This window comes from Amyelois transitella, chromosome 29 (genome assembly GCF_032362555.1).
Source record: "Amyelois transitella isolate CPQ chromosome 29, ilAmyTran1.1, whole genome shotgun sequence".
NCBI classification, from domain to species: Eukaryota; Metazoa; Arthropoda; class Insecta; order Lepidoptera; family Pyralidae; genus Amyelois; species Amyelois transitella.
In genome coordinates, this window is record NC_083532.1 from 2795084 (window position 1) to 2864729 (window position 69646).

The window sequence follows — 69646 nt, forward strand, 5'->3', positions numbered from 1 at the left end:
TCCAGTGAGTCGGAAGTTGCTCGAAGTCCTAGTGAGTCAGGAGTGAGCCGTTGCGTTGCTCGTAGTCTGCGGCGAGTCGAGACAGTAGAGAGCGAAGTCGACTTGTGAAATCATTGAAATCGCGATTTAGATTCCTCGCTGCAATTGGTTGAGCGCGTCAATTTCTTCGCGACGATTGACAGTAGTTGTTTGATTGGATGTTGTGACGAGTGGCGTAGAGATGTCGCCACATAGTTATTATTTTGTAGGTAGCGCTAAATTAGTTTCTCTTTGTAAGGTGGCGTATAATTCGATGCTTTTTGTAGGTAGTGCTAATTTCGTCGCTTTTTTCTAAATAGCGCTAAGTTCTCGCGGGCGAAGTTGCGTGTAAAAACTAGTCTACTATAAATATAATTGTTGAATAGGTTACATAGTAGGTACATAACATTATCTGTATATGCAGTTGTCTGCGATGGTGTACGAGTGAAATGATATAAATATTATTGTTTTTCATACAAATTAATCTCTATGCTGAACTAGGCTTAGGGATTCCCTCGTACGCTCGTTTAACAACCAAACATTCATTTCTAAATAAAATTTGCCGAATCTTTAACTCTTGATGTAATTGAGTTTCTAATATTATTATTTAATAATGCTTTTAATCAACGCAATGAACTTAAACGTCCCGGGCAAAGTGCGCTCATTAGGTATAAAATTCAATAAAAACGTATTTTTTTAGGCGATAGACTAGCAACTAAGATTGGCTGTTCGGGACAATTTATTTTATAAGTATGCATTTAGTTTGGAACAGTTAACAAACAGCTCGTACAACTTTTAAGGTCAAAAATACCTTTTAACTAAAGAATTTTAAGGTACTTTAAGGGTCAGGCCGCGAAAATTGTCAATTGTATCACAAAAGTAACACAAGACATTTTGAGTTACCATAACACAAATGTAACCCAAAAGCAACGAACATTTTGGGTAAAGTTCGTTTCAGATTGGTGACTAAAATAACCTTAACGAATATAAGTAAGTTACTGCAGTAAAAATGAAGTAGGTAATGAAAAAGTAAATAAATAAATATATACGCGACAAATTACACAGATTGAGTTAGCCTCGAAGTAAGTTCGAGACTTTTGTTACGAGATACTAACTCAACGATACTATATTTTATAATAAATACTTATATAGACAAATATCCAAGACCCAGGCCAATCAGAGAAAGTTCTTTTCTCATCATGCCCTGGCCGGGAATCGAACCCGGGACCTCCGGTGACACAGACAAGCGCACTACCGCTGCGCCACAGAGGCTGTAAAAAAGGGTTTGAATAAAAGACTTTTGTAATTTTACCAATATTTTTAATTTCAACAATATTATGAACACAACTAACTTTCTGTTGTACTGCACATACCACTACTACTAGCAGGGAAAACTTGTAGAATCCCGATTATCCGAAATTCCGATTATCCGGACTCGCGTCACGGCTCCAGTACCGCGCTACTAGACATGTGGGGACAAGTTTAAACGCGCCTCCGAATGCATACTCCCGCTCTCATCTCAAAGAAGAGACTGACACTGAGGGTGAATGTCAAGGAACATCTCACGCAGAAGCTTTTGAAGCTCTAGAAATAGCTTTTAAGTGGTTTGAAAGACAGGAGAAATCGGATTCCTTACAGCTGTTACAACTGAAGCGCATCAGGGATTTGGCTGCAATGAAAAGATGTGATTCATTACGACAAAGATCAATAACAAGTAATTTTCAACCAAAATTGTAAATAACATTAATACATATTACAATGTCATTCATTATATTTGAACCACATATAAAAACCCCGCGTATATTTGGTTCTTTTATATCACTTGTGTACCACAGACATTGACCAGTAACATTAACTCATCGCGGTTTGTAAATTTGAGAATATTTTTTTAAAGTAAATAGAATACTTAGGTAAACATTTTTAGGGCTCTCAAATAACGCAATACAACCAAAACAATGACTTATATTTTTTCTGTTTGCCTATTGATCTGGCTGGAAGAAGCACGACGGAGAGGAATCAAACATCAATAATTATTATTTCAACGGGAGATTGTAGGTAGCACCATTTAAACTAAACGACTTTCAATTCACAGAATGTGAATGCGGCTTTACAAATCTATTGTGTTACCCAACACGTAAATTTGTGTTACAATAACACAGAAGTAATACATGCGTAACACATATGTCATACAAAAGCAACACAAAAGTAAAATATTTAAAATATTTTTTGGTTATAACTTGGTTATTTATTACAATTAGACGCTTATGAGCGATTCCACGCACACTTTAAAACACTTTGCATAGAAATTCGGTACAAAAATAAACAAATCTCTGTTACTTACCTTCAAAATCACAATTTTAAATTTTTTATACAATCAGAGCAAATTATGTAACGGACTTTCAAAATGCCTCCTGTGACAAAACAACATTGTCTGCCTTTTTTACATTTATATGTCGGTAACAGTGATGCCATATTAATACTTTGTTTTGCTATTTGGTAGTTTTAATCAAAACAATGGGTATAAATTCGTCACACAAAAAAAATGTAACACAAAAGTAAAACGCTTTTTTTTATTTTAAACTGTCGTCAAACAAGTTATATCTGGAATTTTTGCACCGGTATTACAGTAACAGTAGGGGCTATCATATTATTCTTCGATGGTAAACATATATTTAAGGTATACTTTACAATTTATGGAGTATATCTTCATAATGGTAGTTCGACAAAAAGCGACCAAAAGTCACACAAAAAAATTGACAATTTCGGCGGCCTTACCCTTAAAATGTATCCAGCTACACGTGGTGTTTCAATCTTACGACTCCAAACTTTCAGGGGTAGGCAACAGGGAGTCTGGTAAATCGCGTTGCAAATTATAAGGAGGCATTCAGTAATCTGATTCTCGTTTGTATTAATTAGAAAAATACGTGGTTTTTATTGTACGTATCATACAACAAATATAAGAAGTGTAGGAAACCAAGCGGAACATGTAAGATCACATATTTTTCTAACACCAATTTGTACCATGTTTCAAGTAAATAAAGAATATTTCATTTCATTTCATTTCATTTCAAGCGGACGGCAAAAATTCAAATGAGAGCATCGTTCTGAGCGAACGGTGTCCAAACATTCAGACTTTCGGATTTATAATACTAGTAGCATTGTGATAAAGTTAAGCGTGTTCATGTTTATGAATAACTATACAACCTTAGCTACCAAACGCGATTTACCAGACACCCAGTACAAGAGACGTGTGTTTGCGGTAAATAAAACACGCGGCTACAATATCGTTATATTTATTTATGATATAATACGCCGCGGCGATCACGCCAGGTAGCTGTATGTGTCCTTTTCGCCCTCCGTGCGCTCCAAGTACTCTTTCTCAATAAGAATATCGATGCATTTCTGAAATACAATATAAACAAATATGTCAGTACAATAATTTACAATAATGTAAGTTCGTCATTGATTGTGATTTATTTCTTATTATAATTTTTTACGGGACAAATTACAAAGATTGAGTTAACCTCGAAATAAGTTCGAGACTTGTGTTAAAGATACTAACTCAACGATACTATATTTTATAATAAATAAATATATAGACAAACATCTAAAACCCAGGCCAATTAGAAAAAGTTCAAAAGTACAAACTAACAAATGTATGTGGCGACATCTCTACGCCACTCGTCACAGCATCAAAGCACACAACAACTGTCAATCATCGCGAAGAAATTGACGCGCTCAACCAATAACAGCGCAGAAACTAAATCGCGATTTCAGAGATTTCACGGAGTGGAGCTATACATATATACAACCTCCGACACAACATCGTCTGTCGCGCGGTTCCCCAGGCGTCACACCAGCCTGGCGGAAGATCTTCCCTTTAGTGGCGGTCGAGCCGAATCATCGCTCCCGCTACATGTACATACGTATATAAGCACGTCTATATCCATTGCGGGGTAGACGGAAAGGTCACGTTCCCCAGTTACATCCTCAAATCTCTGGAGTGGAGTCCAGGGTTCAACTTCTGAACGCGACCCTGGATTAGGTTTATACACGGAGCGACTCCCGTCTGACCTCCGAAACTTTTGCAGGGGAAATCCAACCCAAGTTGGATCATGGTAGAAATACTACATGAGTGTACCTTTTTCCTTAGTCTCATTTCACGAGATTCATAGGAACGAGGTGGAGTGGTCATATTCTAAAGTGCCGTGGGACCATACGAACGGAAAATCATTATTCAAATAAGTATGTAATGGTGACTCCTTATATATCTGCTAAGTGAACCTGCTTAATTTAATTGAGAAAAAAAAATACCGAAATGGACACAAATGTTTACCTTGATCACCGGGACCCTGGGCTTGAACCGTGAGGAGAGCTGGTTCAGCACTTCCACCACAAGATGCTGATGCTTCAATGTCTTGCGCGTCTTCATTATCCTTACTATAGCAGCCTGTGGGAATATTATAACATTAGATTAACGATAAACTGGTAAAGGGTCAGGTCAAAAGTACCCGAAACCGCCGAGCTTGCATGAAAAGAGTTATGAATGTGGATGAAGCGAAGGAAGTGTGCAGAGATCGTGGCAAGTTGAAAAAGAGGTAGTCTCTGCCTACCCCTCCGGGAAAGAGGCGTGATTTTATGTATGTATGTATGTATTAACGATAAACACTTCAATTGATAGATTCTCCCTCGCCAAATCGAAGAACCACAACACAGTGCTGACTTCAAACAGATATATTTAGTAGTAATTCCTCCACTTGGCTTTAGTTTCCTCACATTCTCACCTTTCTGGAGAGGAGCCCGTGGATTGAATAGGAAAAGCATTTTTTAAACCGGGCACTCACTTCGAGGCTAACTCGATCTGTGTAATTTGTCCCGTATATATTTATTATTTATTTACTTATGTGTGTGTGGTTCCCGGCACCAATACAAAAAGAATGGGACCACTCCATCTCTTTCCCATGGATGTCGTAAAAGGCGACTAAGGGATAGGCTTACATACTTGGGATTCTTTTTTAGGCGATGGCCTAGCAACCTGTCACTATTTGAATCTCAATTCTATCGTTAAGCCAAATAGCTGAACGTGGCCTATCAGTCTTTACAAGATAGTTGGCTCGTGTCTACCCCGCAAGGGATATAGACGTGACCATATGTATGTATGTATGTTTATACCTGTATCAGCATCTTGCGATCCTCCTCGATGTGTTTGTGCGTGGCCTCCTGTTCCACCTTCAGCTCAGTCTTCAGTGGTATGTTGATGTTCACGCGGAGCTTTTTGCTGTAAGGAACCAAATGAAATAAAATAAATAAAATTCATTAAACAATCTTCTCAATCCATCTTAATGTCGACTGAATGTTTTAATACAAGATTGTAATTTTTTTTTCAATTAGGATATACAGTCAAAACCTGATATAACGACATTGAAGGGACCGTATAGTTGCCGACGTTATATCCGATTGTCGTTGTATGCAATACAGTCATATACACAAGTACAGTAGTTACATATATATTAATCATCTTAATTAAATAACATACAATTTAAATAAAATAGCAACCTGTCACTGTTTGAGTGCCAATTCCATAATTAAGGGATACAGCTGAATGTGGCCTTTTAGTCCATTAAAGACTATTGGTTCCTGTCTATCCCCTAAAGGGTTATAGATTTATAAATATATTGTGATTATAAATATATTTTGTATAAAAAAATGGCTACTCACTTCTTATAAGCTAAGTACAATTCCACAACGGATGACTCTGTCAGGTCCGCTTCGTCGTCCTGACAAACCAGCAGTTTGGCCTTCAACAGGATTTGTAGCACCTGTGAAGGAAATAAATAATCTATACATAGAATGAAAGAGTAAAAATATTTTGTCTGTACATTTAGTATTTTTTACTGAAATGGTAAGAGGGACAATTAGAAAGAATAATAGAAAGCAAACATATATTTTTTTAATTTCTTGTGTGTCTGTCTGTACTCTGTATGTATAATCACGATTATCTCCGAAAGTACTGAACCGATTTACTTAAAACTTTCACCAATTGCTTTGTTTTAACTCTGAAAAACAAAAGTTTGTTTCATCAGAATTGGTTCACTAAAAAAAAGTTATCGTCATTTGAATGAACTCAAGGCATGAGTTTGCCTGCAAATAAGCTTACGCGTTACTACGCGTGGGTGGTCACTCATGGGTACGTATGTATGTATGTATGTATGCACGTATGTATGTACGTATGTATGTACGTATGTATGTATGTATGTACGTATGTATGTATGCATGTATGTATGTATGTATGTATGCATGTACGTATGTATGTATGCATGTATGTATGTATGTATGCATGTATGCATGCATGTACGTATGTATGTATGCATGCATGTATGTATGTACGTATGTATGTATGTATGCATGTATGTATGTACGTATGTATGTATGTATGTACGTATGTATGTATGCATGTATGCATGCATGTACGTATGTATGTATGCATGCAAGTATGTACGTATGTATGTATGTATGCATGTATGTATGCATGTATGCATGCATGTACGTATGTATGTATGCATGCAAGTATGTACGTATGTATGTATGTATGCATGTATGTATGCATGTATGCATGCATGTACGTATGTATGTATGCATGCAAGTATGTACGTATGCACGTATGTACGCACGTACGTATGCACGTACGTATGCACGTATGTACGTACGCATGTACGTATGTATGTGTATACCTGCAGCAGGAAGTCCCCCTTGATGCCGGTGTGGTGCTCCAGCTGGCGCACGCTCCACGCCGCGTTGTCGTTGTACTGCAGCAGCACCGCCATCTGGAAAGTGCTGGCCTGCAGCGTGTATCTGCGGGCGCACAGGGACATTCATCATATAATATACGTAATATAAGTTTATGTGCCGTGTGGTTCCCGGCACTATTACAAAAAAGAATAGGACCACTCCATCTCTTTCCCATGGATGTCGTAAAAGGCGACTAAGGGATAGGCTTATAAACTTAGGATTCCTCTTTTAGGCGATTGGCTAGCAACCTGTCACTATTTGAATCTCGGTTTTATCATTAAGCCAAATAGCTGAACGTGGCCATTCAGTCTTTTCAAGACTGTTGGCTCTGTCTACCCCGCAAGGGATATAGACGTGATCATATGTATGTATGTATATAAGTTTATTGCTCACCATAATCAATTACAGTTAATTTAAATAGAACAATATAAAAAAAACCTTAATTCTAAGACAATTGGTACATTAACAATTTTTATTCTTATTTAGGTGTTAGGCTAATAAAACATTCATACTGAATACAATACTATAGATTTATTTGCAAAATTGGATGATACAAGGTATCACTTATTGACGTCACATCGCTTAAATCTAATTATAACTACCTACCTACCTACTACTACTACTCCTACTACCTACTACATATAAATAATTCTGTGAGCTTCCATGCTGGCTCTGGGTGGGGAACAAATAATATAGCGTGTGCCGGATACCGTGTGGTTCTCGGCATAGTTAAGACAAAAGAATAGGGCCACACCGCTTTCCATGGATGTCGTTATACAAAACAATAGGACCAATCCATGTCTTTCCCATGGATCGTCAAAGGCGACTAAGGGATAGGTTATATCAACTTGAGATTCTTCATTTAGGCGATGGGCTAGCAACCTGTCACTATTTGAATCTCAATTCTATCATAAACAGCCGAACGTGGCCTATCAGTTTCTTCAAGACAGTTAGCTCTATCCACCCCGCAAGGGATATATACCTGATTATATGTACATATGTATGTAGATTAGTGTCCTAGTAAGATTAGGGTTCAGATGAGACGAGACTGGAATGGAACGGTATAATAATTACCTGTTCTTGAAGCAATTGGTCACCAGCTCCCCCTTACTCATGTTGTAGAGCCAGTTGAGCTTGCGGCCGGAGTGCTGGGACGAATAGAACGATGTGAACCTGTGCACCGATCGCTCCAACTGGAACAAAAATAGAGTAATTGCTACATGGCGTTCACTACATCACTTGATGTCACACACCAACCGTCAAAAGTAGCGAGGAATCTGAATCGCGATTACAAAGATTTCCCAAAAAAAAATAGAATAGAACCACTTTTTCTCTTTACCATGGATTTCGTAAAAGGCGACTAAGGGATAGGCTTACAAACTTGGGATTCTTGTTTAGGCGACGGGCTAGCAACCTGTCACTATTAGAATCTCAACTCTATCATTTAGTCAAATAGTTGAACGTGGCCATTCAGTCTTTTCAAGACTGTTGGCTCTGTCTACCTATGTATGTACGTATTTATATGGCAAAACTACGTCCGCCGGGACAGCGGGCGGTGCACAGTCACCTCGGTGGGCAGCTGGAAGGACGAAGACTGCTGGAAGGGCCACGAGCCTGAGGACAGCACTTGTATGCTGAAGTCTATGTGCAGCGGCTGCTCCGAACTCTTGGCCATGTGCTTGCGGAAGTTCTCGTTCAGATCCTTGGACACTCCAATGTCCTGTCACAAAAATTGATAGGTTATATTTGAAGCCAGTGGGGGTTTCCGTAAAAGGCGACTAAGGGATAGGCTTATAAAGTTGGGATTCCCCTTGTCAGCGTTGGGCTGGCAACCTGTGACTATTTGAATCTCAATTCAATCATAAAGCCATACAGCTGGCCTTTCAGTCTTCTCAAGACTGTTCTATCCCGGCTCCGTCTATCCCGCAAGGGGTATAGACGTGACTATATGTATGTATGTGTAAATAACGTGATTTTTAAATAATATGATTTAGAAATTCTCATCGGACACACGTAATATGTCAATCGAAGACAAAAAGTAGATGAAGAATAAAGTTGTGAATGCAGAAACCTAAATAACTAAAATTACCTCTTCTAAATAAACCGGCTCTGTCTACCCCGCAAGGGATATAGACGTGACCATATGTATGTATGTAAATAAACCGACTTACCTGGAACATCCTCTGTAGCTTGCTAGTGTATTCGAAGCCGCATGCTTGCTTTAATTTTGAGATCATTGATGCCTGCGAAACAAATAAATAATTATAAATCTATACTAATATTATAAAGCTGAAGAGTTTGTTTGTTTGAACGCGCTAATCTCAGGAACTATTGGTTCGAATTGAAAAAATATTTTTGCGTTGAATAGACCATTTATCGAGGAAAAGCTTTAGGCTATATAACATCACGCTGCAACTATAAGGAGCGAAGAAATAATGTGAAAAAAAAACAGGGAATATTATTAATCCTTGACATCTTCTATGATACACAAAATAACTATTCCACGAGGACGAAGTCGCGAGCACAGCTTGTTATTAATAAAATAAAAATTATAAATAAATATAATTGACTTCTAATATGAAGGCGATGGGCAAGCAACCTGTCACTATTTGCATCTCAACTCTATCATTAATGTGCACCTGTCTTTTTCTCTTTTACCCATCAACCCTCTTTTATCAATCAAATGTTCACTGACCTCAGCGTCGTCGCTCGCAGACATGTGCTGAACAAGCCTCTTGGCCAACATTTTGCTGTAAAACTTCTGGAAAACATCCTTGTCCTCGATATATTTGAAAACCACCATCTGGTAACAAAGAGTTTGAGTTAATAATTATTATGTTTTCATTTATACATACATACATAAAATCACGCCTCTTTCCCGGAGGGGTAGGCAGAGACTACCTCTTTCAACTTGCTACGATCTCTGCATATTTCCTTCGCTTCATCCACATTCATAACTCTCTTCATACAAGCTCGGCGGTTTCGGGTACTTTTGACCTGACCCTTTACCAGGACGTCCTTAATTTGATCAAGATACGTTCGTCTAGGTCTTCCCACTCCGACCTTTCCCTCCACACCCTCCATGTATATCTGCTTAGTCAACCTTTTTTATGTCATTTATAATGTTTCTATTATATGTTAGTATATTAAATAACCTATTATTCATATTTATATAATTATTACTTTTACAGTTATCGCACTACCCGTACGTCCATCTCAGTTTGGGGCAAAGCTTCGACTGGCAGAGAATGCCTTGTGGCATTAAGTCCACCTGTCGAACATTTTACGTGAATCAATTTTAAATAAATCTTATATATAAAATTCTCGTGTCACAATGTTCGTTCCGGTACTCCTCCGAAACGGCTTGATCGATTCTCATGAAATTTTGTGAGCATATTGAGTAGGTCTGAGAATCGGCCAACATCTTTTTTTCATTCGCATAAAATGCAAAACAACGTTTGCCGGGACAGCTAGTTAATAAATATTTTAATGTTACAGGACGCTACAGGATAGCTCTGCTGTGACAAGTAAATTTCGTCAAGAAAGAAGTAGAAAATACCAATATAACTAAGTTTATAATTATTTACAAAAAAATCGTTAAGCCAAATAGCTGAATGTGGCCATTCAGTCTTTTCAAGACTGTTGGCTCTGTCTACCCCGCAAGGGAGATAGACGTGACCATATGAATGTATGTATGTTACAAAAAAATCTCTATGGTCATAATAATGATATAATATATAAAGATGTGTAACCATGGATCCAATATGGGTTAGGTTTACTTACAGAGGTTACGGTGGTCAGACGAGAGTCGCTTGGTGTAAAAACTTGACTGAGCGATAACCTATGCAGGGAGCGTGGCAATTGCAAGGATATAGTCTCTGCCTACCCAGGAAAGAGGTGTAATTTTATGCATTTATCTGTCTACAGACAAATGGGTAAGGTTCCTCTACAATGATTGCGGAGGCCAGAAAACCTGACCTTTCCAATCATGGATCCACGGTCAAAGGCACACCCCGGGCTCCTCTCCAGAGTGGTGAGGATGCAACCGTGTCTAAAGCCAGGAGGAAGAAGAACAGAGAATCCTAGAAGAAAAGGATAGAGATGACCAGGAGGTCATCTCTATCCTTTTCTTCTGTTAAAGCCAGGAGGCTATAACAGGAGGAAGAAGAAGATGAAGTTGTAAATCCTTCACTCACCACTTGGTTGAGCGTGTCCTCCAGCTCCTGCTCCTCGGGGTTCTTGCTGGACTTCTTCAGCAGCAGGTCGCAGTACTTGGCGAGGAGCTCCGGGCTCTTGCTCGACGAGTTGGCTGCTTTCGTCACAGCGTTGCCTGAAAGTCATTGTCTTCTATCAGATATCTTCTTACATACAGTTGGTAGTATGCAGAGATCGTGGCAAGTGGAAAGAGGTAGTCTCTGCCTACCCCTCCGGGAAAGAGGCGTGATTTTATGTATGTATGTATGTATACAGTTGGTCACGTCTATGTCCCTTGTGGGGTAGACAGAGCCAACAGTCATGAAAAGACTGGAAGGCCACGTTCAGCTATTTGGCTTAGCAACCAATACAATACAAAAAAGAATAGGACCACTCCATCTCTTTCCCATGGATGTCGTAAAAGGCGACTAAGGGATAAGCTTACATACTTGGGTTCTTTTTTAAGACGATGGGCTGGCAACCTGTCGGCATTATGAGAGACTTGAGATTCAATTAGTGACAGGTTGTTAGCCCATCGCCTAAAAGAAGAATCCTAAGCTTTTACGTCATCAATGGGAAAGAGATGGAGTGGCCTTTTCAATTTTTTCTTTTGGTGCCGGGAACCATACGGCACTTTTAAAACTGTATCTTATTTTGTCTTTAAAACAGCGACTGAAAATATTTAAAAGTAAAAAACTTGTAAAAGACTTAAGTTATTCAGCTTATTAACAACTATAATAAATACATCTATACTAATATTATAAAGCTGAAGAGTTTGTTTTGTTTGTTTAAACGCGCTAATCTCAGAAACTACTGAACCGATTTGAATAATTCTTTCACTGTTAGATAGTCTATTTATCGAGGAAGGCTATAGGCTACATTTTATCCCGGATTTCCTACGGGAAACGTCAACAATGCAGGTGAAAGTTGAATGAGTCGGCCATCTGCGAGCTTTCCGCGCGAACGCTGCGCAAACCAACAAAGATATAGTAAAACAATGTACTAAAGATGTGAAGTACTCATTTTTTGCCACAAAAAAGTCCGCGAGAGCATATATCTATCTCTTAAGGTTTACTTACAATAACCACTTTTATGTTCATTTTTTAAGATTATTTTTTCATTATAAACATAAGTTATTTTGAAACCAATTTCCTTTAATTCAGTATTAATCCTTATCCAAATAAATATGTTTATTACTTTCGGCTTTTCATGTAGACTAAAATTGCCATTTACAGTATATAAATCAGACAAATAGGTTTTGAGATATAGTCGTTATAAGCAATTTGCAGCGAAACATTTAATACGGCGAACCAGCGTTCTTTCTAATACGCGTGACCGCCTTGCTCTATCCTACTTCCTACATATAGATAGGTATCATTCTACTTAAAATACTTCCTTTGTTATAATTGATAAAGCCGAGGAGGATGTTTGCAAAAATAAATATGATGCCCAAAATAACTATTCCACGCGGACGAAGTCGCGGGCACAGCTAGTACATACATAAAAATCACGCCTCTTTCCCGGAGGGGTAGGCAGAGACTACCTCTTTCCACTTGCCACGATCTCTGCATACTTCCTTCGCTTCATCCACATTCATAACTCTCTTCATGCACGCTCAGCGGTTTCGGGTACTTTTGACCTGACCCTTTACCAGGACCTCCTTAATTTGATCAAGATACGTTCGTCTAGGTCTTCCCACTCCGACCTTTCCCTCCACACTCTCCTTGTATATCTGCTTAGTCAACCTGCTTTCATTCATCCTCTCCACATGACCGAACCATCTTAACATACCCTTTTCTATTCCTGTAACTACATCTTCTTTCACATCACAACATTCCCTTATCACGCTGTTCCTTATCCGGTCTCTCAATTTTACACATAATAAAATAATGAGTACAATAAATACACATACTGTTAATGAACCTGCCGCACGCCTTGTCGAGGGCGGCGACGAAGCCCGAGTCGTTGTTGAACGCGACGAGCACCAGCGCGTTGTATTTCTTGTGCACCTCCAGTATTGTCGACACGTACACTTTAGGGTCCTGTAATATATACATTCAACAAACATACATATGTACATATGGTCACGTCTATATCCATTGCGGGGTAGACAGAGCCAACAGTGTTGAAAAGACTGAATGGTCACGTTCAGCTGTTTGGCTTAATGATAAGAATTGAGATTCAAATAGTGACAGGTTGCTAGCCCATCCCTTAAAAAATAATCCCAAGTTTGTAAGCCTATCCCTTAGTCGCCTTTTACGACATCCATGGGAAAGAGATGGAGTGGTCCTATTCTTTTATGTATTGGTGCCGGGAACCACACGGTCAAAATATTATAAATTCAAATTCAAAATTTTTATTCATTATCATAGGATACTTCATATCGCTAAATACTCGTAATTGTCAAATCAAATAAATTACTTAAAACTAAGTTTACTGTCGCTTCCAAGGCGTCAGTGCAGAAGAAGCGATAACAAACTGCACAGCAGCATTTTCTTCAACAACGTCAACTTCACAACTATCTAAACTTAGAATGTGGACGAGAGAATACATTGTTCAGATTAATTTATTTATATCAGATCTTAATAGTGGCCGTGTAATATGTTATATTAGCTTGGGTTGTATGTATGTAACGGAATCTTTGAGCTTAATTTTCACTGGTTTCTAAACGTCTGATCAACTTGGAACTTTGCACACGTATCAAGGACCGATGACAATGCAATATTTTGATAAGTTTCTCATTATCCTTATTAAAACTGCCAGGATTAATAATTTTTCATATGAATTTGTATTTTAGGGTCAATATCCATACATTATAAAGATTATAAATTACAAATAACGCATAAACGTAATTTAAAAAACTCCACCTCCAGCACGACTCGAACCATGGACCCACAAGACGCCACACAAATCCGACGGCCTTACCAACCAGACCAACCCAACTATAATTCACGTGACGAAAATATCCATGACTTACAGTGTGCGCGCTGTCGCCGCACTTGTCTATGGCCTGCAGTCCCTGCACGTGTATGTGCTGCTCGAGGAGCCGCCGCAGCTCACAGAGTCCGTCGGGGATCCTCGCCACCAGGCTGTACATGCGGCCCAGGTCCGTATTCTTCTCGCCGTCCAGTAATTTCTGGATTAAAAAAATATATATTTAATAAATGTATATATATATATTTCAATTATACATACGTGCCGTGTGGTTCCCGGCACCAATAAAAAAAAAGAATAGGACCACCCTCGCTACATCCACACTCTCATCAAGCAATCACTTCACTTTCAGCTACTCTTGACCAGCTCTTTTGCTACAACGTCTCCGATGCTATACTACTTAATATATATAACCTGGAATTCAGCATGGAAGATCTCCAGATGCTTCTCAATGAGCACCCTGTCGCAGGTCTTGGCGAGGCGGTCCATGGTGGTCTCGTGCAGATACACTTGCACGCGCCGCTGTTCCTCTTGAAGCCTCTGTTCGGCCTGTTGTAAACAAATAATAATTAAAAATTAGTAAATATAATCTGTTGGCTCTGTCTACCCCGCAAGGGACGTAGACGTGACCATCTGTATGTATGTATGTAAATATAATAAACGTGCCTGTGCCGCGTGGTTCCCGGCACCAATAGAAGAAAAGAATTGGAACACTCAATTTCTTTCACATGGATGTCGTAATAGTCGACTAAGGGATCAGCTTGTAAACATGGGACCCTTTAGATGATTGGCTAGCAACCTGTCACTATTTGAATTTCAATTCAATCGTTAAGCCGAACAACAGCCGAAAGTGGCTATCAGTGTTTTCAAGACTGTTTGCTCTGTCTATCCCGCAAACTCTTCCTCCTCGAGCCAAAAGGACTAATAAAATATTATGTTTTCCTACGTGTAGAACCTCTCCGTGTCCTCGAGGAAATATTCCTTGTAGACGGTGAGAAAACCAGCTAATCCGGACCCACCTTGATCATGTACTCGGTAACTGGGTTATTCCTAAGGAAGTCGGTGCTCTCCCTGGTGTAGAACCTCTCCGTGTCCTCAAGGAACAATTCCTTGGTGAGAAAACCCGCTAATCCGGACCCACCTTGATCATGTACTTGGTAATCGGGTTGTTCCTTAGGAAGTCGGTGTAGAACCTCTCCGTGTGCTCGAGGAACAATTCCTTGTAGACGGTGAGAAAAATAGCTAATCCGGACTCACCTTGATCATGTACTCGGTAACCGGATTGTTCCTCAGGAAGTCGGTGCTCTCCCTGGTGTAGAACCTCTCCGTGTCCTCGAGGAAGACCGCCTCGAACGTGTCCTTGTACACGGCCAGGTTCTGACCGCGAGCGTTGGGATCCTCCTCGTTGAGACCGAGTGCCACGTAGCAGTTGATCACCTGGGTATAAGAGATACAGAATTATAGTATAAATAAGCCAAACCGTGCGTGCCGTGTGGTTCCCGGCACCAATACAAAAAAGAATGGGACCACTCCATCTCTTTCCCATGGATGTCGTAAAAGGCGACTAAGGGATAGGCTTACATACTTAGGATTCTTTTTTAGGCGATGGGCTAGCAACCTGCCACTATTTGAATCTCAATTCTATCTTAAAGCCAAATAGCTGAACGTGGCCTATCAGTATTTACAAGACTGTTGGCTCTGTCTACCCCGCAAGGGATATAGACGTGATTATATGTATGTATAAGCCAAACTAATATTATGGTGCCGCGTGGTTGCCGTCACTTTTGAAGAATAGGTGTGGAATCCTCGCTACAAGAAACATTCTGATTGCATAGAGCACGTCCCGGAGCTTTTACGCGGTACCTTGCATTTGAGACCACTTACTTCTGCCATAAAGATGGAAAGATATATTCTTAAAAAAACCTGTATTCTTTGTAGGGTAAATTCAAATTAAAAAGGTATGAAAAGATTGATGTTTGCGCAACTCTAACGCCATCTATTGAGTATTTTAGTGTTCTTTTTTCGAGTTACTAAATAGTTCTATCATATTCAAACAGATGTCGCCACTCATCGCATACTCACTCCGGAAACGAGCCTAGTGTTGATAGTTTCACCGTTGCGCTCCCTCTCGATCAACTTGAGAACGGCGTTGGTCACTTGTTTGTTCAAACGTTGGAACAAATTGTCGCGCCATGTCACCAGGGCCAGTTGGTAGATCTCATAGATGCCCTGGGGAAAGACATAATATTTATTACGAGTTCGTATTGACGCAACATTTTATTTATTTATTTATTTATTCACAAACTTTATACTTTAAAAATTATTATATGTGACTTTATACTTTTTAAATTATTATATGTGACGTTTGTTGAATTATATATGCGCGCGCGCCCCGGACCTTCTCCTTCGGTCTACTTTAGCGCTCAGAATTTATGTAGCTTCTCTTCGACAGTTTTAACAAATACAAAAAAAGGAAATATCTAGGGGGCTAGCATTTATAGTATTTGTGCCGTGTGGTTCCCGGCACCAAATAAAATAAGAGAATAGCACCACTCGATCTCGTCACCATGGGTAAAAGGCGAATAAGGGCTATCCCTTAGTCGCCTTTTACGACATCCGCTTAGAAACTTGGGATTCTTCTTTTAGGCGATGGACTAGCAACCTTTCCCCTTTGAATCACAACTCTATCATTAAGCCGAACAGGTGAACGTGGCCTATCAGTCATTTCAAGACCGTTGGCACCGTCTACCCCGCAAGGGATACAGACGTGATTATAAGTACATATGTACGCATGTCTAAGCTGTATTACTGCGAAGTTTTTATTTAATTATTTATATACTACAAGCTGTGCCCGCGACTTCGTCCGTGTGGAATAGATATTTTGGGCATCATTGAAGCCCTCAAAGATTAATAATTTTCCCCGTTTTTTTTCACATTTTCCATTATATCTTCGCTCCTAATAGTTACAGCGTGATGTTATATAGCCTATAAAGTAGTAGTTCCTCGATAAATGGTCTGTTCAACGCAAAACTAATTTTTCAATTCGAACCAGTAGTTCCTGAGATTAGCGCTTATAAACAAACAAACAAACAAACTCTTCAGCCTTATAATATTAGTATAGTTAAATAAAGTCTTCCTTGATAAATGTTTTATTCAACGCAAAAAGAATTTTTCAATTCGAACCAGTAGTTCCTGAGATTGTTGCGTATAAACAAACAAACAAACTCTTCAGCCTTATAATATTAGTATAGATAAATAAAGTCTTCCTCGATAAATGGTCTGTTCAACGCAAAAAGAATTTTTCAATTCGAACCATAGTTCCTAAGATTAGCGCGTTCAAACAAACAAACAAACAAACTCTTCAGCCTTATAATATTAGTATAGATAATTAAAAAAAAAAAAAAAATCACCTTGCGTCCCTCCTCGCACTCGCGCTTGACCCAGTGCCGATTGAGATAAGCGCAGACTCCATTCAGAACTCTAGAAGAGAACTGGTACTCTTCCCATTGCTTAGTATAGAATGCCAGGACGTTCTCGCCCATCAGATCGGCGCCGTTCTGGTGAAAAAAAAAAAAACATATTAATTTTTTTTTATTCCAGATTTAAATGTTAACATATTCTTTTTTTATTTCTTGTCATTCATTCACTTATATAGTCACGTCTATATAGGGATATAGACGTGACTATATGTATGTAATATGAATGTATCAAACTATTTGTAATTTTTTTCTATTTTCTATTTACCATTAGTTATGTGTCCTGGCTTTAAGTATGATTTGTAATTTGTTGGTCTTTCTTATAACAAATAAAAACTCACCTGCAGCAATGTTATAAGATAGATTCGTAGAAACTCCCTCACGCGCTTGTAAAGCTCCAGCCCCACAAGCTGAGCGCCTCCAGGTACTTGCCCGCTCTGAAAGTAAGAGATTCATCTATATATTAAAAAACAAACTAGTTCCGAAGTTGTGAGGGTACAGATGAACATTCACACCCACATACATATAGGGTATAAATCATAACACGCCTTTTTGCTTCGCCGTAGTCGGGTAAAAATGCTCACTCATTCATACGGTCACTGGTGCTGTACAACTTTAAAATATTTTTTTAGCAAATTACTTAAAATTGTACATACATAAAATCACGCCTCTTTCCCGGATGGGTAGGCAGAGACTACCTCTTTCCACTTGCCGCGATCCTCTGCATACTTCCTTCGCTTCATCCTACTCAATATGCTCACAAAATTTCATGAGAATCGATCAAGCCGTTTCGGAGGAGTACGGTAACGAACATTGTGACACGAGGATTTTATATATAAGATGGGTATATAACACTCACAGTTTTCTTAGCCGCCGGGTAGTTATTCCGTCCGCCATTGTTGGAGTTCGTCCGTCCGGTGGTACTGCTGCTAGTCTGGTGGTGTACCGAAGTGCAGTAGTTGTACACGTGACTGTTATTCGTGTTCAGGAAACCAATATGACGAAATACTCTTAATAAAACAATTAGTTTAACATTCATTCATGTTTTTTTTTTAATGTAGACAATGTGCATTCGTCCACGATTTAGATTTAAGAGATCTATGTATATGTCCAATAAAAATGCTGCATTGTAGTTTGTTCCGCCGCTTCTTTTACACATGCGCTTTGGAAGCGGTAGCAGTTATGATTAGATTTAAGTGATGTGTATCGTCAATAAGTAATACGTTGTATCCAATTTTGAAAATAAATCTGTTCTATTCTTTTCAATTAAAAAAAAAATACAGAAAACAAATAATATTTATGCGTTTAACAAAAAACGTTCGACGAGTGGTATCCTACAAATTTAGAATAGAACCACTGCATATGTTTCCCATGGATGTCGTAAATGACGACTAAGAAATCCAGTTGCCTGAATGTGCTGGTTTCCTCGCGATGTGTTCCTCACACCGTAAAAGGATCGGTTAGTATTCAAACTAATGTTCAACCTGTTTAATTCTTAAGTAATATCTAACAACAGAAATTAACGACAACAGCTTAGTTTAATATGAAAAAAAAGGATACGTATAAAGGCCCATATATCTCTCCTTTCCCATATACACCCTCTTGTATACTTGTTCTATGCCTTCCTCTAGATCGCTCCATATCTGTAAAGTAAACAAAACAAAATAAGTATTTATAAATTTTTCTTTTTTACCATTACGAAACACTATTGGGTTAAGTTATCGCGCGCAAAAACTATCGCTGTCCCGTTTCATGACATTATAAAAAGCGAAAGGGCGATAGTTTTTGGTGCGATAAAAATGTCTGGTAGCCGTTTTTGACAGGTATAGAGAGCTTTAACCGTAAAATGCATTGAATTTTTCATCAATTTCATCATAAAGCCACACAGATGAACGTTGCCTTTCGGTCTTTTAAAGAACGGTAGCTCTGTCTACCCCGCAAGCAATATAGACGTGATATTACGTATGTGGTTATTAAAAAAAAGTTGTTTATTTTAATCACAACATGAATGAAACAAATGTATGTTTGCATAACAAAAGGTTATCACAATGTTATATTCTATATCTATGTTATGCTGTAATTTCTAAGTCGTAAATACCTACTCTCATTCATATAATTACATATACATATGTTGAGAATATAACAATCTGATAACAAACTGTGACGTAGAAAAAGGCGCGAATTTTGATTAAAAAAAAACAATGGCCTATCAATTCAATTATATCATTTAGATGAACAGCTGAACGTGGCCTTTCAGTCTTATCGTGACTGTTGGCTCTATTGACCCCGTAAGGAAAATATTCATAGAAAATTTTTATCAAAATGATATGAATTTTACATCTGTTGATCATATTGGGAAAAGAAAGTTTATTTGCTTTTAATAAGTTACAAAATACCTTCTCATAATATTAACGTAGCCATTTTATTCATTCATATCACTCTTACACATGTCCCCACATGGTTAGTCTGTAGATTTTCACCCGACTTCAAGTATTTTTAATGCAACTGTTGGCAAAGCGCCAATGCATGAAATACTCTTAAATAAAAAAAAATACCGGCCGAGTGGACTTATAACGTGATTCCTGACACTTCAGAATAGGGGCGCTCCACTCACTTCACCGTGGATGTCGTAAGAGACGACTAATGAATAATAATGAAGATGGATTCTCCTTTTACGAGATGGCCTAGAAATCTGTCAAATTGTCATCCTTCTAAGTTTAGTCCCAATGGCATATTCACCTCTCTTCTGGAGAGGAGCCCGGGGTGCGCCTATGACCAGGATCCTAGATTGGAAAGGTCAGGTTTTCTGGCAATCAATGCAGAGGAATCTAACCCATTTGTGTATAGACAATACGACATAAAATCGCGCTCTTTCCTGGACGGGTAGGCAGCGGCTACATCTTCACAATTACCACGATCCCTACATAGTTCTATCGCTACATCCACATTCATGACTTTTTTCTCTTTTTGTCTATAAATCTATTCCCTAAGCGGCCTATTACAACTGCTATGGGAAGGAGAAAAAAATTAATTATAGCTATACCATTAAACCGCCGGGAACCACACGGCATTCAGTAAGATCAATGTCACTCACTATCTCTAATCATTAAGATGTTAAGCTTATCGTGACCTTTAACTCTTGTGACTATTAGCTGTCCACACCGTAGGATATCAAGACGCGATATGCGTGTTATAAACCGTTAGTAAGGCTATTGACAGACTCCGCGTAAGGCGAAGTCTACATTCGCGATTCTATTCCTGGATTTATCTATAAGGAATCTCGATCGGGCGTCTATTGATTTAGGTTTGTGTAAAGTGAAGAACTACATTTAGATAAAGATACATACATACATACATATGGTCACGTCTATATCCCATGCGGGGTAGACAGAGCCAACAGTCTTGAAGACTAAATGGCCACGTTCAACTATTTGGCTTAATGATAGAATTGAGATTCAAATAGTGGCAAGTTGCTAGCCCATCGCCTAAAAGAAGAATCCCAAGTTTATAAGCCTAGTCGCCTTTTACGACATCCATGGGAAAGAGATGGAGTGGTCCTATTCTTTTTTATATTGGTGCCGGGAACCACACGGCACCTCTAGATAAAGATTTTTTTTTCTGTTAAAATGTAGACATGTGTTTATTGAAGTACCTATTTTAAGTAATAAACATAGCGCGTGCCGGCTGCTTTGCACATTGCACATTGAAACAGTCAGTCAATGAGGAAAGGCTTAATGAACCTGGGATTCTTCTTTTTGGCGATGGGCTAGCTATCTGTTACTATCGAATTCTCAATTTCATCGTCAAGCCCTACAGCTTCACGTGGCCTTTTAATCTTATTAAGGCTGTTGGCTCTGTCTACCCCGTAAAGGATAAAGACGTGATTATATTTATGTACTTTCCTTCTAGTCCCCTCTATGCATATATATTTTTTTTAAAGACAAATATTTTTAAAGGCTATCTTAAGTCTCATAATGAGCCAATCCTTCTTTCTTTTCAAAACTTATTTATGATACGTATTTCCAATAAATAATTAGTTCAGCTTATTTCTATAAATGCATCAGTCCGCAACAATTGCGTACCTATATTAAGACAAAAATTTCGAAATAAATCATCATTAAGTAAGTAAGTATACTTATTTGCGCAATATCACATTTTACACCATCTCACAAGAAAAAACGGTGTACGCAGTTACGCAATCATCGTAATAGTGCCATTGTCAGCTGGAGTAAGTCAATTGCGGATGGTGAGCTACTAATTATGCATGGTAAGCAATAAGCTGAACGTTGCTCAAAGACAAATTTCATTAAATGCGAAACGCATCGATTTGTCTATCTCGAAAGCACTCGGAGGCTATGTTCAGGTGGATGGCTAAGGCCCATAGCACACGGTGTATTTTAAACGCGCAGGCGACGCGCGTTTTACGAACGCGCGTTTTCGGCACCGTTTGCATTGATGATACAAACGCGCGCACGAAGCGCGTTTGAAGCGATACAAACGCGACGCGTGTGAAGGAGCGGAGTGAGGCAGTTTGTATGTGATTTAATCAGCGCCATCTAGTGATAACGCGATGGCACTAATGCAACTCCATACATACTCGCGTTCACTTGCTCGACGCGTTTGTAACGGATGCTACTCTCTGTAATTTTATATTTCATCGCTCCCAGAACAGAAGGGAAGCCAGTTTATTTTAAACTTTTTATCTAGTCCGCTCCCGTTGTTAATACCTGAAAATGCCTATGTCACTCCCCAAATGTCTATTCTATATCTGTGGGAAATTTCTCGAAAATCAATTCATTAGTTTTTGAGTTTCCTCGTTACACACATAGGGAAAAACCAATCTTTTTCCCTTTAGAGTTGATATTTTTTATTTATCTATACTAATATTATAAAGCTGAAGAGTTTGTTTTGTTTGTTTGTTTGTTTGTTTGTTTGTTTAAACGCGCTAATCTCAGAAACTACTGAACCGATTTGTATAATTCTTTCACTGTTAGATAGTCTATTTATCGAGGAAGGCTATAGGCTACATTTTATCCCGGATTTCCTACGGGAAACGTCAACAATGCAGGTGAAAGTTGAATGAGTCGGCCATCTGCGAGCTTTCCACGCGAACGCTGCGCAAACCAACAAAGATATAGTAAAACAATGTACTAAAGATGTGAAGTACTCATTTTTTGCCACAAAAAAGTCCGCGAGAGCATATATCTATCTCTTAAGGTTTACTTACAATAACCACTTTTATGTTCATTTTATAAGATTATTTTTTCACTATAAACAAAAGTTATTTTGAAACCAATTTTCTTTAATTCAATATTAATCCTTATCCAAATAAATATGTTTATTACTTTCGGCTTTTCATGTAGACTAAAATTGCCATTTACAGTATATAAATCAGACGAATAGGTTTTGAGATATAGTCGTTATAAGCAATTTGCAGCGAAACATTTAATACGGCGAACCAGCGTTCTTTCTAATACGCGTGACCGCCTGACCGCCCCCTCACCCCGCATTTTTCGATCGCCCTGCTCTATCCTACTTCCTACATATAGATAGGTATCATTCTACTTATAATACTTCCTTTGTATGTTTGTCTGTTTTTACCTCTTACCTACTTTTAAACTGGTTATGTCTATCTTTTAAGATTGTTGTTGATTATGAGTATTTAATTGTAAACACAACTGTCTTTGATATCACTTAATTTCAATGAACATCTTAGAAGATATTACTATTTTAAAGTAAAGTAAAGTATCAGCCTGTAAGATCCCACTACTGGGCAAAGGCCTCTCATCTCACTACGGTCTCCGTTCCGTCGCGGGTAATGATGTGGGCCAAGTCGTCGCCAAGTCGCATAACAATTAGCAGCTATAATTGATAAAGCCGAGGAGGATGTTTGCAAAAATAAATATGATGCCCAAAATAACTATTCCACGCGGACGAAGTCGCGGGCACAGCTAGTTTATTTATATACTTTAAACACACTAGCAGCTCATTAAGCTGATGCGTGTGAATTTTGATGCTTGGAGATTTTTAAAGTTTGTCTAGCCGATTCTTAAAACAATTGACTGAAGGAGCAGTTATGACACTCGTAGGAAGCTTGTTCCAGTATAAGATAAAAAAAAAACTCACCTGATCAAATTCCTTCTGTCGCAGCGGCGGATGCGCCACCTGTTTAGAACCGCTCACGTTCACCGAGCTCATCTTCTGGTCCTCTCACTGTCCCTTCCTCAGCGTATCATAAATACGAAAATTAAAAAAATTGCACTAACTGCCTTGATGCATGTGGTGTAAATAATACACTAACGAATCGAGACGTTCTAAGAGATCACAGTGAATTAGTTTAAAATATATTTACAATAACATATTTTTTTTATTTTTTTTTTCTTTATTTTAATTTGTTTTTCTTTTCTTTTCCCGCGTGTGATGAGGTTGGCTCGATTGTGATTTATTTCTGGAAAGAAAAAAAGGCGCTGATGTTAAGATCAATAGAAATAATTAACCACGTTATTAGGTTAAATAAATCCTTGGAATGTAATGAATTTATGAGTATGGAGTGTAATCACATACCTAATCTGAGTTATGTACATTAGTTTGAGTGTCAACTGATGGTTAAAAAATTCAAATACAAAAGCCAACAGTCTTGAATACTGAAAGAACATGTTCAGCTATATGGCGGATGGAGGGTCGAGGTTAAATAGTGACAGGTCGACCTTAAAAGAGAATCCCAAGTTTATTAACATTTCACTTGATTGACTTTTAACATCTGCACAGGGAGAGAAACAGGCCTGAGGCACTGTGGTAGAGAATGCAACTAGGAATAAGCAAAAGGCAGGCAAGTACAGAATGGCTTAATAATGAAATTGAGATTCAAAGGTGCCGTGTGGTTCCCGGCACCATTTCAAAAAAGAATAGGACCACTTGCGTCGCTTTCCCATGGATGTCGTAAAAGGCGACTAAGTGATAGGCTTACAAACTTGGGATTCTTTTTTAGGTGATGGGCTAGCAACCTGTCACTATTTGAATCTCGGTTCTATCATTGAGCCAAATAGCTGAGTGTGGCCATTCAGTATTTTCAAGACTGTTGGCTCTGTCTAGTCCGCAAGGGATATAGATGTGACCATATGTATGTATGTATGTAATTTTAAGTAAACTTACTAGTAGTAAAGTTAACTTAACAGTCAGTCAACCCTCAACATTTCTTTTAATAGCTTCATCTATTCCATAAGTAATAAAAATGTGATGTATTAACTAAATAGTAATTTGTCGCCTATAAGTCCAAAAGGTCTTTAAATGGATAATTTTTTAATATACAAAAGATGATGCAATTATAGAAAAAACTAAATGGAAAGCTGCAACTTAACACACTTGTTTGTTCATAAACTCATTAATAGCACATAAAAAAAAATTATGAAACAAGCATTGGATTTACAAGAATATGTATCTCAAAATTCTCATTTTAAGAGAAACAGGATACAATGTACATACATACTGCAATGGTCAGAGTGGGAAGACCTAGACGAATGTATCTTGATCAAATTAAGGATGTCCTGGTAAAGGGTCAGGTCAAAAGTACGCAAAACCTCCGAGCTTGCATGAAGAGAGTTATGAATGTGGATGAAGTGAAGGGAGGAAGTATAGAAGGAATGAGATTGTGGCAAGTGGAAAGAGGTAGTATCTGCCTACCCCTCCGGGGAAGAGGCGTGATTTTATGTATATATGTATATATAGCGAGCATACTGCAATAAACATACTATTATAATAACTTACCTGTACATTTATGTATTGTATACAATCCTTTTACTGTAAGAGGATCATATACAATACATAAATGAACAGGTAGCCTGAAAAAGATCCCACTTAGGGATAAGCCCACCTCTGTACTGTACTACTGTTTTATATTTGTGATGTACTCCTTTAGTGAACAATAAAGCATTAACTTACATTAGTTTGTCTATGTGTACAGCTATATCAATACACAAACTGATGAATTTATGGACATAGTTATTTACTAGAGGTTGTTATTTAGATCTAGGCATTTTTTTGGAAAAGATGGTATAATTCCATCACATTTGGTGGACTCTGCACCACAAAGCATTAAGGTGAAGGGTTTTACAGGAACCACACATCAACATGGATTTCATCACCAGATATATATATTTTTTTTTTCGTAATAGAATAATCATGTCACGTGCACTAAGTAACAATGCCTAGGTGATACACAGACTTTAGGGGAAAACTGGAAAGTCTGAAAATGAGGTCAATAAAAAAAAAACAAGTGTAACAATCCAGTCTAACAACATATAAAAGCGAAATCATACTTTACCAGCGACAGTGCCTATTCAAGCAGAAATTGTGCCTTATTAGCATAGTGTTTCGTCGTGGATCAAAAAAAATATCACATCACTTCAGATTCATAATGACCAACAACTTTCTACCCACATATTGATGAAAAAAATAGCGAAATAGCGGGAAATCTGACGACCTCAAATAATCCATGAAAAAAGTAAAAGTGCATTGATCTGACAAAGGAACAGAGATTTTGCAACCAAACAAGGGCAAATCAAAACATTTATTTTTATATTGCAACGACGTTCATTTTGACATACCGTTATGGTTTCTATAATACTGGTCATGGCACTTTGATTTTAACACTGTACAAATACAAAAATAAATGATGTAAAAGACTTAAATTTTATTAGAAATTACGACGGATTCTTTGCTTCAAGATAGATCTTGTACCTGTCAGTGTATTGACAGGTATGTAAATTATTATTCTGGTAATTAAGAAATACTATTTGCGCACCAAAATAATAGGACTATCCTAAGATATCAATTTTGGTCGAATTATACTTACGTATCAATCGTTTTCACGCTGTCATCGACCACATTTCACTAAAAACACAACACGATTTATTTTCACTTTCAATAACTACCTATAAAATTAACAATGTAGTTTTAACACTGGAAAACGTGGTTCAAATAGGCCATACTTCGATCAACCATTTCTTTATCCACCCGAATGAAATTGAAAAGAAACAAGGAAGAGGTGATGAGAACGTTTTCTTTTCTTTTTTTCTGCTAGGAGGCGCAGTAGTCGTGCGCGCATTATTGAAATGCGTTCATATTTCATTCACTTTTTGGAACACCTCACGTTAGCTACGTTCACGCACAATAATTTGATCACAATCTGTGTTAAAAGTACCTTGGAAAGAGGTACCTAGACATATAATATTCTTTTAATTTTAATTAATGTTTTTTTATAATTTGGTTGAATATTTTGATCATTGCATAAACTAAGCATTAAAACTTAGCAATATTCTAATGCAATGGTAAGTTTAAACTTAATTTTTTTAAACGTCTGTATTATATTCATAACCATACCATTACATATACCAACGTAAGTATATTTAACCATAGTTTATTTAAGTTTCAATGAATCAATAAGTATATTTATTTGTACTATATTATAGTGTTTCACTCAGTGCTCTGCTTCCTGCCTACAGACGTACAAATGTCAGATTCCATAAATAATTATACAATTAATAATTTAAGAAGTCAAGCAGTTTATAATAAAAAAAATTTCAAGAAGATTATGGAGTCTCACACTCATTATGTGTATAGATTTGGACAATAAGCTTTTTTCTGTAACCACTTTTCATTTAGGTACTATACATGATAGTACTTAATCTTTATTAATTTGGTTTTTATAGTACATATTTATTCACCAATTTAACTGAGATAGTGACTGACCGTTAAGCTGGATTAATTCTTTGATGGAGCATTTTTATTATCATGAATACTGCCTGTCAGTATTCATGATAATAAAAATGCTCCATTCTTGATATGAATCGCAATTCTATCAGTAAGCCAAACAGTTGATCTTGACTTGATTTTCAAGACTGTTGGCTCTGTCTACCCCTGCAAGGGATATAAACGTGATTATATGTAGTATGTATGTATGTAAGTAGGGAAATTATCATCAAAAATTGATCTTCAAGTAACTGCTGTGCTGATGACTGTGGTTATCATATTTTAATTTAAATGCCCTTATTCGATTCTAAGAGTATCGACTTAATTATAATTAAATAATTCGATTACGGGTTAGGGATGTCAATGTCAAATGTTGACGTTGACATTGATAGATCAGAATGATGATGAATGTACAGCCGATCTTTCTGAAATTCTTGTTGATGTTGACAAGTCATTTAATCTTAGTCAACTCAACTTGGTGAAGTGAGTAAATTGATTTTTAAGTTGGATTGCAAACTTTTAAGGCTACATTTGTTTAGATTTCTTGTTCATAATAAACTCAATTAACGGAAAAAAGGGTGTTTTTAAATTTGCAATATTCAACAGACAGTTTCTTCATAATGTGCTACGTTATTATAACTGGGCGCAGTTTGACATGGCTTTTGCTAAGTTTAGTTTCTTTCATGTTAATATTAACCGGAATCATGACTCCTAAATGGTTAATGGGGCAGCCTATGGTGATAAATGAGAATAATATAACAAGTTTCTATGTTCCAAGTGTCGGAATATACAGTCGGTAAGTATTATAGATGCAAGTTTAGTTTCAGTCAATTATAGTTAGTATACGGCGGATATGCAATAACTGTCCCATTATATTCAAATTAGATTGCCTTAGTGAAGTCAATGTTACCTATAAGGATACTTTACCGGTTAAATTTGACATAATAAAGTCATAAAAAATCATTTTTATGTAAATAAACACAGGTTGGATAGATTTCCTTTAAATAAATTTTTGTAAAAAAAGAAGTTAGGATAATATGCAACAGTAGTTAGCTCATTATTAGAAAAAACCTTGTTTTGTGCTATTTTTTTACTTTCTCCTAAGTAATATAAAAATTATTTTATCCCAACCATCAGATGCATTCGGACAGTCAGTGATCCAAATCACTGTGGTTCTTTCTCGTTCTACGGGCTCATGACGGACAACTCTGTTTACCCCAGGCCCTGGAAAGCTGCTATGTTCTTCTTGTCATTATGTGAGTCTATACATTTTTGAACAGATGTAGAATTTAATTTTTAAAATTGTGTCAATGTGATGATTTAAAAGGGTATGGTTAGATGGTTTGATCATGTGGAAATTAAGCCAAACAGCTGAACGTGGCCTATCAGTCTTTTCAAGACTGTTGGTTCTGCCTACCCTGTAAGGGATAAAGACGTGATCATATGTATGTAGATATAGATAGCTTATTGACTATGTTATCCTAAATATCTGCTCCCAGGTGCGGCCATTCAGTTTGCAACGGTACTAGCTGGCGTGCTGGCGTGCTGTGTGCAGTCAGTGTTCAAGAAGAGCGTCATATCTCTAGCGGGGGCTGCGCAAGCGTTGGGAGGTAAATAAATTAAAATTAAATAGCTGGGCAAGCATTGGGAGGTAAATAAATTAAAATTAAATAGCTGGGCAAGCATTGGGAGGTAAATAATTTAAAATTAAATAGCTGGGCAAGCAATGGGAGGTAAATAAATTAATATTAAATAGTTGGGCAAGCATTGGGAGGTAAATAAATTAAAATTAAATAGCTGGGCAAGCATTGGGAGGTAAATAAATGAAAATCAAATAGAAATACATTTATTTTCAAAGATAGAATACACAGTTGCAGGTGAAGGGGTAGCAGCACCCCTAATTGAATCACAATTCCATCATGAATTCATCATCTTTCAGTCTTTTCCAGACTGTTGCTTCTGTCTTCCACTCATAGACGTGATTAAAAGACAAGGACTGTATGTGTACATTCAAAAGTATAATAAATGGGTTTCATTTGGATAGGCATGTAACATCTTCATCGTCATCGTCACTTACAAGTCCATTAGACATTAATTAGACATTAGAGGTCCCTCAGTCTCCATCGGTCATCTAAAACAAACAGAGTATTGCTCAAAATTCAAATATTTTTCTATACGTTTTTTAAAAGTGTAAAATGAAATATATTTTGTTCCTTAAAAATTAGTTTTTTTAAGTGCATTGCGTGGAGCCCCTTATCAGATTGCTTGTCGTCCTTATATTGCTATAAACCTAATTTCAGATTTATAATATAAGTTAGGATATTAAAAATAGTAACTGACCGATGTGTGTACTTGAAAGATATTGCCGAATATCGAAAAATGAGATTTTGCGTATTTTTGTCTGTATGTTTGTACGCGCATCACGCGAAACTATTGCTCCAATTTTTTTTGGGCAGTTTTGTCAGATATTTTAGGCTTGGTCCAACTTAAAAACTGTCCCATGATAGTTTCTACTCCTATCCTTCTAAAACGACAATACTAGATTGGGTTGAGGTGGCTAGTTGTAATTTTCTATTGATATTGTCAGTGAACTTTTACGGCGTACAAAGTCGCAGGCAACTGCTGGTATAAACGACATATATTACTGATGAGTTACTATTCCATAATACAAGTCTTGAACTTACTTCAGATTAAGCTCAATCTGAGTCCACATACATATTTATTCATGTTGCTATCACCTTTTTTCCAGGGCTATTTGGAGTCCTAGGCCTTCTACTGTACCCCTGGGGCTGGGGCTCCGATAGGATGAAGAGGTTCTGCGGAAAATACTCGGAGCCCTACATACCTGGAGACTGTTCTCTTGGTAAGCCATTTATTTATGTATTTTTGTAGAAAAACTTACTACTTGTTAGGTTGCATTATAGGATTAATTCATTCAAAAAAATCCTATATCCTTTCAGGCTGGGCCCTCTACGTGTCCATCACTGGTGTGGCCCTGGTCTTCCTCGCCAGTGCGTTGTCAAAAACTGCAGATAAAGCAGCCAACTCGGACAAGGTTCAATTCCAAATGGACGAGGGCAAGCAACTGATATGTTTAGCTTGAAACTTAGTTCCTTGATGTTTTGATAAGAGAAACCGTGGGGCAGTTATACTCTGGCTAATAGAAACTGTAACAGAAATAGGGGATATATATATACACATGTTATCACGTCTATCCCTTGCGGGGTAGGCAGAGCGCGAGCACAGCTCTGACAAGACTGTTAAGTCTTGAAATGCCACATTCAGCTGTATGGCTTAATGATGGTATTAAGATTCAAATACTGACAGGTTGCTTGTCCATCGTCTACAAGAGGAATCCCAGGATTATAAGCCTGTTCCTTAGTCGCCTTTTACGACATCCTTGGGACAGATATCATAATGTAATGTAATTGGATAATTTTGTTGTTTTAGAGTTTACTGCAAACAATTATATTTGCCCATGCCTTCTGTATTTACAACATTTTTGGACGCAGTTTTCATTAGCCGGACTATGTTAGCCTATTAACGACTATTAAGCTATTAAAGAAAAAAATCTTTAAATACCTTTCAAAGATGATTTCGTTAAATTCTTATACTTACTTTGGTGCCCGAGAAATGGAACAATTTTATTATTATCGGGAAAATTATTAACCTAATACTTGCGTATTAAAAATAAAACCCAGTAAGTAGCATAAATTTTAAATTCAGAACGGTAGAATTCGGATATTGCGACTTTGTTTTTCGACAATTTATCGTTTCTTACGACGACAACGTGAACATATGTATGTTATTTTTATTTTTTTAAAACTTTTCTTTTTATCTTATCTTTGCGTGTTCCCGATTAAATCCTCTTCCCCTGTCGTTCTAGATCCGGGGTCCGTTTTCTTGTGTGGTGTGAAAGTAAAAATGGATCTGGCAACACTGGTAGTAATATCTGAATTGTACTGTTTACTACCAAACTATTGGTATAATCCTAAATCAAAGTATTATTATTTAGATCTTTTTCCAAAGTCTTTTTATACTCATCCGGCTTTTGCCATATTTTATAAAAAAAAAACTCATTATTTAGATAACATTTTTCTTTTTTCTAGTTTTAAGTATATTTTTTTTAAAACATGTATTTTTATCATGCACTGCCATATTTAAACTACAGACTGAAATATACTTCCAGTAATTTTAAGCCATGATTCTACAATATATTATTTTAAGTATAAAAAACTAGAGGCCGCCCGCGACTTCGTCCGCATGGAAACCCTATCAATCCCGCGGGAACTCTGGGATAAAAAGTAGCCTATGTGTTATTCTGGGTCTTCAGCTACCTACATACCAAATTTCATGGTAATCGGTTCAGTAGTTTTTGCGTGAAAGAGTAACAAACATCCATACAAACTTTCGCCTTTATAATAGTAGTAGGATAAGAACAAATTAAAATAAAATAAGAAAAAAATTAAATACAGAATACCCAAATTTTTTGAAATATAATTCTGATTTTTATCTAAAAAGTCACATGTTGTGTATGCTGATTATCAGTACTTTCAATTTAATTAAAACTTTAAAAATCGACTATTAACAAGTGCTGTAAAACTTTTTATCGATAATTTTCATTTGCGTTGTGTTCAGTGCAAGGGAGACTTGTAACTCCTTTTTGAAGAAAATGTTATTAAAATTTGTGCTAATAATAGATTATAGAGATTATTATAATTTTATGTGAAGAATACTCATATTTATTATAAAGTATAATTACAAATATTTTGAGGAAAGATTTGATATATAATATTTGTATTGATATTTTGTACGATACTATATTTGAATGATGGGTTCAAATACTCAAATGCATGTTTACAGCAACTTATTAAAAATTCTCATACAAACTTAACTTATAAACTACAAAAACTTATTAATTTAATAAGTTTTAAGTAGTGAATAATTTTTGAAATTACCCTCGTAGGTGATTTGAACAAAGAGGCTGTAAAATATGAGTTTGAGTATTTGCCTCATTGTATGTAACCTATGTGTGTCTTATTAAACGGTTTTTTATATGTTTGAAAAAAAGGTCAGGTCACAGAAAGACGAGACGATGCAAATACATATATGTAAATACGTACGCAATCTAAAAGAACGACACAAAATTTTAATTAATTTACTATAAAAGAAGATTGCATATAAGAGTCGTCATCAAATCTCGTCTGGTCAGGAGTTTTAGATTTTAATCGTAAAAAGTGAACTCAATTTTTTTTCCGTTTATGAAATCGTGTAAACGGACTGATAGCGTTTTCCTAGTGATGAATTTAGAAAGTGATAGAATTAAAAGAACGAAATTAATAACGAAACTGAATGAGTTTTGCTCATATATTGTGTGGTGTGTTCTAGCCTTAAAAGAATTTAAAAAAATAAGAATAGCCTGTCATATAGGGACAAAATGTGATAAACAAATCATGAATACTAGCGCCCTCTACAAAGTATAATTCCATGTTTTTTATACTTACATTATAACAATAATACAACTGGTAATTATTACTAAGGTAATGGTATGATAGGCCGTCAATATAATGTCTTCCAGGCAATCTTAAACTTTCGCATAATTTTTAATCAGAATTAATACTTACAATAAAACAAAAATAATAGATATTCATATATGAATAAAAATAGATGTTTTAGTTTGTAAGATATACGTGAATATATTTATGTGTCTGTATTTTTACACAAATATACAAGATTTAAATTTAATATTTTCTGTTTAATTTTAGCGTACCTATAGGTTTTATTTTTGCATCCCAGCACTGCACGTATATTGCACCCAAAATATTTATTTATTTATTTACTAATTTATGTACACAGAAAACATCGAGACTGATAAACACAAGAAACAAAATTACAAAGGTTCTGCTTATATCAAAAGAAATCTCTTCCAGCAGACCCGAGATAGGAGACATGATGGAAAGGGTGACAGGCGTGTACTCCACTCACACAACTAATAATAGACATACATAAACAAATACATAAATAAAATATAATAAAATACATATATAAATACAAAATAATAAACTTACATAAATAGGTTTTTTTTATATTTGATTTGGCGGTATTGTAGGTTGCGCTATTCTGCGCCTTAAAATATTGCTATGGCGACTTATAAACGTGGTAGCAGGACAGTACCTAAGTATGTAATTTATTTAACAACAGTTCTATTTCTATACGAAGGCTTCAGCTACCAATTTTCCATGGTTTCCTTGTTCTTTACCGTCCCTGCTTACTGTAATTACGGACTAAATCACTAACCACGCTTTTATTACAAAGTCGGGCTTTTCATTTGAAATTATAAAGAATTTTGGTTTATTTTTATCTATGAGTAGTTATTGTAGGGATGTTACTTAGTGTCACTAATTTCTGCGTATCGTGGCCTGAGGGGGCGAGTTTTACTCGATCAAACGTGTCGAATTTGTATGTGATTAGATCACCGCCACCTAGTGGTAACGCGATGGCACTAATGCAATTCCATACAAATTCGCGATTACTTGCTCGACGCGTTTGATCGAGTAAAACTCGCACTAACCCCCCTGAGATCCGCCAAGCCCAACTAAAATAATAAATGCTATAGTAAGTTTGTTTGTTTTCCCTTTACACTTTATCTACTGAAGCAATCTTGTTGAAATTTTGCGTATAACACTAAGAGTCTGGAGAAACTAGAAAGTCATAAGGTAGGTACATTTCAATCCAAGACAATAGGTTCCCGTAGTTTTGCGATAAATCTTTTCAATTTCTGAAGTATATAATTTTGATCCTAAATTTTGATCGAGTAAAACTCGCACTAAACCGCCTGAGATCCGCCAATACTTTACTCTCCATTCTGTTCGGTCATTGGTAACCAAAGTATATCGTGACGTCTAGTCAGCACTTCTTTCTGCCTATAACTGATTGAATTGCCGTGTGGTTCCCAGCACTAATAGAAAGAAAGAATAGGACCACTCCATCTCTTTCCCATGAATGTCGTAAAAGGCGACTAAGGGATAGGCTTATAAACTTGGTATTCTTCTTTTAGGCGATGGACTAGCAACCTATCACTATTTGAGTCTCAATTCTATCTTAAAGCCAAATAGCTGAACGTGGCCTATCAGTCTTTTCAAGACTGTTGGCTCTGTCTACCCCGCAAGGGATATAGACGTGATTATATGTATTTATGTATGTATAACTGATTGAAAACCTGTCACTTTTATCTCAGTCCGGCGGAGGCGGCAAGGCCTGAACCTAGTTCCCCAGATAGATCCCCTAGTTTGGCAAGACGCGGCTGTAGGTACCAGCGTCAGCAGCTGTTGTCAACGTTCTTGAATGGTCTACTAACTTGTCCTTATTGTAAAATCACGATATCCTCTGAATTCAGAATCTGTCAAAGTAGCATTAGGTATTTATATAGGTACTTAGAAAATATGTGAAGTAAAAAAGGAGAGGAGCCCGAGTGTCTTGACCATGAACTTGGATTGAGTCACCAAGCCACTCTCGTTTGAACTTATAATCTAGCAGGATAATCTAACCCTCCATACGCGTCCATAATAGGTCGGGGTGGGAAGACCTAGACGAACATATCTTGATCAAATTAAGGACGTCCTGGTAAAGGGTCAGGTCAAAAGTACCCGAAACCGGCGAGCTGGCATGAAGAGAGTTATGAATGAGGATGAAGCAAAGGAAATATGCAGGGATCGTGGCAAGTGGAAAGAGGTAGTCTCTGCCTACCCCCCCGGGAAAGAGGCGTGATTTTATGTAGGTATGTATGTATGTATAATCTAACCCGTATAGGATCTTATATGTGCAGAGTAAAGGGTAGAGTACGATATTTTTATGTTAGCACACAAACTAGTGTAGGTTCATTACTCAGAAAAGTGTTATAGGTACATTGGCATGAATAAATATATACTACCTACCTATTAATTCACTCTTCAAAATGCATTTTGTAGTTCTTAAATTCGCGATGTTCTATTTTTTAATTGGAACCATTAATGACATGTAACATTTATATAATCACCACACAATTCTTTGCGGGAAAGACAGAGCCAGCAGTCTGAAAGGCCACTTTCAGCTGCATGGCTTGGTTGGTGGCATGGTTAATGATGTCATGTGTTTTATATTTTTTTGTCGCTTTTAGTAAATAGCGGAGCCGCGACCAAAAATTAAAATGTATCTACTCGTATGTAAGTACATATCGTCTAAATAAATTCACCACTCCCAATCGAAAACAAAACCGTCCGATTCGAAAATCACTCCGTTGAAAATAGACGAGTTTTGATTGATGTCCGAGTCGGGCATCGAATCCCCTACCCCGAAGGTATTCCTCACTATAATCACTACTTCGCTTTCTTTGATTGATTTAGTACACTCACGATTCTTCAAACCATTAAGGCTATAACAGACACGAGTTTTGACCTCCCATTTTTATTTGTATGCATAGCGATATTACATTTTATTCCTACATACATATAATCACGTCTTATCCCTTGCGGGGTAGACAGAGCCAACAGTCTTGAAAAGACTGATAAGTCACGTTTAGCTGTTTGACATTGAGTTTCGAATACCTAGTGGCAAACAACCTGTCACTATTTGAATCTCAATTCTGTCATTTAGCCAAAAAGCTGAATGTCTGGTCTATTAATCTTTTCAAGACTCTTTTTACCCCGCAAGGGTTTATATATGTGATAATATGTATGTATTTATGGTATGTATATAGAGATAGTTCTACTTTGGCAGAATTTAATTGGAATCCAATTTAACCAAACGCAGGGCGCTAGTAGCGCTGTTTGAATGCGGACCGGCGCACGCGCAAGTTGTGATATAAGAAACAGATTTTTTGGAAATGAAAGCGAAACTAAGTATGTTACATACTATGCAGGTTGATTTTAAAACAAGACAGCTATTATTACTAAAGGTAATTTTACAATGTGAGCAGACATTTTTTTTATTGTTTACTAAATCTGGCCGTGTAGTCAATGTCTGTTAGAGCCCTTATTTTATTGTGTTAAAAGAATTTTAAAATGTATAACAAAAATGTAACTTTGATTGATCGAAGGTATCTCAGTCGACCTCAATTTTATTGTGCTTTATGTACGCGATAAAATACAGTTTGAATTATTATCAAATCCTTAAAATCGTGAACTATAATTTTCAGATACATTTTTGGTTTAATTTCTTTCGATTAAGAAAAGGAAGTATGTAGTGTAAAATTTGATTTATTAACAAGTTTATATTACAGGTGAATTTTTATTCTTTAATGAAACACAGAATGTTTTCCCGTACCAGTCGATCTCTATCCAATGGTTGTCGTAAAAGGCGACTAAGGGAAAGGCCAATAAACTTGAGATCCTTTAGTAGGTGATGGGCTAGCACTCTGTCACTATTTGAATCACAATTCCATCATTAAACCATACAGCTGAACGTGGCCTTCAGGCTTTGAGAGACTTTTGACTCTGTCTATCCTGTAAGGGATAAAGATTTGATTATAATGTGTGTATGTTTTACTGATCAACTGGATCGGTCTTTAGAAGGGAATGTAATCAAATATTTTTTTATGGGAGAGTATGTTTTTTTTCCACTCTTTGCTTTGTTTTATGGATACTAATTCAGTTTCATTGCTTTACCAAGCATGCAGCACTAGTAAAATTTCCTTAACGAATAAAAAATCACTCTGTGTTTTTTAGAATTCAAATTCAATATGCAGTGATAGTGATACATACTTATTAACCATACAGTCATGATGTTACCAAGATTTTACTCACGAGTAAACCCGCGGGCTTTAACTACTTGGTTTAAAACCACCATTTGTCTTTCCCCCCACTCTCTTGGCTAGTAGGAGTCACGTCACGAACGAAGCTATATACTTAGGCACATAACCTTCGATTTGTAATTCTTTTATTCCATTGTTTTTAGTGTTGGGGTAATGTCGATAGTTTTTGTATCGATATTCGCGAATTAACAAGATAAAAAATCTTTAAGTTAACGAGTTTACATATTATATAAAACAATATATATTAGCATACATAAACAAACCTACTCGCGTCTTCTTATTTTCCTCTTTTTTATCTGTGATTCTCAAAAAATCTCTATTTGTTATTTGGGGAATTCCTCACCTTCTCCTTCCTGACTGTCTCGCAGTTTCGCAATTGAGATTGGATGGAAAGGTCGGAGTGGGAAGGCCTTGCCACGAACGTACCTTGATAAAATTAAGGACCTCCTGGCAAAAGGTCAGGTGAAGCGTACCCGGAACCGCCGAGCTTTCATGATGAGAGTTATGAATGTTGATGAAGCGAAAGAAGTATACAAAGATCGTGGCTAGTGGAAAGATGGAGTCTCAGGCAATAGACCACGACGAAAATACTATTAAAGAAACATAACGACATTCAGCTGATTGGCTTATTGATAGAATTGAGATTCAAATAACAGTGACAGGTTGCTAGCTTATTGCTTAAAAGAAAAATCTCAAGTATAATTATAAGCCTATCCTTTAGTCGCCTTGTATGACGCCTTATATTCATGGGAAAGAGATGGAGTGGTCCTATTATTTTTTATCTGAAGCGCAAGAGGTGGTCCTTATAAACATCGATAATTAACCACCATTTATTATAATTCACATCACTAGTATCGACAGCGCAGGCGCACGATACAACCACATGTCGGCACGGACCAATCGCGAAAGGGCGCGCCGGAGGGTCGTCACGATTCGACGCGTTCCATATTTGAAAATATAACTAATGCTTTTGTTCGTGTTTTGTAAGATGGAATTATCGATAAATAAAAATAAATAAGACTTTAACGTCACGCCATCAAATGACTTCGTTTGGCCCGACATTCTTTTTAGGGTACAGTCTCACTTGTGATAACGATTTCGTGGTATATGAAAATCATGTGTCTTTTCAGGGGCCTGAATTAAGAGGCAAAGAAGCATAGCTCGGTTATCGTCGTCTTTAAGAGAGGAGCCCAGGGTGCGCCTTTGACTAAGATCCTAGATTGGGCGAGTCAGGTTTTTTTCACAAGAAGCGACTCCCGTCTCTCCTTCACAATCTTTGCAGAGGAATACCTAACCCATATTGAGCCATGCATATTTATAACCTCCTTGAGTTTTACCTAACCGTAAAAGCATCGGTACTAACCGATGCTTTTACGGTTAGGTAAAACTCAAGGAGTAAGTACTAACTTACTTAGACTTATGTACAAACAACATACATATAAACATATAATCAAGTCTATATTCCATTAATGGGTAGACAGAGCTATCATTGTTGAAAAGACCGAAAGACCAAGTTCCAGTGAAAGGTTGATAGCCCATCGTCCACAAGAAGAATCTCTAGTTAATCATGGTCTTTCTATCGGAAACCTATCTACGGAAATCTATGGAAAAGATGTGGAGTGGTCCTATTCAAAAGTGCCGTGAACCACACGGCATTTAAGACGTCGTCGGCAGACTACTTAACCCATAAAAGAGTCATTGGGAATGGACCAGTTATAATTGGAATATATGTGTATCTCTCTGTTTATAAGTTTATTTTTAATGTCGTAAAAGGCGACTAACGGATAGGCTTATAAACTTGGGATCCCCTTGTTAGCGATGGACCAGTAACCTGTCCCTATGTGAATCTCAATTCCATCATAAAGCCATACAGTTGAACGTGGCCATTCAATTTTTTTCAAAACTGTTGTTTCTGTTTACCCCGCGAGGGATATAGTCGTGACTATATGTATAATATAGTTATCTACTATTTGCGTTTATGCACGTTTTGGAATAAATTTTTATTTCGATCACCGTCACTCAGCATTTTCACTTTCTTTAACAGTTTACCCCATGACTAAGGACATTATTAAAATTTTATAAAAGTAAGTGTGTAAAACGATTATAATTAGTAGGTATGCGCTACTATAAGAACCCAGTAATTAAAGCGGCAATTAATTATGCTTAATTAAGTATTCAGCTCTATAACCGACATTTGCCACATGTGACTTTTTATTATTAGATAGTAATCGAATTGAAGTTAACATTTTTCAGATCCTTAGATTTTGCTACCAGCGTCGTTAGCGTTAAACTGAAATTTATTTATGTTCCCGTGACAATTTCCAAAAGATTACCTAACATATTTTTTAACCTCGGTATCATCAAATGAGTCAACGGTAGCTTCGTCAACCAGGACCACTCTGTACCTTTGCCATGGATGTCGTAAAAGGCGACTAAGGGGAAGGCTAATAAATTTGGGATTGTAGGCGTTGGGCTAGCAACCTGTCATTATTAGAATCTAAATTCCATCATTCAGCCATACCTACAACTGAATGTATGTATATTCTTATTTTTTTAACAGTAAGTACAATTTGTTACATAAATTCTAACCAGATTTCGTCACTGAATGTACGAAAAAATGATTATATGAACCTTTCACGAAATGAAAGTTTAATCCGTTTTTAATTGTGAGTTTCTTTATTTATTGCGTTACTAAGCTTTTAATATAATTAATTATATAATTTTTAATTACAGCCTACCTGTTGCTACCATTAACTTTAACTGTAATATGCCTTGGAGCATTCAAAATCACTTTTGTAGCATCATTTCGGGTCTAGCTGTCTTATTTTTCTGTCTGTAATCATGATACGAGTACAATAAGGGTTATTTTTATTACATATCTACATATGGTTACGTCTACATCCCTTGCGGGGTAGACAGAGCCAACAGTCTTGAAAAGACTGAATGGCCAAATTCAGCTATTTGGCTTAATGATAGAATTGAGATTCAAATAGTGACAGGTTGCTGGCCCATCGCCTAAAAAAGAATCCCAAGTTTGTAAGCCTATCCCTTAGTCGCCTTTTACAACATCCATGGGAAAGAGACGGAGTGGTGCTATTCTTATTTGTATTGGTGCCGGGAACCACACGGCAAAATAAAATACCTATACATTAAATATACATATATGGCCGTCATAGAATAGGCTATTTGACTGTATTAAGAATATACATTTCTTTTATGTCATCAGTCTTAATATAATTTTTTTGGAGCGATTTGTAATAACGCGAGATAAAAATATTGCATTATTTAAACAAAATCCGTCTCAGAAAATTAGGTTTTTATATGCAGCTGTCACGTGACTAAAAACGAACGTGATTGGCTAATTCTATTATGACGTCAATTATCCATAAACAGACTGTGGATCGTACCGTTCCTTAGTGTTCGCTATTATTTTTCAAGATTTTATAAGTGTTTGATCGCTCAGGATTACTCAGATAACATAGGTATTTAATAATGGAAACCAATCCCGCGAAAGCTGACAGTCGAAACCTACCAAAAGTGGACGCAATAATGGTTGGAAGAAGAAATCTGGATTGTCTTCTTCAAAGACAATCCAGATTTCTATGCTGAGATACGAACTGAAGAATGTTAAAACATCAATGTAAGTATATCTTGGTAACCACTGATTTTAGATCATGATCTGAAACCACTTCTTGCGAATATTCAAATCCATCGGCATAGAAAAAAACAGTTTCGTAGGAGATTTTATTGTTGTATTAGTGCATTGAGGCACTGCACAACATTTATAGGAACTCATTTTAATAATTTTCACACATATGACGTGGCACAAGTTAAATAAAACAAGAGAAAATCAAAACTTTTCGAAACACCAACAAGCTTTGTATGATATTTACACGAAATTTACGTCACTGCATGCCATGGCCGCCATATTGCTAAAAGTCGCGTTTTGGCGGTATATTTGAATATTTCATTTTCTTTTTCGATTTTTTAATAAAATAGTTGTAATAAAGGCAGAAAAGTATTTTTGTAGGGCTCCTTATAAACAAATAAATACCCTAAGATAGTTTTTAGAACTTTGTCAAATAGCCTATTTGAAACTTTGTATCGTTCACGCTAATTTAGTCGCATTGTAAGTACCATAATAAGACTGATTGCGAAATGTTTTACCATGAGTCAATTTATCAACTTTTTAGTGTGTAGTATTTAAAAAAAAAATATAAATATACTACAATTTAAATGATACCTCAATTCTTTCATTCTCACATTCATCTTTCTTATCAAAACTGGACCATCATTTTAAGTCCATACGTCATGGCATAAAAGCCACTTTCGTTCGCGAAATAATTTCTAAGATCCTTGAATTGGCATCGAGTATTTTTGCGGTTGGTACAGTGTCCATGGCTCAGTGGAATTTGGGACAAAAGTTATTGGCAATGGTAGGCTGCAAGGTTATTTCCTTGGGTTTATTTCATATCAGAAGATGTGCGTATAAAATTATTTTTACACTAGATTACACATTCCGATTTAACTATATTTCCCGGTCTAGTAGAAATTACAGAATATCCACTTCTCAAATAACGTGCGCAATTTCAGCTTTTCCGCCTAATAGCTACTCACTTAATTTAGTTACAGAAGCGTTTTGTAAACTGTTTTTTTTGCTGAAATATTCTTCCGGTATAGGTATTACGCAAAGCCTTGTAAAGTCAAATGAAGAAACCTTTGTAAATACTAATTATCAATAAATTATAATAATGTAAAGTCCCCTAATTTTCTCTGTCTGTAGGTATGTATGGGCTAATTTTGGAAATATGTGGACGAATTTTGTTCCTGTTTAAAAATGTCTGAAAGTGTCGCTTATATATTATATATAATCACGTCTACATCCCTTTCGGGGTAGACAGAGTCAACAGTCTTGAAAAGACTTAAGGCCACGTTCAGCTTCAGAGATTCAGCTTGGCAGCCCATCGCCTAAAAGAAGAATCCCAAGTTTATAAGCATATCCCTTAGTCGCCTTTTAAAACATCCATGGGAACGAGATGGAGCGGTCCTATTCTTTTTTTATTGGTGCCGAGAACAACACGGCTAACAATAAATCAAATCATTTATTTGTATAAAAACATCATTATTTTTTAGTTAACATTTATATAACATATAACTATAGATTGGCATGGACGGGATAGGTAGTCACCCTACACACACCCTCGGCGTGAGAACGCGGAGCGTCCCTGTAATCAGCCGATGGAACAATTACAGACAGACCAACCTGCATTATATGCTGTATTAGTGATGAATAATTAAAGTCCCCCGCTATTGGAGTAGAGATCGGATTTTGTATGTATGGAAATTGGCTAGTGATGTATTGTAGCATACAAACATACATATAATCACGTCTATATCCCTTGCGGGGTAGACAGAGCCAACAGTCTTGTAAAGACTAATAGGCCACGTTCAGCTGTTTGGCATTAAGATATAATTGAGATTCAAATAGTGACAGGTTGCTAGCCCATTGCTTAAAAGAAGAATCCCAAGTTTATAAGCCAATCCCAAGTTTATCAGTATTTTTCAAGACTGTTGGCTCTGTCTACCCCGCAAGGAATGTGACTATATGTATGTATGTTTAATGGGTAGGTATCGGAATTGAGAACAAAATTTAGTAATAAGTTACTACTCCCCCCATCAGATAAGATTTTCGCCAATAGAGAATTAGCTTATATACCTACACTGTATTTTTTCATCGTTGACAAGAGATCAGACAGGCACATCTGTATTATATACTAATATATAAAATCACGCCTCTTTCCCGGAAGGGTAGGCAGAGACTACATCTTGCCACTTGCCACGATCACTGCAACTTCTTTCGCTTTATCCACATTCACAACTCTCTTCATATAAGCTCGTCGGTTTCGGGTAGGTACTCTTGATTTGACTTTACACTAGAACATTTTCGATTTCGTGACTTTTTTTTCAAATTTAATAAAAATCCCCTTTCCGATTCACTCTTCACGTAATGTATTATTCTTTGCGTATAATTATAAAGAAAACTGTAGGAAAATTGCTAGCTTGGTCAAAGTTTGCCTCAATCGCAATAAGATAATTATAAGGCTACTTAGTATCCGAGCTATTGGAAATAAAAAGGCAAGGAATTGCAGAAATGACTAGCTTCCGGCCGCGCCTTTGTTTGTAACCTGCTTGCGATATTATCGAATGAAAGAAATTCAGCCGTGTGGTTCCCGGCACCAATACAAAAAAGAATAGGACCACTCCATCTCTTTCTCATGTATGTCGTAAAAGGCGACTATGGGATAGCCCGCAAGGGATATAGACGTGACCATATGTATGTATGTATGTAAGAAATTCACATTAGAGTACCTAATATTTATATAGTGGGTTCCCCCTATTTGACAGAATTTCAAAACTATTTATGGCAGAGAAATCATTAAGTATGATAGTGTTTGGACGAATCTTTATATGTTCGAATTTACAGTGCTATATAAAAGGTTTAGATTAAAAATTTAAATGTTTGTAAATTGATGTCCGGTGAAAATACTGCAGTGTAGTTTGTTCCGCTCATTCTTTAACACTTGCGCTTTGGAAGCGGTGGTAGATTTAAATAAAACAAAACGTAAAAAAATCAATAGAATACGAGTAGGTATAAACTTAGGATTTCTCTTGTGGACGATAGACTATCAACCTGTCATTATTTTAATCTCGATTCCATTACAAAGACATATAGCCGATCGTGGCCTTTCAAGACTGATGGCTCTGTCTACCCCGCAAGGGATATAGACGTGACTATATAAGTATGTAATTATGTTTAGTAAGTATTTATTATTATTATAAATATAGTACCTATTGTTGAGTTAGTATCTCGTAACACAAGTTTCGAACTTACTTCGAGGCTAACTCAATCTGTGTAAATTAATTTAAAAAAAAAAAAAAAAATGTTTGTAAAATAAAAATACTTATAGAGTTTCAAATAAATTTAAATAGAGTCTTACCTCCACCGTGTGTCTCCCGGCACCAATACAAAAAAGAATGGGACCACTCCATCTCCTTCCGATGGATGTCGTAAAAGGCGACTAAGGGATAGGCTTACAAACATGGAATTCTTTTTTAAGCAAAAGGATTAGCAACCTGTCACTATTTGAATCTAAATTCTGTCATTAAGCCAAATAGCTGAACGTGGCCATTTAGTCTTTTCAAGACTGTTGGCTCTGTCAACCCTGCAAGGGATATAGACGTGACCATATGTATGTATGTACTTACCTCCACCAACAAGAGAGATATACATAGCTTCTTATTAGAATTACCTAATAAGCTGTAAGATTTATTACTTGACATGACTTTACACTTTTATTTTAAAGCTATAAATAAATAAACAGAGAAAATAAAGTTTATTTTTAAAGTTTTATAAAGTACATTAAAATGAAAAGGTAGGTTTTTTTACAATGTAAGTATTTGCTGTAACAAGGCCGTTCCTTTGTCTACATTAAAAAAAAATCTTTACCACAATTCGGGTCTAAACATCTCAAACAAAGAATCCTCCAATTGATCCAGATTAGGGTTTCTAAAAGAAATGATAATTGCATCTAATTCAGGGCCCGAGGGGTCGATTAAAGGATCAAAACGGCTATTCTTTCGCGTGAATCATTCCAACTGATTTATTGCTTAGGGAATAGGGATACGATGATGATTTTCAAAGTCCTGTCGTGTATAGCTTTTACCCGCAGCTTCGCCCGCGCGACTTTAGCGCTACCTACACACGCGAATTTGGCGCTATTAACTAAAGAATATAGGTTTTTCGCAATCCATATAGGAACTAAACTAACCTTTATGTCGAGACGAAAAGTACCTACCCCTTGTCTTTCTTCAGACACTTAAATTATATTATATTCAAGCAGAATAACTTTAATTTAAGTGCCGTGTGGTTCCCGGCACCAAAACAAAAAATAATAGGACCACTCCATCTCTCTTCGTCGTAAAAGGCGACTAAGGGATAGGCTTACAAACTTGGGATTCTTTTTTAGGCGATGGGTTAACAACCTGTCACTGTTTGAATCTCAATTATATCATTTAGCCAAATAGCTGAACGTGGCCATTCAGTCTTTTCAAGACTGTTGGCTCTGTCTAACCCGCAAGGAATATAGACGTGACCATATGTATGTATGTATGTACTTTTATTGAACAAATCGTTACTACAGACATTTACACCCAACACTAGGCAACATGCTTTTGTTAAGATTTGATAGGATCTTTCGAAAATCTTTTTCTTCTTGAAAAGATTTTTTTGTTCATATACCTACGTGACCGTAAAAGAAAAACACAAAAAGAAATAATATGGATCTATATAGAGGGTAAACCATACTAACCCATGGTGTAGATGTGACCCAATTGGTTTAAGGTTCTGCGTTATTTTGAAATTTGAGAATCCGCTATTCGATGCTAGATGGCGCTCCAAATTATGGGGCGAAGCAAAACTTTTTGGAAATGTTATTAATTTTTAACACATACAGCTATAGTAATTTTAAGTGTTAAAGTTTTTAGTTGCCTCTTACGACATCTCTAGGAAGAGGTGATGGTTGGTCATATTCATCCATAATTACATATTTTACATTATTATAAATGCGACTGTCTGTTACGATTTCACACGTTAACTGCCAAACCGATTTTGATGTCATTTTGCATTATATTCATGCAATGCATTAACCATCCAAGATATAATAGTTTTTTTTTTCTGGAAATTTCCACGGGAATAGAAAGTTTCGCTGACGGAGCTCTGAGCTTAAACTAATTATATTTTCTATCTGTTAATACTAACAATGAGAGCGAGAGGAAGATAATATCTATCTATCTTTATGCTATGTCAATGTTCGTTAAAAACCCGACTATCTTTATTAAAACTCTTAAAAAAATACTTTTACAAAATATATAAAACTATTCCATAATGATTAAATCGAATGACTGTACCTACCTACTAAAGAATTAATCATAAACAGTACATATTAATTCTAAAACCATGACTAAGCTTGAAGCTTGTGAAAACCACAGACTACTTATTTCTTCTACCTTACCCTCGTCTTTATATACAAGTAAGCAAATAAACAGGTTATCTATGGTATGGTAATGACTATGGCCGGACACGCGAAGCCATCACGCGATGGTAGAACGCAGGATTTAAAACGCGCGGCCATGGCGAATGTTCTCTTTTTGAATTTGAAAAAAAGTAATTATCTGTGGCATTTCCACGCGAGGTGGTTGCGTTTTTTATTTTTAAATTTTATTTTAAATACATAATCAATAGAATTTACGCAATAAATACATACAAATTCATAGCGTAATTTTTACATATTTGTATTTGAATAAAAGAAGACAGTAAGCCCTTTACAAGTCAAGGTTAATTTTAAAATGTTATCTTGAAAACACAAAATTGACTCGAAAAATTTTAAAAGTTTTATTACCTGAGACATATAAAGTACGCAAGTGTAGGTAGTTTCCTTCCACAGATGCTTTACTTAGGTCATATGAATGGATTACCAACAGCATTAATGTATGAAAGTATGAATTAACCTACGTATTCAATTTTTACAGTGCACCCAAGCATGGAGCACTTGAAAAAAAATTTAGGTATTTAAGTTTTTAACACTTACTTATTCTTGTAAATGGATGCTTACAAATAGTCCAAGATCCCAGAGCCGTAAGACACAACTTATTTTCTAAAGAATGGATCTTTCGATTCTCAGTAGTCTTTCATGTACTTTTAATACCTGCATGTTTGTGAGACTTGCCCGGTGACACCTGCGCAGGTACCAGGCGAGAAAGGTAACTAAAAAAAAACTTAAATTTTTATGACTGATTTTTATATGTATTTTATAGACTATTACTCTGAAGTCATATCAGAGAAGTCAGACGCTTTCCATGCGCCAGAACTTTTGTCAGACGCTTTAAAGCTCTATCAAAAAAAAAATAAACTTAAGTAACTGTGATTTTTAGTTACCTTTCTCGCCTGGTACCTGCGCAGGTGTCACCGGGCAAGTCTCACAAACATGCAGGTATTAAAAGTACATGAAAGACTACTGAGAATCGAAAGATCCATTCTTTAGAAAATAAGTTGTGTCTTACGGCTCTGGGATCTTACTCTAAAACTGCAGCTTCGTTTTGAGCATGTAGGTAAAAGTTTAAAACTAACTTTGCATTTATTAGCTAATTATTATCTACATTCGCTGAGCCGCTGAATGTGGCTTTTCAAGATTGTAGGCTCTCTCTTCATAAAGACGTGATAATCTGTATGTATCTATGTACAAATTTGTTCTTATTTTTAATTGCAGCAAATAGCAATATATATATCCATACAGCTCATTTTTCGCGGTCATTCCAAGCCGATGTTGCCAGCGCAAAGATTCTTCGAAACACCTACACAAACGGCGCAAACAAAAAGGCTGGCCTGAGGCAAATCAATGTACCTCTACTTCATATACCCGAAATTTTATTCGATGCATTAATACGTTCAAAAACGAGAATGATGGAAACCATGCATCAATTAAAATATTGTCAGGAAAAGGTGTGGAGCAGGTGTTAATTTTTAAATTGTTTTATGTATAAATTCATAGCAATCTTCCAAGCTGGTATACTGGCGGGCTACCAGTCTCTTTTCGCGCAGATTGTAAAATTCAGTCAAGAAAAAAAAAACAAGATTGTAATTCTTCTTTTAGGCAACAGGCTATTTTAATTTCAAATTCTGTCTCTTCGACACAGTCGGCTCTGTCTTCTCCGTAATAATGATATGATAAAAATACATAAATACATAAAATCACGCCTCTTTCCCGGAGGGGTAGACAGAGACTACCTCTTTCCACTTGCCACGATCTCTGCATACTTCCTTCGCTTTATCCACATTCATAACTCTCTTCATGCAAGCTCGGCGGTTTCGGGTACTTTTGACCTAAATAACATTTATTTTTTTAACTTTGTTTTTTTTTTAATAATAATATATGTCAATTTATTTAATCTTAAATCTACAAAATAAACATTTCCAACCAATAAATATGTCGACTCCACACATTTCCCTAGTCTCCGATTCATCAGCGATCAATCAAAGCCCATCTCCAAAGCAATAAATTTATTTTTCCCAATAAATGCACCGTATGATTACCTACCAACGTAAAGATAAGTTATAATTAATCTCACAATCTATGGATCTAGGGTCTCAAAGGTGCTTTTGTTATTGCTATAAATCCTGGATTTTGGAATGTTTTGGTCGGCTGACTTATGGTTGAAATATCCATCACTTTATACACATGTATTTAATACATACATATATGGTCACGTCTATATCCCTTGAGTGGTAGACAGAGCCAACAGTCTTGAAAAGACTGAATAGCCACGTTCTGCTATTTGGCTTAATGATAGAATTGAGATTCAAACAGTGACAGGTTGCTAGCCCATCGCCTGAAAAAGAATCCCAAGTTTGTAAGCCTATCCCTTAGTCGCCTTTTACGACATCCATGGGAAAGAGATGAAGTGGTCCTATTCTTTTTTGTATTGGTGCCGGGAACCACACGGCAAATCAATCAAATCAATCTTCGCTATCAGACGAGCAAGAAAGGTTTTATTTGAAAATGATACAAGATTATGATGTACTTAATAGAGGTTTAATGCGTTTTATAATTTAATATATAATAAAACAAATACATATTTAATATTGCCCTTGTTAGATTTACCTACTGAATTTACAACATACATACATACCGTCACACCTGTTTCCCATTGGGGTAGGCAGAGACTATGGATTTCCATTTGCTACGATCCTTACGGACTTCACCCGCTTCCTCCACACTAATTACTCTTTTCATGCATAATCTCCCTTTTTTCAAGACATTCGAAATTTGGTCCTTGAAAGTTCGACGTGACTGAATTTGCTGAACTACTTAGTATATATTACTTTTTATTGAGCTTTTACAAGTTTTCAAATTTAATAAAACCGTTTAATAATAAAAACGGAGCTTTTCTCACTCGTCGCGTGATGATCGCAAAACCACCGGAAGGCAGAATCTAAAAAAAATAACGGATGCTGCGTTGCATTAATATTTATGCTCTCATTTCGATGGGTTTATGAAAAAAAAAAAAAAGCCGCCTAAACAGACCGACATTTTGTTTTTTTTTTTTTTATCAAAACATCGCGTTCGGTAGAATACCCGGCGGGTTCTTTTCGTTGTAAGTACAGATGGAAAAACATGTACCTGTCATAAAAATATAATATTTTTTTGAGATTTTTACTAACTTTGATATCTCAATTCATTTCATTCATCAAGTATTTTTGAGTTAGTTGGCAGGTCCAAAGGTTGTGGAGATCAATCTTCTTGTTAAAACTTAACCTTCCTCATGAACGATGAGGCGCACCTTGGGCTCCTCTCCAGAATGCGAGGAAGCAACCGATTCTATATGACCATGATCTGAACATAATTCTTTTTTTTTAATGACCGCAATAGAAAAACGAATGGCGGCAGGATTTTTGTTATTTATTTAAATTTTTGTCGGTAATTTTTTATGTCTTTAACACTCCATATCTTTCCCATGGATGTCGTTAAAGGCGACTGAAAGTAATTTAATTAACTTGGGATTCTTTTATTGGGCGATGGGCTAGCAACCTGTCACTGTTTGCATATTAGAGTCATATACTTACCTATAACTGAACTGATTCAGGCTGTTGAAGACTGTTAGCACTATCTACCTCGTAAGGGATATAGACGGCTTATATGTATGTGTGTATTTATTGTAAAACAAAATATTCGTACAGTTTTCTTCTGACCCTACACTCGCACTTAGTGTTGGTACGGAATTTTCGTCAAGACTCGATTATAATAATTTTCAAAATTTGTAATTACGTACACCGTACGCCGCTACTGTTTTCACATAAATTATCATCTGTTGTATACATTTAAAAACATATAAAAGTAATTAAAGTATACAGATAGACATGATAAGCTTGTTCATTTTGCAACATTTTATTTATACTTAAGAATTTTTATTTTATATTTATTATTACACAACCAAAATATAATGTAGTACAATCTATTTATAAAGAACGACGTAGTATCTGCATCTATGAAAAGGAGGCGTGATAATATCTTCTTCTTCTCTGTCGTTACCTTCTCCCACCCTACGTGGGGTCGGCACAGTATCTATGTTATTTTTTTCCAATTGCTTCTGTCACTTGCCATCTCACTGGTCACTCATAATTTCCTATACGCTTTACTTCCATAGAAGCGTGATTTTATGTATTAATTACATTAATGTGAAGTTGACGTTATTGAAAAAAATGTTGCATATTTATTTATTTCTTATTACACATAATATAATACAACTTAGTACATATAATAAGATAAAAAAGAAATAGTAGAAACAGATCTGGGTCGTATCACACAGGATGTGTTGATGCAAAAAAACAAACGGGGAAAGAGTTACATTGTTGAACATCTGCACTGAAATTTTGGAAGCGGCAGTAAACTTAGTATTTCATTTGACGTCAACCAATGTTGCTAAACTAAAAGGTATGACAATTATTAAGTGATGTTTGGAATGTCTTATAATAATGAATAATATTTAATACGATTTCTTTGGCTTAGGCCTGAAATATTATTAGATATTATTGGTATGCCCATGCATGTTCAACCATACAGAATGTATTGAAGAAGTCTATGTAAATGAGTAGCGTCATACAGCACATCAATCATCGTACGCTGTAGGAATTTTGATTACCATAACTTACTGAAACGCCAAAAAATATGTTTTGTTCCCCTTGTGCCTTCACGTGTAAGAGTGTACATTAATTTATAGAGCAGCGAACCCTAATTCAAATTCAAAATGTACATTTATTATCATGGGGCATTCCAAACATCACTTAATAACTGTCATATCTTTTGGTTCCATAACGTCAAAGAAATGATTTAATACTAAGTTCACTGCCACTTCCAAAGCGTCAGTGCAGAAGAAGCGGTAAAGCTAGGAGGATGTTTTATACTATTTATACCTAGATAGACGTTGAAGGTATAAAACTAAAAAGTCCAAAAGGACCCCACCAAATCCCGTCGGAAGCCACAAGAGGCATCGATTTAATATTTTAAGCAAGAATCGATAGATTAATTCGATAAATGTACGTTGTAACCCACAATTATGATTTTATACGAAACATTTTATATTTTTTGTATCGTTCAATATTAGATGCTTGATTGATAGGGTCCGGTGTTATATTTTAATTAGTATATAGCCGCTTGTTTTTGTTTTAAATATTATGTATAATATAAGTACGATGAAGCTGAGCGTCGAAGTAAGAAAATAGATCCATTGGAAAAATAGAATGCATGTCTTGATAAGACTGAAAGGCCACGTTCAGCTTTATAGCTCAATGATGAAATACATACCTACACACATATAGTCACGTCTATATCCCTTGCGGAGTACACAGAGCCAACAGTCTTGAAAAGACTGATAGGCCACGCTCAGCTATTTAGCTTAATGATAGAATTGAGATTCAATTAGTGACAAGTTGCTAGCCCTTCGCCGTAATGTGGAATTCCAAATTTATAAGCCTATCCCTTAGTCGCCTAGACCATCTCTTTCCCGTGGATGTCTGAAAAGCTTTTACATCCACGGGAAAGAGATGAAGTGATCCTATTCTTTTATATATTTTTGCCGGGAACCACACGGCACCTGTTACTCGTTTTTTTATTCGGAAATTCATTCTTAACCCGTATTCGGGTGCTGTTTGATATTAATATCATACACAGTATAAGAAGGCAAGTCTTAAAAAAATAAATAATCACAATATAGTTAAGTAAGGATATAATAACCCATCATAGAGCCATAGAGCTGAACGTGACCATTTAGTCTTTTCAACACTGTTGGCTCTGTCTACCCAACAAGGGATATAGACGTGACCATATAGGCGCACCTCAGGCTCCTCAGGAGAGGTGAGGATTTAACTGTAATGTGACTTACGCCCTACCTACACATTTATCGGCTAAAATTCTTATCAATGCCTTAAGCAAAACAAAAAGCTCTCACCGCGACCAAATCTCTAATTACAGTTATAGATACAAGGTTTTTTTTTTAAATTTTTTATCTGTGTACCATCTAATCACAGTAGCAAAGATAATAAAAAGCTGCTGTTTCTTCGAAGGTCCGTAATTATACCTTGTGGAGGCCTAAGGCAGTGGTGTGTTCCACTGGTTGGGGTAAAGATTTGGATTTTTAAAAGTATATTGGTGTACGTCCATTTTGCTCCCTATGAATTTTATGCTAGGAATGTATCTACTTATTACGTATAAGCTTGATACAAATCCGTTATTTTTTGTTTTGCGTACAACAAACGAATACTTATATGTAGCACAAATTACAAATTAAATATTTACATACATTTTATCACGTCTTTATCCCTTGCGGGGTACTACATCTTTCCACTTGCCCCGATCTCTGCATACTTCTTTCGCTTCATCCACGTTATGAAGCACATGACAAAAACATCTGTTTTTGTTTTCATTTATCTGAAATATAAACAAAACTTTCATACCGTACAGGCTCACTACACATTATAATCATTAACTTGTCTTCTATTTTACTAACAATACCTACTTGTTGTGTTTGTCTTATTGTGTTTGTACATTTGTTAACCTTTGATATACGTTTACCGTCCAATTCCGTAACTTCGTGTCAAATTCAAATTTTTTATTCATTATTATAGGATACTTCATATCGCTTAATAATTGTCAAAACGGATTCAATGGATAACTGTTTAATAACATTGGTTGACGTCGAATAAATTACTTAAAACTAAGTTTACTGCCGCTTCCAAGGCGTCAGTGCAGAAGAAGCGGTAACAAACTGCACTGCAGCATTTTCTTCAACAACATCAACTTCACAATTATCCAAACTTAGAATAGAATGTGGACGAGAGAATACATTGTGTCTCTTCAAACCATGACATTGGCAGAATCACCGAAAGTCCGGTGGAAGACATAATATAGAAAAGAAAGAAAGAAAGATCTGAAATATAAAAATGTATAAATACTTTTGTACCGTTTCTGAATTCTTTTCCAGGAAAAAGGCGTGATTTTATGTATGTTATATAACTGCCCACTTATTGTCGAAGGTTAAAAATACTTAGGAACTATACTCGTATAAAATGTTTTTTTAAGTAAGTTGACACAAAAATGTTCAATGGATAACTACTTTTACTCCATGTTATTCAAAAACCACCACGTTTTGGACTTTTGGGAAACGCTAACAAAGTATACTAGTAAATAATTTTGTACATACATACATATAATCACGTCTATATCCTTTGCGGTGTAGACAGAGCAATCAGTCTTGAAAATACTGATAGGCCACGTTCAGCTGTATGGCTTGATGATAGAATTGAGATTCAAATAGTGACAGGTTGCCCGCCCATCGCCTAAAAGAAGAAAGCCAAGTTGGTAAATCCATCCCTGAGTCGCATTTTACGACATCCATGGGAAAGGAATGGAGTGGTCCTATTATTTTACTATTGGTCCCGGTGGCAACCTCATCACTCTGGAGCCCGGGGTACGCCCTTGACCATGGATCCTGGATTGGGTGAGTCAGGTTTTTACACGAAGCGACTCCCGTCTGACCTAAAAAAAAAATAATAACAGTGAAATAATCGCATTAATAAACAAAAAAATGCATGAAATGCATATAACTCGGTAAATACTTACTAGGCCGTGACGTCACAAAGTACTATATAGTTAGTAGGTACACCAAGTTGTGACGTCACAGCCCAGTATTTTTTTAACTTATTGATGGCTTAGTTGTTTATGAAATAACTAGAGACCGCCCGCGACTTCGCCCGCGTGGAATCAATCCCGCGGGAACTCCGGGATGAAAAGGGTTCCGGGATGAAAAGGGTTACATACATACATACATATGGTCACGTCTATATCCCATGCGGGGTAGACAGAGCAAACAGTCTTGTAGACTAAATGGCCACGTTCAGCTATTTGGCTTATTGATAGAATTGAGATTCAAATAGTGACAGGTTGCTAGCCCATCGCCTAAAAGAAGAATCCCAAGTTTATGAGCCTATCCCTTAGCCGCCTTTTGCGTCATCCATGGGAAAGAGATGGAGTGGTCCTATTCTTTTTTGTATTGGTGCCGGGAACCACACGCATGAAAAGTGTTCCGGGATGAAAAGGGCTCCGGGTTCAGTATTTTTTGCGTGAAAGAGTAACAAACATCCATACTGACATCCTGAAATACTCGCAAACTTTCGCATTTATAATATTAGTAGGAAGTAGGATTTTGATTATTTTTTAATGGAATCACTGAATGTATTTTATCACATAATGTTGTTGACTAAGTAATTTATATTATACATACATACATATAATCACGTCTATATCCCTTGCGGGGTAGACAGAGCTAACAGTCTTGTAAAGACTGATAGGCCACGTTCAGCTATTTGGCTTTTTAAGACAGAATTGAGATTCTAATAGTGACGGGTTGCTTTGCTAGCCCATCGCCTAAACGAAGAATTTCAAGTTTATAAGTCTACCCTTAGTCGCCTTTTACGACATCCATGGGAGAGTAATGGAGTGGTCCAATTCTTTTTTCTATTTGGTGCCGGGAACCACACGGCACGAGTTGTTTTCATTTCAAGAGGAGCCCGGGGCGCGCCTTTTGCTCTATTCATGAGCTATTATTATTCTGTGCTTTAATTAAGTCTATGACAATATGGCCGCCGGTAGCCACACCTCGATTTTAGGGTTGAATTAGTGGGAAGCCGCCCCTGTGTCTAACTATACGGTAAATATGTGTCTGTCTGTCAGAATGGACACGGCTAAGCTCTTTAATTTTCCATTTTTAATTAGGTAGGTATATTTTTTTATGAATCTTCCATGCCGCTATGATAGCAAAGAAATAACATAGTGTGTGCCACCTGCTTCTGTTTCCGTCCAAATTGTAGGAGTCAATAAAGGGAAAAGCAAATAAACTTGGGATTGTATAGGCTAGCAATTTGTTATTTATTTGAAGGTCGATTCTATCATTAAGCCGTCAGCTGTATGTCGCCTGTCAGTATTTTCAAGACTGTTGGCTCTCTCTACCCCGCAAGGGATTTAGACGTGACTATACTCAATAACTGATCGAGTAACATATCAACGCAATCAACGCCTCTGTGGTTAATAATCAAAAATTATTCATGATGGTTCCTTATGTAGTCTAGAGGCTCTAAGAAGATATTTTCCAGGATTCCCATAATTACCATTCCCTCGGGAATGGAAATTTAGGGGTTTTCTCGCTTTCGAATGCGGAAATCCAGCGTATAATACCTATAAAATCTTATTACAGGAAGATAAAAAAAAATCATAAAGCCATACAGCTGAGCGTGGCCTTTCGGTGTTTTCAAGACTGTTGGCTCTGTCTAACCCGCAAGAGATGTAGACGTGAATATATGTACATAGGTATGTAAAAAAAATTATGAAATGGACCCAATAATGGAATCAACATTTTGTGATAGCCTAAATTATTTGTTCGAACTAATAAAATTATTTCATACTAGATAAATATCTAACACTTATGTTATTATGTTTCAATTACTTAATGCCAATGTAATATTAATTCAATTTACTTGCTAAATGTATGTATCAATTTAATCATAAATTATGTGGGTAACATCAACTTTATTCTATTACTATAGTTATAACAGTCCATACAAATGAATGATACTATTTTCATTAAAAATAAGTTGTGATCAGTATACAATAAATAATAGGTATCTTAATCTACGTAAAAATAAAACTGTTTGTATTTTTTTCAAGCATTCTAGATAAGTAAATTATTATTCATATAGTATATATAATTTCATGCAGTTTTTAAAATCATGTGGAGTTCATCTGTTACAGAACAGACGCACATTCGTATTACCGGTTGTTATAATCGTAATATTATTTTTTTTATTTCGCCCATAAATCTTAACGAATAAAAACTATTTTACGAGTTATTTTGACTTGTCAAAATAACTCCTACGAAAATAGTTCCGCTATTCCACCACAGATGGCGTCAGCGGTCAACGAGCTAAAGTATTCAGCGCTTAAACTACAACACAAAATGAATTAAATGCACTATAATTGCATTTAACTACATTAAAATTGGCCGCGTGGAACGGAGTGCAGTTTTCTCAGGTTTTTACAGGCGCGATGAAAATATAATGGGCCGATTGAGTTATTTGTACTGAAAATTGGCCTATTAGGTGTGGTCTGACACGAAGAAAGGTTTATAAGGGGTAATATCTGGTAGTTTTCAGCGATTGATTGATTGATTTCTCAATTGAAACCTTTTGGGGGTTAAAGCAAATAGTTATACATACTGGTGTTAAGACTTACTAGTCGATACAATGTCGGCTTCTTTGAGAAAAACAAATTGTAATTGTTTAATGATCTATTCAAAATATGAGATTGCTTAAAGTTACAGTTCGTAGCTAATAAAGCATTGAACACATTTATTTTATAATTTCTCTGTAATTAAGAACTATTAGCACTATCATATACCTAAATAAAGAAATTATAAATTCTGATGAACTACAGTTAATAAAACCGGCCAAGTGCGATTCGGACTCGCGCACAATATTTCACTGTTATTTCATTGTTTATTTTGAAAGGTAAATATTCTGTGAAAATTTTAAGCGTCTACCTTTTACCGTTATTAGGTATAGGTACCACTGTTGTATCGTAATGTAAAAATGCCAATTAATAATAAAGAAATAAGTCTTGGTTTGTTCTTCAAAATTGAATCTTGTTCCATCGATCGGTTAGATTTAGATACCTACCGTACTATATTAAGCAAAAGAAAAAAAACAGGTTCATAGTATCGCTTAATATTTAAATTTTCTGATATTTGTTATAACATAAGAAAATAATAGAACAAAAAATAAAATTAAAAAAAAATCTATATTTTTTATGACTCTTGAAAAATGTTTTACAGTTTAATGCACCTTCGGCACTTTACCTTTAGCAACAGAGTTGCAAAGGCTCTTTTGTCTTGAGAAATTAAAAAAAACAAATGTCATTCATAGTTGACATTTACTAATGCTTCGAATTTCGAACTAGTATAAAGTCTAGGGGCTACAATAAATTGTATGCTATTACTATTGGTTAGGAAATACCAAATGTAAGACGATTCCAGTTCCTGCAACATTTACACCACGTTTACACATTCAATTGCCTCAATGTGCAGGTTTCCTCACGATAATGATAATGATATCTCTCATAAATATAAATACATAAATATATACGGGACAAATTACACAGATTGAGTTAGCCTCGAAGTAAGTTCGGAACTTGTGTTACGAGATACGAACTCAACGATACTATATTTATAATAAATACTTATATAGATAAACATCCAGGCCAATCAGACAAAGTTCGTTTCTCATCATGCCCTGGCCGGGATTCGAACCCGGGACCTCCGGTGTCACAGACAAGCGTACTACCGCTGCGACACAGAAGCTCATATTTACCTAACTTTTAATAATGTTGTTAAAATTATCAAAGTATATATAATATTATCTTATTGATTTCGTATAAACAAGATTTGAATGAGTAAGACTTCAATCTACCTGGTGGTAAGCAAGATCAGGCCTTAGGTGGCGCACGCAAGCTCAAATAGTGCCTATTCACTTGTCCAAAATCCCTAAGTTGTATGTATCGGGGGAAAAAGACGCGAATCTATTGTGAAAACTTGTAAGAATTGTAAAGAGAATATGCTGGAATAAAATAAAATTACTGTGTTTATGATTAAATCAAAATAAAACTATATTGTAAAGGTGAATAAGGGAAAAGACTTAGGATTCTTTTTTTAGGCGATGTGCTAGCAACCTGTCACTATTTGAATCTCAATACTTACTATCATGAAGTCATACAGCTGAACGTTGCCATGATAAAATTAATTACATAACAATCACGTGAGTAATTATAATCCATGACAATATATGAGTTTTCGTGCACCTTTACCTAATCTCATCTTGAATCAGGCAGATTATAGTCAAACGCAATTAGATTCTTAAAAAAAAAAATTGAGATTTGTGGGACAAAATATTACCTACCTAAAAAAGCCTTCAAACAAAAAAATAATAATATCTGCTCGAAATCTGGATCTGGGAATCCTGGCAAAATCCTTTCTTAGACTTCTTAGACCACATAAGGAAACCTGCATGAATAATTTTGATTTATCTACCACAGCGGTTAGGTGTGTTGATATGTTACTCAATCAGTCATTAATTAAATTCACGTCTTTAACCCTTACGAGGTAAAGAGAGCCAATTATCTCAAAAAGACTGAATGGCAACGTTCAGCTGTATGCTGAAGTAAGTATTGAGATTCAAATAGTGACAGGTTACTAGCACATCGCCTTAAAAAAATAATCCTAAGTCTTTTTCCTAATTCACCTTTACAATCTGCACGTTAAACAAGCAGGTGACATACACATACATACATATGGTCACGTCTATATCCCTTGTGGAGTAGACAGAGCCAACAGTCTTGAAAAGACTGATAGGCCACGCTCAGCTATTTGGTTTAATGATAGAATTGACATTCAAATAGTGACAGGTTGCTAGGCCATCGCCTATAAAAAGAATCCCAAGTTTGTAACCCTATCCCTTAGTCGCCTTATACATCCATAGGAAAGAGATGGAGTGGTCCTATTCCTTTTTATCTCAGTGCCGGGAACCACACGGCACTTGGCATACACTAAAATCATATTTTTTTCCTTCGCTACCAGGCCAACATAAAACATAGGTAGCGAATAATGTCATCTGTGTATTCCCATGACCCACTCTTTGCGGACTGTACCGTAACTAATAAATAAATCGAATGTGATAAAAAAGGACAATCCAATTATGATAAAGTAGGCTTACGATTCCTAGATTCGCGACTATTTCAAGTCTAGATTTTGTTTTTGCTACCGCTGAAGGCACGGCGGCACGGCGCTTTGATGTCATAGATTTTATAGTTACAGAAAGTTTCAATTTAGTTCCTACATACTTACATTAAGGGTATGATAAGATGGTTCGGTCATGTGGAGAGGATGAATGAAAGCTGGTTAACTAAGCAGATATACAAGGAGAGTGTGGAGGGAAAGGTCGGAGTGGGAAGACCTAGACGAACGTATCTTGATAAAATTAAGGACGTCCTGGGTCAGGTCAAAAGTACCCGAAACCGCCGAGCTTGCATGAAGAGAGTTATGAGTGTGGATGAAGCGAAGGAAGTATGCAGAGATTGTGGCAAGTGGAAAGAGGTAGTCTCTGCCTACTCCTCCGGGAATGAGGCGTGATTTTATGTTTGTATGTATGTATACTTACATTGAAGACATACACACATACATAAACATCCTTTTACCCGGGGGTGAAAATAAATATATAAGCCAATGCCTTTGTTCACATTTTCCTGTCGTGAGCCTACTGGAAGAAATTTCTCTAGAAATAAGTAGTGCCCTTGTACTGAATTTCTCTTTATTTTAAGTTCTATTTTTATTTTTTCCTTGATGTACATTAATATATAAATATATGAGGGACTAATCACACATTAAACTTTCGCGTTTATCGCTAAGTAAGTACTTATATTGATTTGATGATGGCCAGATTAATCTGGCTAGCACAAGATAGCCCCAAAGTATGGACTTGTGACAAGGGGATACTAACTAGAAATCTTTAATACGAAAAACAATGGTTAAAGATGTGATATTATTCTTGACTTATGACTTCGAACTCAACGCGATCCATAAAGAACAGTTCAAAATTAAAAAGAAATTTAATACTTTTATTCATTACTAGAGGCCGCCCGCGACTTTGTCCGTGTGGAATCATTTCCGCGGGGACTCTGGGATAAAAAGTAGCCTATATGTTTCCAAAGCGCCAGTGCATAAGAAGCGGTAACAAACTGCATTTTCTTCAACAACGTCAACTTTACAACTATCCAAACTTAGAATGGAAATGTAGAAGTCTGAATAGAACCAGTCTAAATCTGACCCCGTGCTCCTCTTTAGAGAGAGGCTGTGATTGTGACCTGAACTTAAAGCCTCTGAACCATGATGACCAAATAAAATGTCTCATCTACACCTTCTACTCTTTGCCAATCGTTCCAACAATGCAAGGCGCGCTGCGTCCGCGCAACCTCCCCGCCCGTCTCCCTCGCACACATACCCCTATCTCTTTCCCACCAAACACACCGCTCTCAGGTTTTTGCACACGGACAATCCGGAGTTTTTCACGTCCTGCCGTATGTCTGTATGTAAGTTTGTTAAATGCGTTGCGGATATTTTTATAGTGATTCGTCGCTGTCATATTGGTATGCGATGAAATGGTGTATGTAGATGATTTTTTAATCGAGTGGCGACCTCCGCGGCGTTCCACGTAAATCATGAATGCCTTGATGGGTAGAGAGAAGCATTAGAGATTAGATTCGAAGGTCACGTTCAGCTGGATGGCTTAGTAATGGAATTGATTCAGAGATAGTGACAGGTATGTAGTCAGTTCATCCCCTGAAAGCAAAATCTCTAGTTTATAAGACCATCTCTTAGTCGCCTTTTACGACATTTATGGGATAGATATGTAAGTATCTAACAACCCAACTTTTAACTATTTAAGTTTTCATTTATTGATGCTACTTTGATACTTTCTAAGTACCTATCGTTTCTTAAAAAATAAATATGTATAGGTAAAAAGGAAAAAAATCCCGAAGTATTATATTACGAGTACATTTCACTATAGATGTTGTAAAAGGCGACTAAATGATAGGATAATAAACTTGAGATTCGTCTTCGGCTTCGGCTAGCAACCTGTCTATTTACTCGTAAATCTCAATTCCATTACAAAGACTTTTCTCTGTCTACCCTGGGATATTGACGTGATAATATGTATGTATGCATGGTCACTATGAAATTTGCATCTTGACTTGAAATTCACCTAAGTTACAAAAAAGTAAGTACCTTATTACGGCTGCGCCACAGATCTTTCACAACACCCATCTTTCTGCGTAAGCGTTAAAAGAATCATACAACAATAAGCTTCCCATGAATCGAATTGGAATGATCCTATTATCCGATTGCAAAGGAGGGGTTATGTTTTCGTCCGCCACGCGACCTGGGCGTCCTGTTGCGTTCGAATAATGATCGTATTAGTTAAGGCATGCTGGCGTGGTCAAAGCTCGGATGGGTGGTCATTAGTACGCATTGTTTAATTAACTATGTATTATATTGTATCATTATTATAGAATAACTAATAGAAGAGGAATAGGATCACTCCATCTGTTTCCCATGGATATCGTAAAAAGCGACTAAGGTTAATTATAGGCATATAAACTTGGGATTCTTGATTTAGGCGATGGGCTAGCAACCTGTTACTATTTGAATCTCTATTCTATCATTAAGCCAAACAGTTGAGCGTGTCCTGTTGGTCTTTTCAAGACTGTTGTCTGTCTACCCCGCAATATATCAATTATAGGTGTTATTAATATCAATTATAATTACATACATGTAAAATTTTAATTGTTTAATACCGTTGCATCATTGACACATTCGGACACGAGATTTTTATATGAAAAGAATATTTTGTCCATGTAACGTTGAAACTTAAACGTATTATTACTTATTGTATTTTGATGAAACAAACTTTAAACGTTTTTCTGAGTTAAAACAAACCAATTGGTGTTTTGAGTAAATCGGTTTAGTACTTTCGGAGATAAGCGTGATCATACATACAGACAAACAAAAATTTTGCTTTCTATTATTCATTCTAAGAAAGGCGTGATTATTAGTATTATGTATGTATAACATTGAAACTTATTATTATTAATTAACCATCAATGACATCTTAACTAAATAGACGTGTTATACCCCACAAAAACGTATTGACCAAATCATTCCGGTACGGTTCACAAATTGAATAAGGGTGATTCGCACGCGCCTATTCTCTGACGCAGGGCAAATCACAATATTGTGTTAGGGCACTTATGATTGCTTATCTGTGCTCACTCACTTGTTCGCGGATGTGTGAAAAAGATGGAGGTGGCAAAATTGATTTGTAGTTAAATAAATGTGCCGTGTGGTTCTCGGCATCAATAGAAAAAAAAATAGGGCCACTCTGTCTCATCCACATGGATGTCGTTAAAGGCGACTAAGGGATGGGCTTGTAAACTTGGGATTATTATTTTAGACGATGGGCTAGCAACCTGTCACTGTTCGAATCTCAATTCTATCATTAAGCGAAATAATAACTGAACGTGGCCTATCAGTCTTTTCAAGACTGTTGGCTCTGTCTACCCCGCAAGGGATATAGACGTGATTATATTTATGTATGTAGAATAAATAAAATAAATATTGCGGACGAATTATACTAATTGATTGATTCCTCCCAAAGTGATTTCCAGACTCAGGTCAATAAAAAAAAACTTTTTTCAACATAATCAGATCGGGAATCGAACAAGGTACCTTGTGATTCAGAGGCAAGCCAAACAGACCGCCAAATATGAAATTATTATCGTTATCAAAACTGATGCTTAGGTATCTAAATAATAAAAACAGACCGACTAAAATAAGATATTGGTATGGACTGATGCTGATGCTTACCAAAAACATAGAAAAATAAACAAAATAAGAGTTAAGTATACGCGTTAGGAAATCTTGACAATGGACAAAATGCCGCATCCATATTCTCTTTATTTCGTACTTCGCACCCGGCTAATTTAGATAGGCATATTAGCTCACACCGCTGCCTCCCGTGGGATACGCTACTCTATTGTACAGCAATTACTTACGATTTGTTTTACAAGCATTTTTAATGGACGACCCGAGATAAGATATCAATTTGAATTCGAATCAAATTATAAATTGCTATAAACTATACAATTATATTCCATTTGTCTTGACAACTATTGTTGAATTATCTAGCTGCACTTGGTTATATTCTGTTTAAGAGATTGTTGGCTCTGTCTACCCCGTAAAGGATAGAGACGTGATTATATGTATGTTTGTGATTATGTTTATAAATATATGAAAGAGGACACTGGCTGATTACATTACAATCAACACACAGACCACACCATTAATACACTTATAGATATTGTTATTTGTTTATTGTTTAAAAAAGTATTGTTAATTTACGCACTGGCCGCTAATAAAAAAGTAATTATTTTAATTTTACTCGAAGAAAAAGAATGATCTTCTTTTTTAATTTTCACATTTATTGTCATAGATTATTTATTATTTTAATCAACTAGGTAATAAAACATAGATTAGATATTTATTATAATAGAAGGTACCCAACTTATTTTTATGTTTTAAGTTTTATAGTATACTTATTTTACCATCAAAAAAGTAGTTATTTTATTGTATCTTGGCATATTTTCTATACATTAATTAATCGCTAAGGATTTGAAACTTGGCATCTAGGTATCTAAGTTCTTCAAGTGGTCTAGGGGTCTGGAGAAATGAGTACAATTTTTGCGAATACAAACCTATATATACATGTCATGATGCGACTCTTTCCCGGTAAGAAAGCCAGGTACAAAGTTCCACATGTCACAATTTGGAAATCAATTTTGGAAATTTGAGTGCGTTTGATCACATTATTCGGTGAAGATAACCGGAAATGGCGCGTAATTTCCGTCACTTTATAATAGAACCACTTCATATCTATCCCATGGATTTCGTAAAAGGCGACTACTTTCCCTAGACTCTCTCGGCCTCTGTGGCGCAGCGGTAGTACGCTTGTCTGCGACACCAAAGGGTTCGAATCCCGGCCAGGGCATGATGAGAAAATAACTTTTTTTGATAGGCCTGGGTCTTGGATGTTTATCTATATAAGTATTTATTATAAAATATAGTATCGTTAAGTTAGTATCTCGTAACACAAGTCTCGAACTCACTTCGAGGCTAACTCAATATGTGTATTTTGTCCCGTATATATTTATTTTAACTTGGGAGAAAGGGGGAAGACTTATAAATAATTATGTCTTTGGTTTTTAAATGGACGCCCTCGTATTGGTTTAAATTATAACCATTTGACAACCCTACAATGTTTCGCTTATACTACCTAAGTATGTAATTTTATCACTTACCATTATCTAATTAAATATGTATCGTTAGTTAAGGGATATTTTTACGAACATAACAATAGGGTAGGTTGGTATTACTGTAGTTAAGACGCTGGGTTCTTATACACACTCTCATATTTTCTTTATGTACAGTCAACAGCACATTAACCTGCCCAAATTCACCACTATTACCACGACATAGTTTCATACAGGGTAACTTTATATGCGGTTGACTGTACCTCCTCCCTGGACAACAATTACCCAGGGTTATTCTATCACCACCCTCTGTCAATATTCCTGTTATACATAATGCATACATGTAGTCACAATTCTATATCCCTTGCGGGGTAGACAGAGCCAACATTCACGAAAAGACTGACAGACCAAATTCAGCTGTGATTAAATTGAGATTAAAATAGTGACAGGTTGCTTTACTAACTATCGCTTGAAATAAAAATCCCAAGTTTACTGGTAAGCCTTTCCTTTAGTCGCCTCTTCCGTCCTTTAGAAAGAGTAATTTTTTAATAAAATGTAAAACGCAGTGTTTCTGTACTACTTAGTTTGTTCAAAAAAACCACTCCAATTTTATAATCTTTCAACTTTGCCTGTCCACTATGTTTTTTAATTATTGAACTATCGTAGTTATTACACCTAGTATATTGTATCTATCTACTGCCAAAAATTATGACAATTATTTTAATAGGATCCACCAGCGTTAGATGTTAAATAAATTCCAATGAAATGAAAGATTTATATCAGAATGTAAGGATAGAAGAAGTTGACTGTTAATAATTTATAAAGGCATGTAAGGTTTTACTTGCGTAATGCTGTAGGTAGGTATAACAAGAAGGAAACACATTATTTGTAGAAAAAAATCATAACCTTTTGTTAATAAATTACTTGTCGCACTTTTTTGATGACCCTACATTATACATTCAAAATACTTACGAATTCACTTGTCCCCTTATAATACCCGTAATTACAAAAACAGTACTAATTTGAAATCATTGTAGAACGGTATTGTCGCTTACAATTACAAAATCTAATTGGCTCATTCAAATTTAGAATTCCTCGTCGCTCGCGCTGATTGGCCTAGTACGGCGGTTCCCTCTACAATAGCCGTTAATTTCATATGTATTTACTTATTTAAATGACCACTCTATTTAGACCTAAATTCCTTTGAACCTCCCTTCTGAATATAGCTCAAGTATACTGGCCTAGGTGACTTATTAACTTTTATTATTAGTTAAACTGCTTGTTATTTATAATAAGTGGACTATTTAGTTATTATCTTGTTGGGAGGCTATTAATTAGGTGTAATGGATTTTATTGGTGCTTATGGCAACGAATTGTGGAATTGTAGTGAAAATTTAAGAATTTCACTTACTTTACAGTTGTCAGTTGACATTTTTCAAACATGTCTTCAATATTCTATTCCAAGTATAATTTAATATTGTGAAGTTGACGTTGTTGAAGAAAATGCTGCAGTGCAGTTTGTTACCGCTTCTTCTGCACGGACGCCTTGGAAGCGGCAGTAAACTTAGTTTTTAAGTAATTTATTTGACGTCAACCAATGTTGTTAAACCATACGACAATTATTAAGCGATATATAGTATCCTATAATAATGAATAAAAATTTTGAATTTTTTTTTTGAATATTTCTATGATTGTTACGTTTCCTTTTATTGACCCGTCTAAAATAACGGGCTGCCTTAGAGTTAAACTAAGGAGAAGTAGATAAGTTGCTTGAGTGAGCAAGGATATTAAGAGGGGCAACGATTCGCGGATTCGCTCGTCTTCGATGATATTTGCTCCATTTGCCGAAATAGAGCAAAGTGTGAAGTGGTGGGTCACGCCGGCTACCAGGTACGGGTAAATAAGTTCGAGTTTGTATATAAGATAACAGAGATAAACAGATGAGGAAACAGTCCTACCAATTGTACCTACAAATTCTTTTCTACAAGGTTTCTCTGATCACAACACATCGTCCACATTCTAATTTTTTTACTTGTGGTCAGCCATACTCGCGGGGACGCCCAAAATAAAAATTAATACTGTTCGATTGAAAGGTCTTCCTCCTGGCTTTAGTTCTGGTTGCATCCTCACCATTCTGGAGAGGAGCCCGGGGTGTGCCTTTGACCATGAATCTTAGATTGGGTGAGTCAGGTTTTTGCACGAAGCGACTCCCGTCTGACCTCCGCAACCTTTGCATGGGAACCTAACCCGTATTGGATCCATGGTTTTCTTACTATGTTTTCCCTAAATTAAGGAAAATTTCCGAAGCTCTTCGGCATTTATGTGTGTATGTATACTTGTATTTATTTATGTATACATACTATAGTAAGTATGCATACACACATAAATACACAACAAAAAAAATGCAACATTTACTTAGTGGGATATCTTTCATCATCTTTATATTTTGACAAGCAACTGATATAACCACAAAAATGTGTGTGTAAATAACCACAATTATGTGGAACTCAAGTTTCGAAAAGGGAAAAAAAAATTTTAGCCGATTCAAACTTTGCTTTGAAAATTCAATTATAGAAAAAAAGGTTTCAAACATTTTCATGACTGTAAAAAAAACAATGCCACTTCATAAGAATTGCTTCAGAATTAGTTCTGAGAAAACCTTGGTTTTCACGACAAACAAATCGCTTGGCGACTTCTGAGAATTTAATGATGTCTCGTTTCCATTGTCATACGAGATTGCTAGTATTTTTCACATTTACAACTAGCGATCCGCCCGGCTTCGCACGGGTAGTATTTACCTATAAATAAAAACCTTCTACAGAAAACCTCCTTACAATACCTTTTAAAAAAAAATTCGTCCACAAATTTCCGAGATAAGCGCATACATACTGACAGAGAGATTACTTTATGAAACGTAGTGATGAGAACGATTGATCAATTCGGGGAGACCAGACCAAAGATCAGGTCAACAGTACCCAAATCCGAAGAGCTTCCAGCCGCACGTTTGACCACGATCTTATTTTGGGTAGGTAAGTCAGATTTTTACACGAAATGACCCCCTTCTCAGTTCCGCAACTCTTGCATTTTGGATCTAAAAATATTCTGGTTAGGAAACAAACTAATGTAGGTATATAACTCAGAAAAGAGTCATTCTTTAGGTACCTAATCCGAGCAGTTGGCAGTTCGGGTGTCGTGTGGTTCTAGGAACTTGTGAATGTGACCACTCCATATCTTTCCAATGGATATCGTAAAAAGCGACTAAGGGAAATGCTAATAAACTTTCGATTCTTCTTGTAGGTTAGCAACCTTTTACTATTTGAATCTTTAAGCCTATTTATTTATGTCTTTCAATCTTTGCGAGACTGTTGGCTCTGTCTAACCCGTAATATAGTGACGTGATTTGAAAATATAAAGTACTGTAAATATATAAAAAATAGTAAGTATATTAAGTTCTTCTTAACCACCACAGATGTTCATAATTGTCTTCTCCTCATACGAATGGACACATACTCAAAACAAAATGGCCGACCTATATAAAAATTGCAAGGGAATTGACCGGATCATTCGTTTTATTATGAAAAGCTGAGGTTTTAGCGGGGTTACATTAATTATTTAATTTTGTGGTAAGCATTCGTGACGGGGTTTTATACCTATTCAAATTAAAAAATATATATGTGAATGTCGTTTAAATTTATTCATATTGAGAACTCCCATACTTTGGTTTGGTAGCGAAAATAAAAATATCTTAGTGCGTGTCAGATACTTACTTCTCTTACATGGATATTGTAAAAGTCAATTTAATTATTTCTTCATCCCCGTAAAATATCCTAAATAAATATTGTCTCTAAAATTTGTCTGTGCCGTGTGGTTCCCGGCAGTAATAGAAAAAAGAATAGACCCACTCCGTCTCTTTCTCATGGATGTTGTAAAAAGCGACAAAGGGATAGGCTTATAAACTTGGGATTCTTCTTTTAGGCGATGGGCTAGCAACCTGTCACTATTTGAATCTCGATTCTATCATTGAGCCAAACAGCTGAACGTGGCGTAACAGCCTTTCAAAACTGTTGACTCTGTCTACCCGGAAAGGGATATGGACGTGATTATATGTATGCATGTTGTCTCTACTCTAAAACTATAGAAAAACTACCATCAAAAAGATGTTTCCGTTTCGCCATAAAAAGTTTCGTCGGTCCTAACAATAATTGTTCACAAACAAACAAAAATCACCATACGCCGGCAAATTATAGCTTCGGCTTTATAATCTGCGCCGTGGCGTGTCATTTTAGGCTAAAAAAATATAATTTCGGCCCAAAAAATGACCTTTTTCGGTCGTCGAATCGGTACCTCTAATAATATAGGTTTGCTTATAATACGTCTGGGCCTTCGGCTTGCAAAATGCCGAATTAGGACGAAAAAAGACCAATGGCTGGACATTTTTTTTGTTAATGATAGAAATAGTGAAAATGCTGTTGTGGAGTTTTCAAAACCATAAATATACGGGACAAATTACACAGATTGAGTTAGCTTTAAAGTAATATCGAGAGTTAACGATACTTAACTTTATAATTAATACTTATAAAGATAAACATCCGAGACCCAGCCAATATGAGAAAGTTCGTTTCTCATCATGCTTTGGCCGGGATTCAAACCCGGGACCTCCGGTGTCACAGACAAGCATACCTACTACCGCTACGCTACAAAGGCCGACAAAACTAAAATTTGTCAGAAAACTGGTCAAAAAGGAGGGAAAATTTTGGTAAAAATATAAAAAGAATTAGAGCAAAAAATTTCCGCTAATTCTCGTTCCCGCGGGAATTTCTTAGTGTATTCCAAGACACAGGAATGTTCATTGTCTGTCGGTCAGTAACTCAGTAACGAAAGAGTTTTTATTAATAGATTATTAAATAGATACATACATACATACATAAAATCACGCCTCTTTCCCGGAGGGGTAGGCAGAGACTACCTCTATTAAATAGATGATTCAACAATTTCCAATATGGCGTCGAAGCCCAGGCTCTGATAAAGTTTAAGGCTGCAACTGTAGTAGTTGAAGCGAGATACACAGATTTCAATCCGTCATTGACCGTGAACCAAAGACTATTGTTTGAGTTAGATACATTAGTTTGAGTGCTAACGGATGCTCATATGGTAAGTGAACAAAAGAGGATATTTGATGCCCAAAATAACTATTCCACGCGGACGAAGTTGCGGGCACAGCTAGTATTTTCTAAATAGAGTGGCATGTTAAGATCGCATAATCACTTAAAATAAAATAAAACATTTCTTTGCACATATTTGCCTAAGGGTAGGCAACTGTTACCAATATGTGCGTACAGTTGCTGACAAAAGTTTGTTTGTAAACTCTTTATACATATAACAAATTACAAAATAGTTATTGTATTTAGAAGAATATGTACAATGGCGGACTTATCCCCAATGGGATTTCTTCCAGTCAACCAAAATATAAAGGAAAATCCATAATTAAAAAGGCAGCGCACATAAAAAACATTGAGGATGCGTTACAATAAACAATAAATTTAAGGTAAACATACATAAATATAACTTACATAAATATGACATAAATGTAACTTACATAAATATGACATAAATATAACTTACATAAA

General features: G+C 36.2%; 2 protein-coding genes across 3 annotated transcripts; one reads left to right on the plus strand and one right to left on the minus strand.

Moving 5' to 3' along the window:
* Positions 1–3295: 3295 nt before the first annotated feature.
* LOC106129508 (cullin-1) lies at positions 3296–26507 on the minus strand. Of its 2 annotated transcripts, none has more exons than XM_013328098.2 (21): positions 26263–26507; positions 23538–23859; positions 18972–19054; positions 18271–18382; positions 17753–17848; positions 17346–17492; positions 16018–16164; positions 15193–15372; positions 14350–14484; positions 13979–14137; positions 12914–13043; positions 11004–11137; positions 9503–9610; positions 8979–9050; positions 8375–8527; positions 7882–8000; positions 6750–6870; positions 5737–5837; positions 5191–5296; positions 4355–4468; positions 3296–3420 (listed from the first exon to the last, which is right to left on the minus strand). In XM_013328098.2, the coding sequence occupies exons 2-21, from the start codon at positions 23607–23609 to the stop codon at positions 3340–3342; spliced, it is 2370 nt and encodes a 789-aa protein (XP_013183552.1). In that variant the 5' UTR covers positions 23610–23859; positions 26263–26507; the 3' UTR covers positions 3296–3339. The 2 variants fall into 2 exon arrangements, with proteins under 2 accessions (XP_013183552.1, XP_013183553.1); XM_013328099.2 differs by lacking the exon at positions 26263–26507 and adding an exon at positions 26015–26161.
* A 1268-nt stretch (positions 26508–27775) lies between these two features.
* Positions 27776–30734, plus strand: LOC106129489 (LHFPL tetraspan subfamily member 2 protein). Its single transcript, XM_060952789.1, has 5 exons — positions 27776–27954; positions 28296–28414; positions 28658–28768; positions 29908–30021; positions 30119–30734. The coding sequence occupies exons 1-5, from the start codon at positions 27779–27781 to the stop codon at positions 30259–30261; spliced, it is 663 nt and encodes a 220-aa protein (XP_060808772.1). The 5' UTR covers positions 27776–27778; the 3' UTR covers positions 30262–30734.
* Positions 30735–69646: the final 38912 nt, after the last annotated feature.

What these genes read in the sequence shown, in the direction of transcription:
- LOC106129508 (XM_013328098.2), bottom strand. Translation starts at nt 23,609, where the DNA reads ATGAGCTCGGTGAACGTGAGCGGTTCTAAACAGGTGGCGCATCCGCCG. An exon ending in GCGGCGACAGCGCGCACACT is followed by an intron (nt 13,044 to 13,978) that starts GTAAGTCATGGA and finishes TATATATTACAG; the next exon opens with GACCCTAAAGTGTACGTGTC. An exon ending in AGCTACAGAGGATGTTCCAG is followed by an intron (nt 8,528 to 8,978) that starts GTAAGTCGGTTT and finishes TTTTTGTGACAG; the next exon opens with GACATTGGAGTGTCCAAGGA.
- LOC106129489 (XM_060952789.1), top strand. Translation starts at nt 27,779, where the DNA reads ATGTGCTACGTTATTATAACTGGGCGCAGTTTGACATGGCTTTTGCTA. An exon ending in TATGTTCTTCTTGTCATTAT is followed by an intron (nt 28,415 to 28,657) that starts GTGAGTCTATAC and finishes ATCTGCTCCCAG; the next exon opens with GTGCGGCCATTCAGTTTGCA. An exon ending in GGCTGCGCAAGCGTTGGGAG is followed by an intron (nt 28,769 to 29,907) that starts GTAAATAAATTA and finishes CCTTTTTTCCAG; the next exon opens with GGCTATTTGGAGTCCTAGGC.